Here is a 72,089-nt window from a genome sequence, read left to right as displayed (position 1 = left end):
GCAAACACAGAACGTTCCCCTAACGTTCCCATATGGTTCCCATTTGGTTATTTTGTTCGGGAACCAAATGAGAACGTTCCCAGAACGTTCCCTGTAGGTTCTCTTTTTAATAACCTAAAAAGAACGTTCTAAGAACATTCCCGGAACGTTCCCAGTAGGTTCCCAGAACGTTCCCCTAACCTAAAGAGAACGTTCTAGTTACGTAAAGAAACTTTCCTGGCTAACCAATAGGGAACGTTCTTGGGAACGTTCTGGGAACCAAAAACTAACGTTCCCAGAACGTTCTGGGAACCAAAAATTGTTAGCTGGGATGTGTTTATCTTTATTAAACTGTCTTTTTGTCAGTTATTAAACAGTCCTTTAACATTACACTATTCCTTAATTTAACTTAATGAATTGCATTTCGAGTGGATTAATATCAATTAAAGCATTGCTAGTATTAATGTAAAGTGATTTTGCATTTTGCAGCATATTAAAAAAACATGCATTCCATGGACGGAGTTGGGGTGGGTGGGGGGGGGGGGGGGGGTTGTTGATTGTGGTTCAGGGAATGGGGGGGGGCGGGGTGGAGTCATAGGTCCCCACCAATGTCCAGAGCAAATCTACGCCCTTGCGATACACTGATGTCATAAGACACGAAATGAAACTTTGATACACAGCATTGTCCAACTGTCCTGAGCGCGAGCTCAGCATCCGGCGCGTTACATGTGTACACGCTCTGGCGTAGTATATGCAAACGCAGGAAGCAATCTGACGCATGTGTACGACACTCATTGCTTACACAGTGCACAGAAATTGTGGGTATAGCGGCTATTAAAAATGGTAATTACTTGCGCCTATCCTGATTGTTCAAACCGATTTAAAGCTACATGATTACGTTAGCTTGCGCGAACTCATCTGGGATTGTTGACTTTACCGATTTTCCCTTCCTGTGTTTGCGTATACTGCGTCAGAGCGCATACACAGGTAACGTGCAGGATGCTGAGTGTGCGCTCAGGACAGTTGGACATTGCTGTGTATCAAAGGTAAAAAAAATAATAATAAATACTGTTCAGTTTCTCGCAAAGAACGATTGTTCCGTGTTTTAGGACATCAATGTATCGTCACGAGCTGCAGGGTTTAATTTGAATTTGTCTGTGGATTTGTCTTTTTTTTACTTTCAAAGGTTTGGTGCCCATTCACTGCTATTATATGACTAACATACTGCAACGGTTTGAGTTAAAAAATCTTCGTTTGTGTTCTACTAAAGAAACAAAGTCACCTACATCTTGGATGCCCTGGGGATAAGCAGATAAACAAATTTTCATTTTTGGGTGAACTATCCCTTTAATATTGTTGCGTTCAAATACAGTACGGTTATTTACGGATGTGACAACCGCATTCTATAAACGAACTCACACCCTTACATTTTCAAGACTCACAACCGCATTCTTGGAATACACGCGCTTTGTGAATGGAACAGAACTGGCACGCCATTCAGTGTGCTGAGTGCTTTTTTGTGGTTTCGGTAATTTATAATGACCGAAATGAGCTGTGTGTCATCTGAAAGTTTTATATCCAGTCTCCACCTGAGTGGCAAATGATCCGCTCTCTACCCAAATTTAAAAGCTGCTGTGCATTAATGATGATTTGATGGATGAACTCGCGCCTCGACTGGACTCTTGTCGTGTCAGAAGTGGTAATACTTTAAGTTTTATGGACGTCGCCATCTTTGACATTACTTTGGTCACTGTTGCTATGATCAAGAATACAGGCTTGACTCCCGTTGCGCGTTGCAACTAAGCTGCTGTGTGAACGGGACATTTCGAGACTCACACCTGTAAGAAAATGCGGTTGTCAATCCCGAAAAATAACTGTGTGAACGTGGAGTAATAAGTGTGCTGATACAGTCTGAATACAATTATAGATATTAGGTTTGTAAGTGATGTGGGATGCTGAAAATGGTGAAGATGTAGGACCTATTTCGAAGCAGACTGACATGATAATGAGTCTCACCCTAACTCATCTGGATCTATGTAGGATTTTGGAAGCTCTTAAGGTCAGAGAAGCCATATATTCGTTTTAGCATACTGCTATTGCCTTGGACATTTTCCAGCTAACTGCACAGTTAAAACACATAAATTACATCCGCACAAATTCTTGGTTCTGACTCTGGGTTGAGTGAAGAAATGAATTCTGGGTTACACTAAGTGGACAGTTGCCGTTTAATGTATTTTGCACAAACACTCCACAGGAATCCAGTCTGGAAAAAGCTTTGCCAGGATGATGATGTGGGGCTGTTATGGTAATTTCTGATGTGTTGCTATGCGGTTGCTAGGGTATTCTGAAGTCGTTTTATTGTTTACCAAATAAAAATTATATGACAGATGGCTTAAAAAAGTCAAAGCAACTATTAGCAATTATTTTACTGCAGAGATTCAGAAGTTCAGTATTTGCTTATAACTGCTCATCATGCACAAACACATCACCTCCTCAAGTCTGATGCCATCTACTGGTTTCATTGAGATCCTGCATTCATCTAAATCTCTGGCCAGTGTCTCTCTGCAAGACATCTAAATTTGTAGAATGCTTTTAATTAGAGTAGGAGTGAAACCAATTAAAGTTTATGTGTAGTGCATGTGTTTTGCTTCTCTTTATTAAGTGCAGACACATGAAAACACTTATGAAATGACCACTTTGGATAGTCCTATACGCACAAGGATACAACAAACACAAATTAGCAGGTCAGATGTCAAAAGATGTTTTCCATTTTTTTATTTCTTTGTTTGACACTACATCCCTGCACACAGGGAGAAATATTACTTAATCAGGCCACACAATGCATAAACAGATGTTGAGACAAAAACAAGAATCAGGTCAAGCATGAAATCATTTTAAAAAGATACCCTTGAAAAATATATCTTGGATTAATATGGTTTGACAATAACCCTAGCCTCCCTTAAATTCCTTAATTGTTTAACTTCATTGTGCTGTGCTGAACTCTAGGTGTTCCCAATCAAAAAGTGCTTGTAAATTTGTTATTCTGTATCAGCAAATGTTGAACTTAATCTTTTTGTCTTGTTTTCTTTCAATTAGCATATTTTTGTTTGATTGTTGTTTATAGGCCTCACTGATCAGAGCTGATGCACCTCCGATTTTAATTCTAAAAATCAACATTCTTAGTGATAGTTTTTGGCAAGCGTTCACTCAAAAATGAGGTGCAGATGCTCAGATCAAGGAGGCCTAAAAGCAACCAGTTCCAAAAAGAAAAACAAAACCTATGCTAATTGAAAGAAATCAAGCTGACAAAGTGATACGATAATATATTAAAAGATTTACAAGCATTTTTTTGTAGGTCGGTCATTTTAGTACTTTTTACTTTTTGTAAAAAGTACAAAAAGTATCCGTATTTTTTTTGTAAAGTTGTTACATGAACAAAGTCAGTAAGTTAACATTAACTAGGATTTTCAGGAAAAAAAGAAAATCCTCTCTGGATCAATATGTCTGGAACATATGGAAAGGCCTTTTTCACTTTTTCTTGCAATTACGTTTCACATCTTGCAATTCTGACTTTTTTTTCTCAGAACTGCTTGATACAAACTTGAAATTGTAGGTTAAAAAGTCAGAATTGCAAGATATAAACTTGAAACTGTGAGAAATAAAGTGACTTATTTTCTCCTAACTGTGAGATAGCCTATCTTTGAGTTATAAAGTCCAGTTCTGAGAGGAAAAAAGACTGATATTTTCTCAGTTTATATCTCACAATTCTCACTTAATAACCTACAGAATTGCATGATACAACTCAAAATTGCGAGTTATAAAGTCAGAAATGCAAGATATAAACTCGAAATTGCGTCAGAATTGTTAGTTTATATCTTGGATTCAATCTTTTTGTCAGCTTGTTTTCTTTCAATTAGCATATTTTTGTTTGATTGTTGTTTATAGGCCTCATTGATCTGAGCTGATGCCCCTCAGTTTTTAATTAAAAACCAAAAGATTAATCAAAGAAAATTATTAGTGATAGTTTTGGCAAGCGTTCACTCAAAAATGAGGTGCAGATGCTCAGATCAGTGAGGCCTAAAACCAATCAGTTCCAAAAAGAAAAACAAAACCTCTGCTAATTGAAAGAAAGCAAGCTGACAAAGTGATATGATAATATAATGAGATTTCTAAGCATTTATTGGTAGGCCGGTCATTTTTGATCAGAAATAGCCTACTACAATAAGGTGAAAAAGAAAGCCATTTCTATAGAAGCCCCTTTCTGCCACTAAATAAAAAAAGTTTCATCTTACAATTCTGACATTTTTTCTTCGAATTAGTGAAATAGTGAAATAAACTCGCAATAGAGGGTTTGCACTTACATTATGGTTTGGTCAGTTGCCCAAATGCATGGCCATATTGGCGATACTCTGATGTAAACAACAGCAGTTAATGTACCTCTAAATATGTTGTTCTATTTATGCTGCCTAAACCACTGATAAAATGTGTGGAAGCTGCTAAATCATATAGAGAATGACTGTGGTGCAAGATTTTAAAGTTAATAGGTGGTAAAGATATGTACGAGCAGTCTTAATTAAAATATTAGCCTAATATTTTACCTACCAGAATGGTAATGATAAGAACAAACACAAATGTTGTCAAGATTCTTGCCCTGGAACTCCTGGTTTAGTTTCTCAGACAGTTTTCTGCACTCTTCTTCTTGATTTGTTACAACTTTTGGCAGTCTATAGTAGCCTACTCCAAATGTTTTCCCAGTCCAACCGATTAGTACCAAAACATGACAATAACTGAGCATCTTCAGCAGCAATAATCAGCAAGTTTCGTTCGGTTCTGTGGCAGTGTTTACGTTTAGTTATGTACGTGAAAACACCAAGTTAGCAATTCCGACTTTTTTTTTCTTACAGTTGTGAAATATAAACTCGTAATTGCATGTAATAAAGTCAGAATTGTGAGCTATAAACTAGCAATTCTGACTTTTTTTTCTCACAGTTGTGAAATATAAACTCGTAATTGCAACAAAGTCAGAATTTTGATACATAAATGGTCAATTCTGACTTTTTTTCTTAGAAGTGCGTGATATAAAGTCGCGACTTCAAGTTCTCAGAATTGTGAGATATATATTGGCAATTCTGACATTCTTTCTTAGAATTGTGAGATATAAACTCGCAATTAAGAGTAATAAAGTCAGATTTGCGAGATATATACTGACAATTCTGACTTTCTTTCCTAGAATTGTGAGATACAAACTCGCAATTAAAAGTAAAGTAAGAATTGTGAGCTATGAACTAGCAATTCTGACTTTTTTCTCACAATTGTGAAATATAAACTCGTAATTGCAAGTAATAAAGTCAGAATTTTGAGATATAAACTGGCAATTCTGACATTCTTTCTTAGAATTGTGAGATATAAACTCGCAATTAGAATAATAAAGTCAGAATTGCGAGATATAAACTGGCAATTCTGACTTTCTTTTCTAGAATTGTGAGATATAAACTCGCAATTGTGAGTAATGAAGTCAGAATTGCGAGATATATTAGAGATAATTAGCAATTCTGTAATTCTGCAAGTTCTGAGGGGAAAAAAGACTGATATTTTCTCATAAATTCAGATTTTGCGTGACATAAACTCCCATTTGCGAGTTACTCTTTTTTTTATTCAGGGACGGAAACATATGACATATTATTAAATCTTCTAAAATATTCTAATTAAAAACAATTATGTCAAAGTATTTGCAAGCCCTATTTTAAAGACGTTAGTCACAATCTACTTTCCAAATCTTCCTCACCTACACATCTCTCGTGCCAGAGCTCGCTGTCTTGACCTGTTAGTGGGTGGAGTAGATGTGTAGAGTAGTATGAACAGGTAAAGGTGTGCGTCAGTGTGTTCTCATCTAGCCTACTATCTACTCACTATCGGACCCCCTCAACACATTTTGCAACACTGCTGTTGTGGACTTAACACGAGCTACTACTCTAGACGGCATAATGCTGAAGAAAACGCCAGGCTCGGCCGACGTGGACGCGTCGCGCATTCTTGTGAAGGGGCCCGAGTTTTTGAGGAGACAGATGGAGCGAGAAAGCGAGGCGAATAGAGGACGCGTCAGCGCGGTGGAGAGGTTGGCAGCCACTAAACCTCAATATGTAAAAAGCCAACAAGTTGTCGGTTCCACTCAGGATCCGGTTATCAGCATCGGAGCTGCCTCCGTAAGCAGCCAAGGATCTTCTAACACCGCTAATGCTGATATTGAGGATATTCAGTCCCCTGAAGAAGAATGTAGTAATGTGGTAAGACGGAGCAGCTCTAAGAAACGAGACTCGATTTTATTATACCGACAGAAGTGTGAACTCTTGAGAGGATCGCCTGGTGGGAGTAGGAGATTAATTAAAAAATCGTTATTTTTGAATAAAGACAAGACACACGCGATTCCCGAGGCGCGCGGTGATGAATACGCCACGCGTAAGGACTCCGAGGCCACTCAGGTAACCTTACCCATCTCAAACGGGCGCTCAGGTGAGACAAGAGTTGTGCCGAGAGGACCTCTACACAGAAAAGTCGCTGAAACCCAGGAGCAAGAGCGCAAGAGCCGGAGGGGGGTGGCGCGCTCCAGCTCTGACATCAGTTCGCGCTACTCGAAAAACTTTGCGGACTTTGACGCGTTCTTTAAATACTGTGGACTCGAGGGGGACGTCGTCGAGTCGCTGGGAAGAGAGAACTTCTCCGCGCGTTCGGACGACCTCAGCTCCAAAATTCGGAGCATCAGTGTCTCGACGTCGGATGATGGCGTCTCGAGGAGCAGCGACGGCCTGCAGGAGGAGGAACTGCAGCAGACTGTGCGTCAAGGGTCGTCAGTTGTCGAGCGCAACGCTCGGATTATCAAGTGGCTGTATAGTTGCAGAAATGCAGCAGAGTCAGGAAAGACTCTTCGAGATCTGGATTAACTTGGGTTGGGTTTGACAGTATCACGCATAAAATGACTCAGCTACTTGAAAGATATCTCAAAAAAAAAAATGCATATTTATCTGACATCCATTGACTCATCTTGTATTTAGCCAATCAGGGACTCTCTCTGCTTGAGTAAGTTGACTTACATGTTAATTTCCGTCATATTCAACTAAATGGTTAATTCACCAATTCCTTATGAGATTTTAGAATGCTGGCCTAAGATTTGTGAGTAGGTCTGTGGTTAATATTTTGTTCTGCAACATAAATTAGCCTACATACATAACTCGCACCTGAAAACCACTGTAACAAATTGCTTATTAAGGACTATGCAGTTTCGTCAAGCACATACATGTCCTTGTGGTAATTTTAGTCTTTATTTAGCAGCTTGTTAGCGACTTACTGTGTGTAGTTTGTTGACATGAACATTTCTTAAAGGAATGATAACTACAGACTGTATTTTACTCATAAATCCAAACGTGCCACTCTAAAGACCCATAGGAAATTCCAAAGACAACCAATGGCTCAAAATGGTTACTTCTCTGCTGGTTTTAGGACCTCAAACTGCTGTACTGGTTTAGCTGTTTTGGTTAAGCCTATTCTACATGCCAATACTTGATCCTGGTTACATATTCCACTTCATCTATCTAGATATTATGTTACTTTATTTTATGATATATTACAAGTTATATTTAAAAAATAAAAATAGAATTATTGTTGCATTGAAGCCAGTTTCTGGCACTGAATAAAAAATTGTAAAAAGGGAAAAAACTTTTTATCTCGCAATTCTGATTTTATTCTCACAATTGCGTGATACAAACTATTCTACGCAATTCTTACTTTTTTTTCTAAAAATGGTGAGATATAAACTTGCATTTCTGAGAAATTATGTCAGAATTTTGTGTTATATTTCAATTCTGAAAAAAAGTCAGAATTGCGAGATACAAACTTGCATTTGCAAGAGAAAAGTCTTTTAGAGAGATTTTATCTCTTTTCAGTTTTTATTTTAATAATTCGCAATTGCATGTTTTTGGCCTAAATCAGAATTGTGAGATATAAAACCCACAATTCTGAGAACATATCAGTCTTTTTTTTCCTCAAAATTGGACTTTTTAACTCGCAGTTGCAGGTTTATATCTAAATTCTGGGAAAAAAAGTCAAAACTGCAAGATACTTGCATTTGCACGAAAAAAGTTAGAATTGTGTGTTTTAAAGTCGCAAATGCACAATTCTGACTTTTATCTTGCAAATGCAAGTTTGTATCTCGCAATTCTGAATTTTTTTTCCAGAATTTACATATAAACTCGCAATTGCAAGTTATAAAGTCCAATTTTGAGGAGAAAAAAAGACTGATATGTTCTAGTTTATTTAACACAATGCTGAGAAAAAAAGTCAGAATTGCAAGATATAAACTCGCAATTCTGAGAACATATCAGTCTTTTTTCTCCTCAAAATTGGACTTTATAACTCGCAATTGCGAGTTTATATCTCAGTTCTGAGGAAAAAAGTCAGAATTGCGAAATACAAATTTGCATTTGCAAGAAAAAAGTCAAAATTGTGAATTTCACACAATTCTGACTTTTTTCCTCAGAACTGAGATATAAACTCGCAATTGCGAGTTATAAAGTCCAATTTTGAGGAGAAAAAAAGACTGATATGTTCTCAGAATTGCGAGTTTGTATTACGTAATTCTGAGAAAAAAGTCAGAATTGCAAGTTTGTATTACGCAATTCTGAGAAAAAAGTCAGAATTGCACGTTTATATTCCGCAATTCTGAGAAAAAAGTCAAAATTATGAGTTTGTATTACACAATTCTGAGAAAAAAAGTCAGAATTGCACGTTTATATTCCGCAATTCTGAGAAAAAAGTCAAAATTATGAGTTTGTATTACACAATTCTGAGAAAAAAAGTCAGAATTGCAAGTTTGTATTATGCAATTCTGAGAAAAAAGTCAGAATTATGAGTTTGTATTACGTAATTCTGAGAAAAAAGTCAGAATTGCAAGTTTGTATTATGCAATTCTGAGAAAAAAGTCAGAATTATGAGTTTGTATTACACAATTCTGAGATAAAAAGTCAGAATTGCACGTTTATATTCCGCAATTCTGAGAAAAAAGTCAAAATTATGAGTTTGTATTACACAATTCTGAGAAAAAAAGTCAGAATTGTGAGATAAAAAGTCACAATAACATTTTTTATTTTTTATTCAGTGGCAGAAACAGGCTTCCACATCGTTGCATTCCATTTTGGTAGTGTTATGTGAAAACTGCCTTTCACATGAACCTATAGACACAGTATAAGTTTACAGAGACAAATGACGTTCAAGCTAAACAGGCCATCAAGCCTGTCCGCTATGGAATGCTGAAGGTAGCACCTGGCCCTGAGATATGGAAAGATATGGTTTCAAACAAGCACCTCTGTCCATTGTTGCGCAACAGCGGAAGCGGCGAATAAAAAGCAAGTACATTCACACCCAGCGTGGGTGTATTTAATTTGTGCCACTGTCACACAAGTTTAAGGATTAGCTGTCTGTTTATTCCGACTGACTGCTGACTGTCTAGTCATATCTTCCCTGACTCAGTATGCCTTGCAAATATGGAATGGTATTTTAAGTAACTTGATAAAGTGTGTGCATTGTTGAGTCAAACATCCTGACACGCTATGCAAAAACGCTATGTAAATATGACCATATGTATCAGTCAATAAAGCGTTTTCTTACCTTTTTAGTAGTTACTGTGTATATGCAGTTTACTTTAGTATAATTTGTAAATCTGTTGGGTTATAGCTTTTGTATTTTAGAAGTAGATAATAGCATAAGTATTTTAAATGATCAAAAAAACGCTAAAACGGATTTTATGTACAGTATGTTAACTAAACCCAGTGCTTCTTTTCATCATTTTGGCAGGTATTTTATATACCCATTGTGAAGAGTGTTTTCACATGCACACAAAAACATACCCCTCTGGCCTCTCAAATGCAGACTGTGGCAGGTTAGATCTTGCAGAGGGAGTGTCCGTGGCCTTTACGCTACTTTAAATAATTTTTGGAAATGCAAGGGTTTTTGGCTTCCAGCTGTGGACGCATGTCAGAATTATTCTAGTTTTTGCTGTACATATACACACTGACAAGTTTTTCTAAACACAACGAAAACAGAAGAGCAGCATGTATAACTGTCTTGAGTTGCTGGCATTTGTCTCTTTTAGGAAAATGATGAATTTAGCTAGTCCATATGGTAAAAATTATTCAGGGGTCAAGAAGCCTTACTGGCACAATAATCATTTACTGGCACTATACACGCGCGCACACACACACACACACACACACACACGCACACACACACACACACACACACACACACACACACAATACTTGCAAGTAAAAGTTACTTGCTATGTACACAAATGCTTCTAAACATTTATGTGCACAGGATGTAATTTTCGGCTTGGGTTTCTCACTGGTTACTCTTTTTTTTTTAAATGGCATGACTTCTAATACCCAGCAGGATAATGTGGACTTTCATCTAGGTGGGGTTTTACCTGACACAAATATGAGTCAGATAAGGAAATTGACACAAGGCCTATATATCAGTAAGGGCTTAGTTCACTCAAAAATGGCAATTTTCTCATCGTTTACACATCCTCCACCTGTTCCAAACCTGCATTACCAGTCAAAAGTTTTTAAACAGTAAGATTTGTAATGTTTATAAAGAAGTCTCTTCTGCTCATCAAGCCTGCATTTATTTGATTAAAGTACAGCAAATGTTAAAAACATCAGTAGAATTTTTTCAGATTTCTTTGATACAGCATTTATCTAAAAAATGACTGTGAATTTAACAGTAAAAAAAAAAACTGTAAAAATGCTACGGTAAAAACCTGTAAAATGGTTAACGGTAAGTTCCCCTTCTATATACGGTGAAAAACTGTGTTGGACATTGCATACAATTTTACGGTACTATACAGTTTTTGAAAGTGAAAAAGAACGTAAAATTTACAGTGAATAACCGTAAATTGACATTCCCAGTATTCCATGTGTTTCATTTTTTTTTTATTTGACGTTTTTTTGTTGAAGTAACTTTTTCTTCTTAGTTTTTTCTTGGCAGTTTTGTACATTAGGGTTGTATGTTACATCTAATGTTGTTAAATTAATGTTTTTGCATTATTTCAGTTTTATGTGTGTTACCATGATGGTGTTTAGTGTTTGTGTGAATGACACTGTAAACCTTCTATATATGTTATTATATAAAACCTCCTTGTGATGGGCTTTGGTTCATCATGTGATGTTGTCATCACCACCTGCTTTTGGTGGTTATCAGTGTATTACAAAGGTACAAAACGGATTTCAGTACTTCAAAAGGTTGGTACATTACTATTATATCAGTTAATGAAATTACGGTATTTACCTGTAAATTTACCATCTGTAAAATCTACCATATTTTTCATGGTAAAATTCTGGAAACCACAGCTGCCAGTTTTTTACAGTAATTTTTTTTTTTAGAAATCACTTTTGATCAATCTAATGCATAAAGCAAGTATAAGTATTAATTTCTTTGTATATAAAAAAGACTCGCTTTTGAATGGTAGTGTATAATGTTACAAAAGCTTTTTATTTCAGATAAATGCTCATCTTTGGATCTTTCTATTCATTAAAGAATCCTGAAAAAAATACTCAAATGTTTTAAATATTGATAATTATAATAATAGAAAAATGTTTCTTGAAAATTACATTTTAAATGTATTCAAATAGAAAGTAGTTATTTTAAATAGCAAGAATATTTCACAATCTTACTGCTTTTGCTGTATTTTGAATCAAATAAATGCAGGCTTGGTGAGCAGAAGACACTTTTTTAAAAAACATTTAAAATCCTTCTGTTAAAAAACTTTTGACTGGTAATGCAGGTTTGGAACAGGTGGAGGGTGTGTAAACGATGAGAAAATTGCCATTTTTGAGTGAACTAAGCTCATATTGCCTTGATATATAGACTCGTATAAAATCTTAGTGTTCAAAAACTTTTGACTGGTAGTGTATGTGAGTTTCTTTCATCTGTTGAACACATAAGAAGATATTTTAAAGAATGAAATGTAACCAAACAGTTGACGGCAGCCATTGACTTCCACAGTATGAAAAAAGAAAGAAACTATGGAAGTCAATGGGGGCAAGCAACTGTTTGGTTACCATCATTCTTTAAAACAACTTCTTTTGCATTCAATAGATAAAAGTTTGCAAGAATTGAGTAAATGATGACAGAATTGACATTTTTGGCTTAGCTGGACACCTAGTTGGGAAATTGTTTTGAATACTGTCTTTCAAATAAACATAAAACCTATCCAACATTGTCATATTTGGTAATAACATTCACTCCCCCTGCCTACAATCCCTACCAGACCTGAGACTCAAACCTGCAACATTTGGGTTACAAGTCCGACTCTCTAACCATTAGGCCACGGCTGCCCCCAGTGGTAGGTAAGAGCTACTTCATCAATGCACACATAAAATAGAAAATAAACTCAAATAAATACAAAATCAAATATAAATATAATATTAAAAATACAATATAGAGTGTTTTCATGACGCGTCATCAATCAGCCATTTTGGCAACACTGAGCGTAAACAATGCTACTGAACTGAACCAAAACTTGAATATTTCGCAGATTATTGCTGCTGAAAATGATCAATTATTGTCATGTTTTGGGCTGTACTAATCGGCCAGACAAAGAAAAAACAGTTGGAGTACTATAGACCAAAAAAATATAATAAATCAAGGAGAAGAGTGCAAAAAGCTGTAATAGAAAAGGGGTTTGTGGTTGGCCAAACTGAACCAAGATTTCCAGAGGAAGAAGACATAGTGTAAAAAAAACCTAAAAAATTTGTGTATGTTCTTATCATTAATAGTCAGGTAGCCAAGGTGAAATATTAGGCTAAAATATTAATTAATACTGCTTGTACGTATTTTTTTTTTACCACATATTAACTTTAATTTCTCAAAATATTGCATCCTTTCCTGCTTACTAAATCCTTCTTCAAATGATTTAGCAGCTTCCACACATTTTGTCCGTAGTTTAGACAGCATAAATTAGCAGAACAACATATTCAGCAGTAACGTTATATTCTGTTGTTTACATCCAAGTATCGACAATATTGCTGCGCATCTGGATAACTGGCCAAATTGTGAGGTAAGTGCAACTATAAACAAGATTAAATACTAAATAGTACCTCAAACAGACGAAATGGTTAAAATTAAGAATGAACACTTTTACATTTTCTAACTGCTGTTCATTGTTAAGTTTTCAGTTTTAATAATTTGTTTTTCCTCTCACAAAGCTCTGTACTCACGGCTGGCTGAGGGGATTACAAAAAACCCAATTATTTCTTCTATCCAAAACCAAGCAGTGAAATGTTTACTTTGTAATTTAGCATGATCCAACATGCTTGGTCAGTTTATTCCATCGTTCATTTTCTCCATTTCCCTTCCCCCATCGCAAAATCAAAACATGACAACATGTGCAGCGTCTGTGTCACGTGTAGAAGCTGCAGCTACAGAGAGCTCAGGATAAATCGGCGAGTGATCGACAGCGCCGAGAACCAATCAGCTTGGGAATTCCGGGTAGCAACAAAATAAATACAAACACGGCGGCCAATCACAGGCGACGGGAGGCGTGTTGTACATTCCGCTGTTCTGACTGTTTACTTCCGTCAATATTCAAAGAAAAGCTGAAAATTATCACCATAACAAAGGACTCGCTGTAAGTAAAGTTAAATATGCCTCCGTTAGGAATACAAACACACAATTTTGCGGGTAAAACAACAATAGAGGTAGAGAGTTGAGCTGTCTTTAGTGTTTTGTCGACGTTTACAAAGATAAGGTTCTTTGCAGGCTTTGACATTTGAGCAAATGTATTGGTAATTGTTGTTCAAGAAGCCAGAGCTCATCTGCAATTTGCAGATTTACATCAAAATGCGTTATTTTTGTTTTTGCAAAGATAATGTTACATCAAGATTGTGAAATAAGCCTTTTAAAGCTTTGAATGCCTGTTACTGTGTTGTCTCTTCAGATCAGGATGGTGTTTGATCATGTGATATGTGATAAGCCTGTTATGTTATAATAGTTTGAGATAAGAGTCTCTTGTATTCAGATCTCTGGAGCAGGTGGAAGAAGAAGATGCCGTTCTTAGGTCAAGATTGGAGATCACCAGGCTGGAGCTGGATTAAAACTGAGGACGGCTGGAAACGCTTTGAATATTTCAACCACAAGCTGGGAGACAACATCAATGAACTTGCCTTGGAAGAGTAAGAAATGCTTTGAATTATTTCAGTGTGATTTTCTAGTTTTTGGGGTTTGAACATACAACCTTTCAGTCTGCGCCTACGATATTTAACCACAAGGCTACACAACCCCAGAAAAGCTTTGATGAACAGACTAAAGAGGAAGTGTGTATGTGGCATGTGGGAAGTCAGGTATCCCTGTTTAGAACTGGTGTGGTTATTGTCTGGAGTGGCGTAGAATAGACAACCATGAACTGGTGTTGAATGTTTTTAGACAATGATATACTGACGTGGCTAAAAACACCTTAGTCTGACCATGCTGTCATGGAAACTGAAACACAGACTGTGAGGAAACGTGAACATGTGAAACCGTCTGTGAAGGACGCAAGTAGGTGTTTGGATAGTTTTAGTGTACCTTTGCATCACATGTGATCTCTGTGTTAAATTTCACTAGACACTAGACCGAACTGCAAGCTAAAACGTCTTTAGATCATCTTCAGAACTCATTTAGCAATACTTGGATTAATAATTAAAGTGAACTTGCTCTGGTTTGTTTATTTGCACTAGGTTGTGTCAATTTTATATCCACTTGTTAGGGCTCCTAGCAGATAACAGTCTAAACTGCATGCTTGGCATCTGTTTATCACATGATCATATGCTTTTTGTAGGTTGCTTTGAATAGGACTGTCTTTAACTGATATATATTGTCTAAAGTGTGTTTTGGTATAGTCATTATTATCTTATTAACTCTACAGATTGGACAATGACAAGGAGAACGTCTACGTGGGAGATGTTTGTGAAGTAGCTGCCAAGAAGAGAAAAAAGGACTTCTTCAACAACAACACTAAGTCACAGTGTAAAACTTATATAATATTTTATTGCATCACACTTAATGTAGCAAAAATGATCTTAAATGTCACAGTAAATTTAATCTTTTGGGGGGAATGTGTGATTATGTTCTTTAGTGGTCATTATATAAAAATAATGACTAAAAGACTAAAGAATACTACAAATGACCAATCAGAATTGTGTAATTAATAATAATTATATATATATATAATATTATTATTTTAGTTTAGTTTTTTTTACATTGCCAAAGTACAAGACTAGTCAGATTTAATTATGTTTTATATTTACACTACCAGTCAAAAGATTTTTAATGTTTTTTTTTAAAGAAGTCCTTCATTTATTTAATCCAAAGTACAGCAAAAAGAAATATTGAAATATTTTTACTATTTAAAAGAACTGTTTTCTATTTGAATATATTTTAAATGTAATTTATTCCTGTGATTTCAAAGCTGAATCTTTAGCATCTTTACTCCAGTCACATGATCCTTCAGAAATCATTCTAATATTCTGATTTGCTGCTCAAAAAAAACATTTATTATTACTATTATGTTGAAAACAGCTGAGTAGAATTTTTTAGGTTTCTTTGATGAATAGAAAGTTCAGAAGAACAGCACTTACCTGAAATGGAAATATTTTGTAACATTAAAAATGTCTTTATCATCACTTTTGATACATTTAAAGCATCCTTGCTAAATAAAAGTATTAATTTTTATAATTTCTTTCCCCCCAAAAAATAAAAAACACTCCAAGCTTTTAAATGGTATGGTGTATAATGTTGCAAAATCTTTTTATTTCAGATAAAAGCTGATCTTTGGGTCTTTCTGTTCATGAAAGAATACTGAAAAAAATGTACTCAACTGTTTTAAATATTGATAATAATAATAGTAATAAATAAATGTTTCTTGAGCAGCAAATAAGCATATTAGAATGATTTCTGATGGAGCATGTGACACTAAAGACTGGAGTAATGATGCTGAAAGTTTAGCTTTGATCACAGAAATAAATTACACTTTAAAATATATTCAAATAGAAAACAGTTATTTTAAATAGTAATTTTTTTTTTTCAATTTAATGGTAATTTGGATTAAATAAATGCAGGCTTGGTGAGCAGAAGAGACTTCTTTAAAAAAAAAACATTAAAAATCTATTAAAAACTTTTGACTGGTAGTGTGATTATATTAATTCAGTTTAGTGGTCTGTATACAATTTTTGTGGTCACAGAATGCCACATCATAATTTTTCCAGAGGTGTGTAATAATTACTAATTATTAAGTATTTTTACATTATGCTCAATTACATCACACTTAATTATCCCAAAAAATATTTTTTGACACAGTGGGCCATTAAACTGTTTAGCGGTCATTGTACAAAAATATATTACTCAGACTGCTACAATTGACCAATTAGAATAAGTTTTCTAGAGAGCTGTGTAATGATTACTAATTTACCAATAGAAGCCTAATGAGTTGAAAATTCTGTCATCATTTACTCACCCTCAAGTTGTTCCAAACCTCTATGTATTTCTTTGTTTTGTGGAACACAAAAGAACATATTTTGAAGGAAATTTGGTAACCAAACAGATTCATTTCCCGTTGATTTTCTATTTTGTCCATAAAACGGAAGTCACTTGGAAACGAAACTGTTTGGATACCAACATTTTTTTAAAAATATCCACAGAAGAATGAATGCCATACATGTTTAAAACAACATGGGGTTGAGTAAATAGTGACAATTTAATTTTTTGGTTGGACTATATCTTTAAAGATATTATATAAATTTAAATCTATTTTATCGTTTTCCTCAGTTTTGTTCCAGGAGAGGTGGATCTACATTCAGAAGGAGAGTACGCGAGAGGTGAGATGAATTATGTCGTAGCATCAACATGTACAAGACTCAAAGAGTAACAAACCAACAACATGAGTCATGGGACATCTGATTTTCTGTAATTATATAAATATCACAGTTCTCACATTGGCAGTCTTTTCTAACCTTTGTCAAATGCGAACCGTGTGTTTGTTGTTGCAGAGGCACGGGTACTGTACGCTTGGCGAGGCCTTCAATCGTCTGGATTTTTCCAGCGCCATTCAGGATGTGAGGCGATTCAACTATGTGGTCAAAGTAAGACTTGATCTGTGCTGAACAATTACTAGAATATTTCTCTGCAATTGAATCGCTTACTCCGCTTCCTTTCTGTATCAGTCTCATTTTATCCACTCTGTTTACTTCTCTTAGCTTCTGCAGTTGATTGCCAAGTCCCAGCTGACGTCTTTGAGTGGAGCTGCTCAGAAAAACTATTTTAATGTCTTGGAGAAGATTGTAAGAAAAGGTGAGCTGATCTTTATCCAGTTACATTGAAAATGCGGGAGACACGTTGTTCTGAAATATGTGCATTTGCAAATATAAATGTATATTTGTTTGTTTTTTTTAAATATTCAGTTTTGGATGACCATCAGAACCCTCGACTGATCAAGGCGTTGTTGAATGATCTAAGCTCCACGCTCTGCATCCTCATCCGAGAAGTTGGGAAGTCCGTCCTGGTTGGCAACATTAACATTTGGGTCTGCCGTTTAGAAACCATCTTAAACTGGCAGCAGCAGCTCAACAGTTTGCAAATTCCAAAGGTAGTCTTTTCACAGTCTTCTTTCAGGTTAGGCATGGACATAAATTAGTCAGTGGGTTTTCTGAATGAGTTCTTAAAAATTATAAATATTGTATATCTTGTAGAGTTTTTATGTTATATTATTTACAGTATTCAACTATTATGAAAATAATGAAATGTTATTACATAATATATAATTGATGTAAAATAAATAATAAACTTAAATAAATTAATTTTAAATCAATAAACATTACTAAAGGGTAAATATTTAATATAAATAAATATATTACGTTAATTAAAAAATATGTAGTTTTAATATTAACTGCCATGATACTAAATATTATAAAAATGAGGAAAAGTAACACCATTACTAAAGAGTAGATTAGTAATGTTAATAAATATATTACATTTATTGAAAAATGTGTAGTTTTAATATTAAAGGGCATTTGACTAAATATTATAAAAATGCAGAAAAATGACACCATTAATAAAGAGTAAAAAAAATAATGTAAATAAATATGCATTTATTTAAAAATGTGTAACCTTAATATTATAGGCCATATTACTAAATATTATAAAAATGCAGAAAAATAACAATACCAAAAAGTAAATAATGTAAATAAATATAGTATTTATTTAAAATGTGTACTTTTAATTTTAAAGGCCATATTACAAAATTATTATAAAAATGATAAAAAATAAAAACATTACTGAAGAGTAAATTAATGTAAATAAATATATTGCATTTATTTAAAAATGTGTAGTTTTTAATATCAAAGGCCATATTATTAAATATTACAAAAATGCTGAAAAATAACATTACTAAAGAGTAAATAATTATTGTAAATAAATATTAAATTAATTTCAAAATGTGTTGTTTTAATATTAAAGGCCATATTACTAAATATTATAAAAATAAAAAATAACACAATTACTAAAGAGTACATAATTAATGTAAATATATTTATTTAAAATGGGTAGTTTTAATATTAAAGGCAATATTACTAAATATTATTAAAATGCAAAAAAAAATATTACTCGAGAAAAAATAATTAATGTCAATGAATATATTACATTTATTTAAAAATGTGTAGTTTTAGTATTAAAGGCCATGTTTACTAAATATTATAAAAATGCAGAAAATTAAACCATTATTAAAAAGTAAATAATTAAATGTAAATAAATATATTGCATTCATTGAAAACAGAATTTTAATATTAACAGCCATATTACAAAATATTATAAAAAAGCGAGAGAAAAAAATACAAGAAAAATAATTAATGTAAATGAATATATTACATTTATTTAAAAATGTGTAGTTTTAATATTTATTAAAATATTTATTTTTTAAGGCCATATTACTAAATATTATAAAAATGCAGAAAAATGTGTAGTTTTAATATTAAAGGCTATATTACTAAATATTGTAAAAATGCACAAAAATTTGTAGTTTTGATATTAAAGGCCATATTACTAAATATTGTAAAAATGCACACACACAAAAAAACATTATTCAAGAAAAAATTCATGTAAATGAATGTATTACATAATACAGTTATGTATAAGAGCAGTTAATGTAAATAAATATTACATTTATTTTAAAAAAGTGTAGTTTAAATATTAAAGGCCATATTACTAAATATTATAAAAATACAGAAAATTTTCAATTTTACTAAAGAAAAAATAATGTAAATATTACATTTATTTAAAAAGATGTAGTTTTAATAAAGGCAATATTAGTAAATATTATAAAAAATTAAGAAAAATAACATTACTAAAAATGAAGTAATTAATATAAATAAATATGACATTTATTTAAAAATGTGTAGTTTTAATATTAAAGGCCATATTACTAAATATTTTAAAAATGAAGAAAAATAACATTACTAAAAATTAAATAATTAATATAAATAAATATGACATTTATTTAAAAATATGTAGTTTTAATATCAGTCGATATTACTAAATATTATAAAAAAACAGCTTAAGTCAAGAGTAAATAATTAATGTAAATAAATATATTTATTTAAAATGTGTAGTTTTAATATTAAAGGCCACATTACTAAATATAAAAATGTTAACAAATTTACTAAAGAGTAAAAAATTAATGTAAATAAGTATATTACATTTATATAAAATGTGTGGTAACAATCAATGGTCTTCATAGGCTTCTGTATGTGACATTATGAACTAAAAGGCTATATACTGTTCTAGAGATGATGTGCTTATGTAACAAATGAATTAGATCTGCTGTGTGATTAACTTTTAGTACCAACTAGTTAACTAGCTAACAATCTATTTTATATATATATATATATATATATATATATAAAATGCTAAATATGTCTTGTTGCAGCATGTATCAAATGGCATGACACTGAGCGACCTCCCTTTGCACATGCAAAACAACATCCTGTATAAGTTTAGTGATGCCTGTGATATCATCAATCTGGGACAAGCCACACCAACACTGCACATGCTGAGTGAGGACCGGCAACTGTGGAAGAAACTGTGCCAGTTTCATTTTGCTGAGAAACAGGTATATGAGGCATAAGCCTTCATTTGCTAATTAGATGACTAATTGGATGACAAATCAATGAATACAATATCAAATGTTCTTTCTTTTCAAGATTGCAAGGTGCTCCAAATTGAAGAATCACCCAGATATAATTGTCTGTTTAAGAATTTATCTGAGATTCTTTAATATGAATCAAACTAGCTGAAAGTTGGGTCAGTGACCTAATCTGACCACAAGATGGCAGTCTCTTAGGCATGTGAGAGAGGCCTCTATTTCTCACAGAGCTCTCTCTGTTTATGTGTTCAGTTCTGCAGGCACTTGATTCTTGATTCTGAGAAGGGCCATGTGGACTGGAAGCTGATGTTTTTCACACTTCAGAAATACTACCCTCAGAAAGAACAGTACGGAGACACCCTGCAGTTCTGCCGGCACTGTAGCATCCTCTTCTGGAATGTAAGAAATCCTTTTTTATATGTCAAACATTCGAATCTGTTAATAAACCGTGAAACATCCCTCTGGATTTTGTTAAGTGCTCTTCTCAAACATTTCCCTTGTTGAAGCCCTGTACAGTATGTGCCACACTTGATTGCTCATACTGTGCATATGTCTTCTTTAATGGCAGTTTGTGGACAGAAAACCTTATAGCGACAATTATCAATAGACAAGCATTCGTTTGTTTTAGTGATCTTTATTTATAATAAAGAGGACCAGTATTAACATATACCCTACCATTAAATCATTTGGGGTCAGTAAGATTTGTTAAAGGTTTTTGAAAAGCCTCTTACACTCACCAAGCCTGAGCAATTTTTTTTTTAGTGAACCATCAGCCTTTTTACTGGGCACCAAAAAAAAGATAAAGAAAAGAAAAGACAAAGTAATTTAATGTAAAATTGTGCAGTGTTTACAATAACAATGAATATGAATGATAAAAATGAACTATTTAAAATAAGTGTTTGAATATATTTTAAACTGTAATTTATTCATGTGATGTCAAAGTTGAGTTTTCAGCAATATTACTCCAGTCTTCAGTCACATGATTCTAATTTACTGATTTGCTGCTCAAGAAACATTTCTGATTATTATCAATGTTAAACAGTTGTGCTCCTTAATTTTGTTGTGAAACATTTTTTCAGGATTCTTTGATGAATACAAAGAAAGCATTTATTTGAAATAGAAATCTTTTGTAACATTATAAATGTCTTTACTGTCACGTTTGATCAATTTAACACACTTTTGTTGAAAAGAAGTACTAAGAAATATTCTTACTTAGCCCAAAATTTTAAACAGTAGTGTATTTGAAAGAATAGCTCATCCTTCAGATCCCACAAATTCTTGGGTTTTCCAGCATTTTTGTGTATTTGAACCCTTTCCAGAAATGACTTTCATTTTAAAATCCATCTTTTCACACTGAGGAACTCAAACATCACAGAAGGTTCAAATGCTCACTGATGCTCCAGAAGTAGAAAAAACAAATGCATTAAGAGCTGGGGAGTGAAAACATTTGGAATTTAAAGATCAGGGTAAATTAAAATTATTTTGTCTTCTGGTAAACATGTAACTATCTTCTGTAGCTTCTGAATGGCAGTACCAATTGAAAAAATATGATAATTAGGCAAAATAAGAAAAATGTACACATCTCCATTCTGTTCAAAAGTTTTCACCCCCTGACTTTAAATGCATTGTTTTTCCTTCTGGAGCATCAGTGAGTGTTTGAATCTTCTGTAACAGTTGCATATGAGTCCCTCAGTTGTCCTCAGTGTGAAAAGATGGATCTCAAAATCATACAGTCATTGTTGGAAAGGGCTCAAAAACACAAAAATTAATTTGTGGGACCTGAAGGATTTTTCTGAAGAACAGCAGGCAGTTTAACTGTTCAGGATGAATAATTCACATTGAAGGCTCAGTTTAAACATACATGCCTATTTTCACTTCCAAAAAGGTTAATTTCAACCATTTCAGGTTATATCCGTTCCATTTGCCCTCTGTAATATCAGCCCTCTTCCTGTACCCTTTGACCATTTATTCTTTTCCTGTTCTCCTCCTGGTCCCTTATCTCCTAAAGGACAGACACCTGGCTTTGATCTTTAAGGTACATGCTAAATCTTATATGAGTGTGCCAGCGTTTTAAAATCCGTGTCTGTAAATAAAATCTGTTTTGTTTCATCACGTCATCTCGTCACTTCCGTCGTCTTTATTCTGTTTATGTCCAACATTCCATCTTACACTTCAGTCCATTCAAATCGACTCGATCTATCTCGTTTGTATTCATTTTAATATTATTTGAATGTCTTTTTTGTCCCATTTCCTTTTTTAATGTCATCAGTATGTTCCGCAACGTTATACACTAATGCTGATCGCATGAACATACACACTATGACTTATTTTTGCTGATACTCGCAGTGCTGGTAGTAACTTCATATGTGACCCTGGACCACAAAACCAGTCTTAAGTCGCTGGGGTATATTTGTAGCAATAGCCAAAAATACATTGCATGGCTCAAAATTTTGGATTTTTCTTTTATGCCAAAAATCATTAGGAAATTAAGTAAAGATCATGTTCCATGATGATTCTTTGTAAAATTCCTACTGTAAATATCAAAATGTATTTTTTGATTAGTAATATGCATTATTAAGAACCTAATTTGGACAAATTTAAAGGTGATTTTTCTCACATTTTGATTTTTTTGCACCCTCAGATTCCAGATTTTCAAATAGATGTATCTCGGCCAAATATTGTCCTATCCTAACAAACCATACATCAATAGAAAGCTTATTTATTGAGTATTCATATGATGTATTGAGTATTCATATGATGTATTCATATGATGTATACATCTCAGTTTTGTAAAATTTAACCTTATGACTGGTTTTGTGGTCCAGGGTCACATATGCAATCTGGATTAGGTTACACTTTATTTATTTATCTGTAAAATAATGTGATAAACCAGATAAGTCAATAGTAATCTAAAAGTAGTCAGAATACATGACTTAAAATGTCTAATCTAATAGATTACATTACTAACTACAGTTTAACTAATAGGCTACAATCTGAATGTAGAAAAAAATGGTTCTGTTAAAAAGGGAACCCTGGGTATTAAAACTTGTATGGCTTAATATAAAATAAATGATGTCTCTTACTAAAATATGTAGCAGAAAACCCATGAAAGATCCACATGGTTTTATACATATTTTGGACTATGGGGGGGGGGGGGGGGCGCCCTTATTTCAATGACGTGAAATGGTCGCACTCTGTGAGCTACTGGCGCTACCTGTTGCTATTTTTACCGCAAAATAAAATACTGATACGATGCCGCATTGTGCAGCTTTTTGTCGTAATTTTCAGTTGAATGTTCAGTTCAACAACAGAAGCGTGTACGTTTTTACTGCTTTCCTAGCGATAAAAAGAGGAGCAAAGAATGGGAAGATGCCTGTAGACAATAAAACTTCCTAAAGACCTGCGTCTTTGTTCTCTCCACTTTAGCCCTGATGCCTTTGAGGCTTTTCGTAGACCACAGCTACCAATGTTGCGGAAAGTTACTTTTAAAAGTAATGCATTACAATATTGAGTTACTCCCTAAAAAAGTAACTAATTACATTACTTAGTTACTTTTTATGGAAAGTAATGCGTTTCATTACTTTTGCATTACTTTTCAAATCTGGGCAGGGCTTGCTTGTTTGTTTTTAATATAAAAAGTTCTATTTTTGGCAAATGTAAAAGCCTTTCTACACCAAAAGCCTCAGGCTTAGAGAAAAGTAAATTCCTGTCTGTACAGTACACTGAAGAAGAAAAATGTCAACTCTTCAGAAATAAAAAAAAAAAAAGAGGAAAACAAATGTTAGATTATCTTGAGTAATTTTTGCTTATTAATATGGATGAATTGGATCATCAAAGGTAGGCAGCAAAGACATTGGTTAATAAAATGAAATTAAATATTTTAAGGATATTTGTATAATTTAATATTTAATTATTGCAGGTTTGCGTTAAATTTCAGTTATTTATTTATTTTGAAGAATACTGTATTTGTTTTTTTAGTGAGTGAGATGAATTAATGCATGTTCATATTTATTCTAGAACTAAAGTAACATCTTACTCACAATTTCTCTCAACACAGGGACAGGAGAGCTTATAATCAATAAATGGGGGGAAAAATAACTGGCGTAACTTATTTGAAATAGTAATTCAGATATTTTCTTGTCAATTAAAAAGTAATGCGTTACTTTACTAGTTACTTGGAAAAAGTAATATTATTGTGTAACTTGCGTTAGTTGTAATGCATTACCCTCAACATTGACAGCTACTGAAAGAGCTTACAAATGGCAGAGACAAGAAACGCTAGATGCCATCCTGGCAGGATGTAAACATGTGACACCTTGTGGGGAAAATCGATGGTACATTTGGTTTAAGCTTACGGTGATATCTATAGCCACATAAACTCTTTTAGTAGCTGTGGTCATTGTATCAATATTTTATTTTCAGAGTTGTGTATTTTGAATTGTGTTGCGGTAAAAATAGCAACAGGTAGCTCACCAAGCGCAACCATTTCACGTCATAATAGCACCCCCATAGTCCAAAATATGTATAAAATGATGTGGATTTTTTAAAAAACGTAAATCTTTCATGGGTTTTCTACTACATATTTCAGTAAGAGACATTTATGTTATATTAAGCCATACATGTCTTAATACATTTTTTTTTTTTTTTTTAAATGTTTAAAACTATTTTTGACCGCTCTCTCTTTCCATCCCAGGACTCGGGACATCCTTGCACAGCAAATGACCCGGACAGCTGCCTCACCCCCGTCTCTCCTCAGCACTTCATAGACCTCTTTAAGTTCTGAAATTCAGAATGTTTTTGGACCTCTCACCTTTTGATCTCCTTTGGAACACCTGCAAACAAACACCTCTAACCTGAAACTGATAAAACATTTTCGCCTTTTCAACTCTGAACCATGTCCTTTCCTTTCCTCTTTTATGTTTCGGTCGTTCTGTGATTAAAACGTTCAAACTTCCGATAATGTAACTAATGTGATATGAATTTTCTGTCGCGTCACCCAAACTTCAAGGGCTTATGGAAAGATGTCATAATAGTGTTTTTTGTATTTGTCCGCTTTTTTTGTTCCTCGTTGCGTTCGGAAGTCATCTGTTCTTTAAGCACAGAAGGATGGGAGATATGAAGGATTGTTCGTTAAAAAGAAACTCGCTTTTGGGAAAGAAACTGAAAAGTGTGGGAGATCCTAAGCCGAGGTTATTTTGTCTTTTCATGTATGTATTTTCATTTGCACGTCCGAAGTAGTCGTAGGTTAATGTTTACGTGAGTTCTTGTGTTGTTTGGTCATGCCGTGCATATATATATATATATATATATATATATATATATATATGATGCGTCAACACTAAAGTGTACATTTGCTGCACAAAACAACTTTTTACGATACACTTTTGTCAAATCTGTCAGGAGGGCAGATGGAAAATCTAATGTAAGCTTTGCTATTTATGAAAAAAATATTTTATATCCTTTCTCTGAACTTTGTAATATTCCTTTACTATTCCAGTAATATAAATGTCATTGAAATTGTAGGATGTGTTTGGTACTATCAAGTATTTGCAAGAAACATTGTTACCTAAAATAATTAAAATTTTTGGGAAAAAGTCTTGTGATTATTTGGATAGAGACTGATAGTTCACCACAAATGAAAATTAGTTAAACATTTACTCACCCACAGGCCATCCAAGTTGAAGAGGAGTTTCTTTATTTAAACAGATTTCCAGAAATTTAGCATTACGACACTTGCTCACCAACGGATCCTCTGCAGTGAATGGGTGCCGTCAGATTTAGAGTCCAAACAGCTGATAAAAACATAACAATGATCCACAACATGACTCCAGTCCATCAATTAACATCTTGTGAAGATAAATTTTGCCTGTTTGTAAGAAACAAATCCAATATTAATATGTTTTAACTATAAACTGTTACTTCCTGCTAAAATATGAGTTGTGTATCTATAATATTGCTTTCTTCAGTGAAAAAGTCATAAATCTAAATCAGGAGGGAAATATACACAGATAAAACACTGATTAACAATGAAAACAGTCCAAAAACAGCTCTAAATATGTGGATTTTGTTTTAAAAAACCATTTAAAAATCTTACCAAACCCCAAAATGTTAATAAATAAGTAAAACCTTGAGTATAAAGTAAATTTTTATTCTGGTTCACCAACTTATCTGAACCCCTGGAACAACATGTTATTTGCATTTAAATCATAATACAGAAAAAAAAAATCATTCAGTAGTATCAAGATCAAATCAAAATACGATTCTCGCAAAGGCCTCAAATATAAAGAGCAAAATCTGAAACTAACAATTTATAATCATATTTTAAGGTTAAACACATTGGTGTACTAATTATATAAAGCTACTATGAACAACTAAGAGCAGCAAACCCACTTACGTTCAGAATCCGATTACATAAATAATCTTTAAAAATCAGCAATAAGACACTCAGACACGTTCTTCTAGCAAACCAAAGATCTTATGGCAGCGGCCACCGGTTTATATAAAATACATTTTATATTAAACTTATAAACGGTGATTGTCATTTTTATCGTGGTGAGGATGTTAGAGAACTAGTTAACACCAAATGAATTTTTAGTTGAGGCACATTTTAGAAAAACACTTCATGATAAAACGGCACAGCTCTTGAGGTCTTTGGAAGGCTTTGAATAAGGTTTGTAACAGTAATCATTACCGTAAGCATTATTAATGAGACCTGGGTACTTATCCCAATCCTAGAAGACTGTTTTTCCCAAATGAATCCAATGACTATAATTAATTTGATTAAAGCTCAAAATCTCCAGCGACAAGACTAAGCACATACACGTTCGATTTAAAACTGTTCCCTGTATGTCTTATAAAGCCACTTCTTAAAAACTAAGTTCTTCTTGTTTCTGAATAGTGACACTGAAAACATTGCTATCATGATCTAAATAGCAAGTAGTTTGGGATTATAGCAAGAAAATGATTGCATAGAGTAATTACAGTACATCATCATTATAGACGTTACATTATAGAGTGGAAGGCGTTTCTACATCATTTCACATTCACTTTTGAACAAGACAGCGGAATAAATTAACCACAAGTGAATCGAAGATTCAAGCATTAGGCCTACATACAAACAAACCATCGATCTCTCGTCAGAAGTGATTGATAATAATGGCGATTGAGACGCGACCTCTGTCTGTGGCGATGGGTACAGCAGCCTCACACTAATCGGCACTGATAAAACGTGGATTTAAAGACAGAATTCATCTACAAAATTAACATTCTGTCGTCGTTTATTCACTCTTATGTTACCCCCAAACCAGTTTGATTTTATTCTGTGAAAAACAGAAGTTTTTTTTGCAGAATGTCCTCCTGACTGACTTTTCATAATGACTGGAGAGCGACGAATGGAGACTTATTTCTGTATACAACGAGTTAAAGCGGTTTCTCACGTAACTTTATCGTACAAATAAAAACACTAATAATATTTGGACTGTCATTTGTCGTTTTGACTGTACAGGGCAATAGACTTCGGTCAGACTATCGCCATATTTAGGTTTTTTGACAGGGATCAAAACGAGGTGAGGGATAGAAGTAACTTAGCCTACAGTGCATTCAATGTATTGTACCGCTATTTTATAACACGCTGATTGTTAAGACGAAATGTCTTTCTAAAAACGTTAAGTAGACAAAAACATAATAAAACAGTCATGAAAATGGCATGTGATTTAGGACCTGTATACAGTACGTACCATTGGAATGACTGTAAGTCTATCCCTCACTGCCTCATCATTATCATCGGTCTTAAATTCAATATGGCGTCTGACTTGAAGGAGTAGTTCACTTTCAGAACAAAAATGTACAGAAAATGTACTTAAACCCTTGTCATCCACGATGCTCATGTCTTTCTTTCTTCAGTTGCAAGAAAATTATGTTTTTTGAGGAAAACTCAGGATTTCTCTCCATATAATGGACTTCTATGGTGCCCCCGAGTTTGAACTTCAAAATGCAGCTTCAAATGGCTCTAAACGATCACAGCTGAGGAAAGAAGGGTCTTATCTAGCAAAACAATTGATTATATTCTATTAAAAAAAATAAATAATACAATTTATATACTTTTTAACCTCAAATGCTTGTCTTGTCTAGCTTTGTGTGTAGAGATTAAAAAGTATATCAATTGTAAATGTTTTTAGAAAATAACCGATCATTTAGAGCCCTTTGAAGCTGCATTTAAACTGCATTTTGGAAGTTCAAACTCAGGGGCACCATAGAAGTTCAATATATGGAGAAAAATCCTTAAATGTTTTCCACAAAAAACATCATTTGTTTACGACTGAAGAAAGAAAGATATGAACATCTCGGATGACAAGGGGGTGAGTACATTATCTGTAAATTCTTGTTCTGAAAGTGAACTACTCCTTTAAGTTTATTGTTTTAAAGGGTTAGTTCACACAAAAATGAAAATTCTGTCATTAATTACTCACCCTCATGTTGTTCCAAACCTGTAAGACCTTCCTTCATCTTCGGAACACAAATTGAGATATTTTTTATGAAATCCAAGAGCTCTCAGACCCTCTATAGACGTTTAGAGGAAAATGCACATACGTCATGATACTTTACAAAGTGGCGCTAAACTGACACCCAGGAGAAGAATTGTTGAATTATTTTTTTTTTCTCTCACACAAATAGTATTTTCGTAGCTTTGTAAAATTACAATTGAACCACGGATGTCACATAGACTACTTTGTCGATGTTCTTGGTACCTTTCTGGGACTTGAACGTCTATGGAGGTCAGACAGCTCTTGGATTTCATCAAAAATATCTTAATTTGTGTTCTGAAGATGAACGAAGATCTTACAGGTTTGGAACAACACGAGGGTGAGTAATTAATGACAGAAATTTCATTTTTGTGTGAACTATCACTTTAACATGACTAAGCTTTATGATTTTTGGGACATTCTGCTGATCTTCATCTTTTGTGTTCCACAGAAGATAAAGAAAATCAAACAGGTTTGGATATTTAAGACATAAGGGTGAATAAATGATAAGATTTTTATTTTTGGTTGAACTCTCTTTTTGATTGTTAAAAAGTCATTTATAGCTTTTAAAAGTAGTGTACAAAACATGGTGAAGTCACACACAAACTATGAGTACGTCCAGTGATTTTTCTGAAGGAGCTTCATTCAAAAGTTGGACAAGCGTTTCTATAAAACGAAAAAAATGACAAAGTGTTGGAAGCAGGCACTCTTGGTCTGAGGTTCCCACTCTTCATATCTCGTCCACTGAGATTAGGTATACAAGGGGGTGTGGCCATCATCACAGACATCAATAAGGAAATCATTTGAGCCCCTCCCAATTACTCTCTGATAGGCTGGCTGGACTTCGACGACGGACAGCGGCTAATTTATCTCGCGCCCGAGCCGCCCACTGGGCAGGGCCGCCCGTCTGTGATTCAGTCAGACTTGCGTAACGTGACGAGTCCTCCTCCGAACCCAAGCCAACCCAGGACGGCAAACCCAGAGAATGCGGCAGAGACAATGACAGAGGGGTGGACAGTGGGGACGAGTCACTCCTCTTCTTCTCCGGCTCATTTTTTTCCTCCTCCATCCCATCACTCAGCTGAGGTGGCTCCCAGCCCTCAATCTTTTCGATTTTTCTCGTAGGTGTGATTTGCTTCATGGTCATGGTGATGCTGTCCCACAGACAGTGTGCTTTGTCTTTTTCGGAGTGGGTTTTACTCTTGTCATCCTCCCAGTTTTTCTTAGTAGACCTGAGAGAAAACGAAGCAGCATGAGTTTTTGTAAAATGAAAGGTTTCTACTGCTTCGAACAACAAACGTATTATTTCTTTCATAAACGTAATGACTACAAAATGTCAAATGATCTAAAACATTTCCGTATATGAAAGGGTACAAGGCTAGACAGTGAGTTTATTATGCTGTATGTCCAGCATGTTGTTTGGTTATGTGTCATAATGGCACAAGGCAGTCACTTATGCCTCAGCAGGAAGGACAGAGGCCGGGCCACAGGGTGCGGTTTCCATTTTAGACACTTACTTGATGTTTGACTTGCTGAGACTATATTTATGTACAAAATCATATAGGATATATTTTCCATTTCTCATGTAAGGATGTATTTATTTCTATTTTTATTGCACAGTAGCCTATGGACATCTTCATTTCTAGGCACTTAAAGGTGCTACGCTTTTGCCTCTGTTTTAAAGGGATAGTCTACTCAAAAATGAAAATAATTACTCACCCGTAAGACTATTTAAGAAATTAAGATTGTTTAAGAAATTAAACCTGTAAGAAAGAAGATATTTTTGATGAAATCCAAGAGCTTTGTGACCATAGACAGCAATGCAACTGACACGTTCAAGGCCCAGAAAGGTAGTATAGACATTGTTAAAATAGTCCATATGACATTAGTGGTTCAACTGTAATATTATGAACCTACAAGAATACAAAGTAAACAAATAAATGGCAAAAATCTCTCAGATTTCATTAAAAATATTATAATTTGTGTTCTGAAGATAAACAAAGGTCTTACGAGTTTGGAATGACATAAGGGTGAGTAATTTAATTAATGACAGAATTTTCATTTTTGGGTGAACTAAAAATACCCTTAAAATACTTTTTTCTAATCCAACTAATCCAACCATATGCAGAGTCAACTATAAGCAAGCCATTGGCTCATTTACACTAAAGACTGACTGTAAACACTGTGGCTCTGTGCTGCTCTTAAAACATGGCTTTGTTTGTTTCAGCAGCCCAACATGTCAATTTCTGCCCAACTAATGGCCTGAGTTTGCGGCAGACCAAAGATTTGGACAGCGTGGTTTTGGATTTTCCCACCAGGCCCATCCAACGCAGAGACGTCTGTGAAAAAGCACATAAGCTAGAAACCACTGTGTTCTATTTTAAGCATCTTTTCTTTGTGTGTACAAGCATCTGATAATCATCTCAAAAACAGTGGATCTATGTCTTAAACACCATAAAAACCATCAGGGAATGTTTAAGCTACTAAAAATTACGTAAAAAAAAAAATTAAGTAATAGAAATACTCAAAAGTGTTTAATTATTTAACCAAAATAAGAGAGATCATGTATTGTTTATTTAGTACTTACCTGAATAAGATATTTCACGTAAAAAAAATGTACATATAGTCCAAAAGAGAAAATAATAGCTGAAATTATTAAAATGACCCACTTCAAAAGTTTACATACACTTGATTCTTAATACTGTGTTTTTACATGAATGACCCACAGCTGAGTCAGAAAAATCCCTCAGGTCCCACAAATTCTTTCAGCATTTCTTTTTCAGCAAAGGTTCAAACACACACCGATGCTCCAGAAGAAAAAACAATGAATTAAGAGCCAGGGGTGAAAACTTTTGAAAATAATGAAAATGTGTAATTTTGTCTTTTCGTTACCTTAAAAGCATATTATTTTCTTTTAATACTGCCCTTGAGAAGCTACAGAAGATACTTGTTTCCCAGTAGACAAAATAAGTTACATTTACCCTGGTCAAATTTAAAAAGTTTAAAAGTTAAAAAGCTCTTAATGCATTATGTTTCCTTCTGGAGCATCAATAATTGTTTGATACGAGTCACTCAGATGTCCTCAGTGTGAAAAGATGGATCTCAAATCAATTGTTGGAAAGGGTTCAAATACACATAATTTGAACTACTATTTTCTTTTGTGGACAATATATGTAAACATCTTTCATGTGAAATATTTTATTCAGGTTAGTACTAAATAAAAAAATAACATGCATTTGTACTAGCCCTACAGTAAGTAGATATAATCATTTAAATTATTGTAATCATCTAAAGAAAATGCATATTCTATTTTAAATGCTTGCAAAACATTTACTAACTTCATTTAGCTTTAGCTTACCCTCTTCTGTGGGAGACAGTTACTCCTGTCAGCAAGATGTGTTCATCATCCTGAGATGGAAACAACTTCTTGTCTCCTTTTTCTCGCTTTGACTTTACTTTCTTTAACTTTGAATCCTACAAAAGGTCAAAAACAGAGTCACAAACCATACAGAAATCACTTGTTTATTCTTAGAACAGGGCGCTGTGTGCAGTAAAACGGCTATTTGTTATGTGTCAGAAGGGCTCAGATTTGGTTTCTCAGTGAGACGGAAATACAGATGGTAAGAGATGATTGCAGGTTTAGGCTTGGCGCAAAGACAACTAATCACAAAGACACACTTCATCTCAAATCCAGGAGCAGAAAGCTGTATCTGACGGACAGAGGGTGAAAAGATAGTAAAAACAGGAAAGGCCTATTTTGATTACAGCGACTGTGTGTGTGTGTGTGTGTGTGTGTGTGTGTGTGTGTGTGTGTGTGTGTGTGTGTTTTGGGTCATTTGGCGATCTGACACATTCCTTGAGACTCCCTCCTGCCTGCGTCCAGTAAGACCCTCAGGATTTGAAATACCGGCCCAGCTTTGCAGCTTATTATATAGTAAAGAACCTTTGACACAATTTCTTGCTGCCTTTCATAAGTTGTTCATTTTTTTCTGACCTGCCTTGTACAGAGTGGTTTCCTCTCGACTGAAATGTAAATTATATTTTATCACGGCATACTATTGGGTCATATTTCACTCTAAAATCAAAGTGAAAAAATTAAGATAATATATACAGTATGTCACAAAAGTGAGTACACCCCTCACATTTCAGCAACCATTTTAGTATATCTTCTCAAGAGACAATACTATAGAAATGAAACTTGAATATATATTCGAGTAGTCAATGTGCAGCTTGTATAGCAGTATAGATTTATTGTCCCCTGAAAATGACTCAACATACAGTCATTTTTGTCAAAATAGCTGGCAACAAAAGTGAGCACATCCTAAGTGAACTTGTCCAAAGTGTCAATATATTGTGTTAGCACCATTGTTATCTAACACTGCATTGATTATCCTGGGCATGGAATTGACCAGAGCTAAATATATATAAATATAAAAATAAATATAAATATATATATATTGGATAAAAATCTTTTTGCATTCTGATTTTTTAATTAATGACAATAACGCAAATTTTCATACAGTTGGAGTTATATTAAAAAATGTCCTGGCTTTTCCAAGCTTTATAATGGCAGTACGTAGGTGTTGAGGTGTTGAGGTGTTGAGGTGTTTGAAGCCCAAAAAAACACATCCATGCATCAAAGTCACGTGGCACCGGTGGGTTAATAAAAGTCTTCTGAAGCAAATCGATGTGTTTTTATAAGAAAAATATCCATATTTAAAATTGCTAGAGATTACGGATTATAAAGTTTTAAATATGATATTTTTCTTACACAAACGCCTTTATTAACCTGCCAGAGCCGTGTAGACCACTTTTTATGATAGATGGATGCACTTTATTGGACTTCAAAATCTCAACAGCCATTCACTGTCATTATAAAGCTCAGAAGAGCAAGGACATTTTTGATTAGAAGTCTGATTGTATTTGTCTGAAAGAAGTCAGTCACATACACCCAAAATGGCTTGAGGGTGAGTAAATCATGGGGCAATTTTCATATTTGGGTGAACTATTCCTTTAACTGTTTCCAAAACATTCCCTGTAAATGTTCATGTTTATAATTAAGCATGCATGTTAACTGTATTATTATATAAAAATATCTACAGTATTGTTTGTTAATTTAACAAAATTTAAGACCCTAAAGAGCTCCAAGTTACGTTGTGTTCATTTGTTTATCATCCAGATATTCAGTAGTTGTTGCTGCATGTCTTGAGGAATTGTACCAAACGCTAAAAAAGGTAAAAGCACGTGGTTAATTTTATTCGCCGCTGCCTGTTTTGTTTCAAACCAAAGACCTTTGTGTTCTGTCACTCTGCTGTGTTAAAACATGCCATCTGACTATGCACCAACACATAAACCCTTGTTATGTCAGGACCGGCTCTTATTATGAGTTCCACGACATTTATTTAGCAGTTATGAGCATTAGGAGACTAAGGGCACATCACTCATTCCATTGGATACACAGACATTACTATCAGACTCGTCTTTGACCTCAAATAAAGCACAACATTCGTTGGCTGCCGCCTATCGCTCCATCTGTCTTGTCCTCCCTCTCTCTCCGCTTGGTTAGGTAAAACACGCAGTGGAAATAAACAACTGTCGCTTTAACTTGAGACTGAGCTTCTGCCTTTAAGAATTCTCTGAAGTCGAACTGTGAAATTTCCTTTCTGTTAGCCTCTATAAAGAGGTCATATCTAGGAAAACTGATTTCTCATGATCGTTTGAGATTAAAAGAGTTCATTGTGCTATGAAAACATACTGTAACTTTCAGAACACAAAGGTTACAAGTCCAAAAAGAGCAAGCATTTATGTACAAATATAAATAAAACAAATCAAAACAAATGTTAAAAGCATTACAAATTAATTTGTTAATCTGACTTATTTATATAGCATAGCTATACACTACCAGTCAAAAGTTTTTGAACAGTAAGATTCTAGATGTTTTTTCAAAGAAGTCTCTTCTGCTCACCAAGCCTGCATTTATTTGATCCAAAGTACAGCAAAAGTACAGTAAAATTGTGAAAAATCTTTACCATTTAAAACAACTGTTTTCTATTTGAATACATTTAAAATTTTAATTTATTCCTATGATCAAAGCTAAATTTTCAGCATCATTACTCCAGTCTTCAGTATAACATGAATGATGAAAAATCATTCTAATATGCTGACTTGCTGTTCAAGAAATATTTTCTATTATTATTAGTATTATCAATATTTAAAACAGTATTTTTCAGGAGTTTCAGGATATTTTTCAAACATTTTTCAGGATTCTTTGATGAATAGAAAGATCCAAAGATCAGAATTTAATCTAAAAATAAAAAGCTTTTGTAACATTGTATACTATACCATTCAAAAGCTTGAAGTCAATATAATTTTTTCTTAATTTGTAAAAATTATAATACTTCTATCTAGCACAGATGCTTTTAACTGATCAAAAGTGATGATAAAGATATTTATAAGGTTACAAAAGATTTCTATTTCAGATAAATGCTGTTCTTCTGAACTTTCTACTCATCAAGGAAACGTAAAAAAAAAACGTACTAAGCTGTTTTCAATACAATGATAATAAATGTTTAAAAAAAATAAATGTAAGAATCTTAGAAAGATTTCTGAAGGATCATGTGACTAAAGTAATGATGCTAAAAATTCTGCTTTGAGATCATAGGAATAAATTTCTCTTAAAATATATTCAAATAGAAAACAGTTATTTTAAACAGTAAAAATATTTCAAAATTGTACTGTTTTTGCTGTACTTTGGATCAAATAAATGCAGGCTTGCTGAGCAGAAGGAACTTCTTTAAAAAATCTTAAAAATCTTACTGTTCAAAAACTTTTAATGTTATATAATACTTTATATAACATAGATAATACTTTAGATAAAAGTACCAAATACTTCCAAAGTACAAAAGGTTTCTATAAAATCATGAAATCAGTTTCTCTTTGGGGAAACTAAAGGCAGATTCGACATATAACAATTTAATTATGACATAAATTAAATATTTATTATTTATGTTACATGGGAAAAAATGGAATCCTAATATACAGCTACTTTTGAATAGCTGTTTATTGACCTTACTCACCTTAGTCAGGTTAGATGCGGCAAAGATCCAAAATCACTGAATTTTCACAACTCACAACTTTTAAAGCAACACTAAAGAACCTTGCTCCCTCTATAGGTTGGAAGCGGAATTGTCCATTACCGCTGTCGTAAATAATTGAACCCTACCGTAGAGTCACACGCACGTTATTTGTTTGGAGGCTATCCAGGACCGGCTTTGGAAATAACGATGTCCAGTGACAAAGTAGAGTATGTTGCATGACTTTATGAAAGTATGAAAATGAAATAAAACATAATAATGACATTGTTTGCTATTTTTTTTTTCGTAAAGAAAGTCGCATTTGAACTACAAAACCGCTACCCGACGACCCAAACTTACATCGTGCTGTTCTGGGCGACAGAGGGTTGCAAAGCGAATACGAAAGTGCCGTTTCACCCTGTTATGAGTTGATGAACCACTGACACGAGTTCGGAAACATTATTTTAAGGTAAAAAAAAAAAAAAACTCTTTAGTGTTGCTTTAAAACTGCTTTGTAGAGTTCTTCTCCACTCAAAGTTATTTTTAGAAAGATGTTTTGTCAGCTGAACAATTGGTATGTTGTTAAACAACAGTACAATCCACTGAACAGGCTGTACTATCCTTCACAGCCTCATTTTCATTCCAGTCAGAAATTAAATATGACTAAGGTCTATGAAGGAGATTTTCGCATTGCATAAAAGTGTATTTACTGCATTTACCAGCTGCTCATGCTAACAATATAAAGGTCAACCCCAGATTAAACAGCCTGTTTAATTCTACTGGTTCAATAGTTCAGATATTTGTTTTACAGTTTAAAATATGATATGAGAGCAGTCCACTGAAGGAAACCACGCCACTGAATGTTTGCTAGTCTCAAGACAGTTTTGCTATTGTCCAGATTGTTCTGAAAGAATGTGTTACATCCTCTCTATACAGTGCATGTTTAACAGATTATGCACAACACACACACTCTATAGTGTACTATCAAACTATGAATCTTGCCATTCATTGCGTCCATTCACAAAGAACTAACAAAAATAAAAAGATAACAGCAATTCTGTGTTTCTTTTCGCGTCACATCCTAAAAATGCTGCAATGGTATTGTTTCGGACACTGTCAACAAATTTTCGCATTTCTGTTCAAAGCAACAAACCGTTATGCATGTGTGTGCGTGTGTTGGTGTGTGTTTACCTTTGTTGAGGGGCTCAGAACTTCCTCTGTTCCCTCGGAGTCTTTATCCTGAAAAGCAAAGGCCAAGGAGAACAAAACAATGAGAACACGCGTACACACTTAAACACATGCTAATATATACAAACACACACACAGATACAAAAATGTGATTATTTTTAGCATGCTAACGTAAACAAGGTCTTGCACATTTGAGGAGTTGAGGACTTGAAAATGATATCAAAAACAGTCATAACACAACTATGGTGAGAAGTAAAATACTCCCAGTATTTTCAAACGCTAATCTGATCTATCAGCGTTAATGTAATCATTAATGCGGTCTATTTTGAGTGATCACTCATAACTGCTCTGGCATTCAGCTTCCTGTTAAGGGTCTGACCTCTTCCCCTTCCTTCCTGCCCCACCTGCGCTACTGCAGCCTCCTGGAAAGTTCTTACTCACCTCTCGTTTTCACTACCCTACAAAGCCAGGAAACTTTTAGCACTAGTGCAAGAACCTGAAGAGCAAAGGATGCACATTAGATGTCATGCTTTATCTGCCACAGGGAATTATGGGAAATGTAGTTGTCACACAAGATTTTCATCCCCTAAAAACTGGTGTATATATTGGCAGTGTTTTATCACTATTCTTTATCAACAGTACACAAAATGCACACACACTAAATTGTACAATTTTACGTTGTAATATTTCAGAATAGTAGAGTTTTGACTGTATATTTGACCAAATAAATGCAGCTTAGTGAGCTTAAAAGACTGTAAAACTGTAGAGAATTTTACTGACCCCAAACCTTTTATCATATTGGCCATTCTACAGAATTGGTTCAACGTCAGAGGTGGAAATGTCTTGGAATAGTCTTTTTGTCTAATTGTGCAGTTCTAATATTGTATTTTCAGAAAGTATTGGAATATTTTTCCTCTACCCAAATTTGTCACTACCAAAACACAGGTCAATATAACCCTTCTTATTAAATTATATTACTATTACGATTTTGCTTACATCTTCCTTGTAAAAATATGTATTTTTCTATTTTATTAAAATGTTTTCAGAAGTAAATCAATAACAGTTTCAATTTTAACAATATTTTAGGTTTGATTTATTAGATTTGTTTGTAAAAGGCAAAAAGTTGATCGTACTGATTTCAAACTTAAGGATTGATTAGTTTAAATCATAACATCTTAGTTGATAATTCAGTATAATTTATTTTTGACCAAACATCCCACTTTTTTGCACAGTCATGAGTAAAGTTTTGGTAGTGACCACATCACATTACAGAATTTTAATTCACATACTAAAACAAACATACTAAACTACTAAAAATTTGTACAAAATGTGTGTTTATTTCCACCAAATATAGGATTATGGGTTCCCATTTGTCACTACCGAAACAATGATGACATGTTTTGGTGATGACTGTTATGGTAGTGACAATTTTATGGGATAACACAAAAAACAAAAAACAAAGATGTCATTACTGAAACTTCACCAAATGTTTTGATCATGAATGTCACTTGGTAAAGTTTCGGTAGTAATATCTTTTTTTTATTTTTGTTGGTGTTATCACATAAAATTGTTACTACCGAAACAGTCATGCCAGTGACATCTTTGTTTTAGTAGTGACAATTTTATGGGATAACACCAAATCTTCACCAAATGTTTTGGTCGTGACTGTTACTTTAGTGACAATTTTATGGGACAACGCCAAAAAAACCCAAAGATGTCACTACTGAAACTTCACTAAATGTTTTGGTCGTGATTGTTTCGGTAGTGACAATTTTATGGGATAACACCAAAAAACAAAAAAACAAAAAAAAAACAAAGATGTCACTACTGAAACTTCACTAAATGTTTTGGTCGCGATTGTTTCGGTAGTGACAATTTTATGGTATAACACCAAATATTCACCAAATGTTTTGGTCGTGACTGTTTCGGTAGTGACAATTTTATGGTATAACACCAAAAAACAAAAAAACAAAAAAAAAAACAAAGATGTCACTACTGAAACTTCACTAAATGTTTTGGTCGCGATTGTTTCGGTAGTGACAATTTTATGGTATAACACCAAATATTCACCAAATGTTTTGGTCGTGACTGTTTCGGTAGTGACAATTTTATGGTATAACACCAAATATTCACCAAATGTTTTGGTCGTGACTGTTTCGGTAGTGACAATTTTATGGTATAACACCAAATATTCACCAAATGTTTTGGTCGTGACTGTTTCGGTAGTGACAATTTTATGGGACAACGCCAAAAAAAAAACCATCAAAGATGTCACTACTGAAACTTCACTAAATGTTTTGGTCGTGACTGTTTCGGTAGTGACAATTTTATGGTATAACACCAAATCTTCACCAAATGTTTTGGTCGTGACTGTTTCGGTAGTGACAATTTTATGGGACAACGCCAAAAAAAAAACATCAAAGATGTCACTACTGAAACTTCACTAAATGTTTTGGTCGTGATTGTTTCGGTAGTGACAATTTTATGGTATAACACCAAATCTTCACCAAATGTTTTGGTCGTGACTGTTTCGGTAGTGACAATTTTATGGGACAACGCCAAAAAAAACATCAAAGATGTCACTACTGAAACTTCACTAAATGTTTTGGTCGTGATTGTTTCGGTAGTGACAATTTTTAATGGGATAACACCAAAAAAACAAAGATGTCACTACTGAAACTTCACCAAATGTTTTGGTCGTGACTGTTTCGGTAGTGAAAATTTAATGGGATAACACAAAAAAAAAACACAAAAATGTCACTACTGAAACTTCACCAAATGTTTTGGTCGTGACTGTTACTTTAGTGACAATTTTATGGGATAACACCAAATCTTCACCAAATGTTTTGGTCGTGACTGTTACTTTAGTGACAATTTTATGGGACAACGCCAAAAAAAAAAAACATCAAAGATGTCACTACTGAAACTTCACTAAATGTTTTGGTCGTGATTGTTTCGGTAGTGACAATTTTTAATGGGATAACACCAAAAAAACAATGATTGTCACTACTGAAACTTCACCAAATGTTTTGGTCGTGACTGTTTCGGTAGTGAAAATTTAATGGGATAACACCAAAAAAAAAAAAAAAAAAAAACACAAAGATGTCACTACTGAAACTTCACCAAATGTTTTGGTCGTGACTGTTTCGGTAGTGCCAATTTTATGGGATAACACCCCCCCAAAAAACCAAAGATGTCAATACTGCAACTTCACCAAATGTTTTGGTCGTGACTGTTACTTTAGTGACAATTTTATGGGATAACACCAAATCTTCACCAAATGTTTTGGTCGTGACTGTTACTTTAGTGACAATTTTATGGGACAACGCCAAAAAAAACATCAAAGATGTCACTACTGAAACTTCACCAAATGTTTTGGTCGTGACTGTTTCGGTAGTGACAATTTTATGGGATAACACCCCCCCAAAAAACCAAAGATGTCAATACTGCAACTTCACCAAATGTTTTGGTCGTGATTGTATCGGTAGTGACAATTTTATGGGATAACACCAAATCTTCACCAAATGTTTTGGTCGTGACTGTTACTTTAGTGACAATTTTATGGGACAACGCCAAAAAAAAAAAAACATCAAAGATGTCACTACTGAAACTTCACCAAATGTTTTGGTGGTGATTGTTTCAGTAGTGACAATTTTATGGGATAACACCCTAAAAAAACAAAAAACAAAGATATCACTACTGTAGCTTCACCAAATTTTTTGGTCATGACTGTTTTGGTAGTGATAATTTTATGGGACAACACCAAAAAAAAAAAAAAAATCACCAAAAAACAAAAAAACAAAGATGTCACTACTGAAACTTAAACAGTAAATGTTTCAGTCATGACTGTTACGGTAATGGCAATTTTATGCGATAACAGCAAAAAAGTTGTCACTACCAAAACTTCACCAAATATTTTAGTCGTGACTGTTACAGTAGTGGCAATTTTATGGGATAACACCAAGAAAAAGATGTCACTATTGAAACTTCACTTAATTTTGCTTGTTCTAAGCAAAAACTCACTTAATTTTGACTTGAAAATCCTTCTTGATTTAACATTTTTTAGATATTTTGGCTGGAAACAAGACAAAAAAATTTCTAGGTAAAAAAAGCATTTTTTTGCAGTGTTCATTTCTACTCCTCCTCACACCTCCACCTCCACCCTATTTTACCACAGCGTTTGGCCTGATTACAATGTGAATACTCTCTCGAGTGCTCGTTTATAAATGAATGAGTGAAGCGGAGACGCAAAGAGGAATATTTCAGATATTTTAAGTCCTTTACCCTCTGGACTCTGTCATTTCTTATGATACTGGCATATTAGGGACAGCTCAGACCTGACTTTACTGAAAAAAAGCCTGTGATTGAAGAAAACAGGGTCAGAGGAGTTTATTTATTCCGTCTTCAACTGATTTATGAAGAAACTAACCATAATATCAACAAGACTGTACCTCAAAATAATGATGTTTACCTACTGGCAACCTGACATGGTTTAAAATAAAACCAACGCTCATAAAATAGCTTGATATAAACCACTAGAACAGAGAGGAACATTCATCTCGATGAGAACTTGTTTATCGGAGTTAAATCGAAACTTTCTACAAAATTCCGACAGGACCTCAATAGAACTGAAGTTGAATGTTAGCGAAGGTTTGCTTGTCCTCATCCGTCAGGCTTCCTGCTTTACATACCAAGTTCTGGGTGAATAAACTGACTAGCAGCTGAAGGAAGCGGATCTCACTGAAATATCCCTTTGTAGAACGAACAACATCAGAACATTCCTTTCCCTCTCCAACAAGCCTAGTACCACTATTTAAATGAGCAATAAGCATAGCTAACAAAATTACCACAGTACTACTATGTTTTTGGAGATTGTATGAAAATGAGTTATTTGTGCCCGTTTTATCTAAATTACTCTGTATAATTTCAAAATTTAAAGCTAAACAGAATGGTCTGATCTTAGCTTTGTGATATTATGCTACATAAAATAAAAACAGCTAACGGACTGAATGGAACGCGGATTGACTCTGACAGCAGGTGGCGCTTATGGATACGCTTATGATATACAGAGTTTCCCACTGTAAACAAAGAAGTGCTGGGTTTTTGAATACTACACCATGCAAGTTCAATGAGAAATTCAATTTTAAGTTGAATTAAGTTAAGAATGCAGTCAAACTGACTTAGGAAAATTAAGTTGATAAAATGATAAAAATTACTTCAATTGGTAACAGCTAAAATAATTTTGTTGATCCAACTGTTCACTTATGCAGCTGAATTAAGTTAGTGTAATGTAAATATTAGGATTGAATGAACTAAAATTATGTAAGTGTGGCTGACCTAGGAAAATTAAGTTGATAAAATGTAATAAATTAAGTTGAAAAAACATAACATTTTCAGGTGTTACCAAGTAAAGTCATTTTTTTTAAAGTTGATCTAACTATTCACTTTTTACAGTGTAGCATGGTATTTACTTGATACTCCATTATACTTCTGAAAATACCATGGTAAAATCATTGTTCAAGTTCAAAACACATTACCAGTCAAAAGTTTTTGAAAGGTAAGATTTTTAAAGAAGTCTCTTCTGCTCACCATGCCTGCATTTATTTGATCCAAAATACAGCAAAAGCAGTAATATTGTGAAAAATGTTTAGTATTTAAAATAACTGCTTGTTTTTTAAATATATTTAAAAAAATGACATTTATTCCTTTGATCAAAGCTACATTTTAATCATCATTACTCCTTAAGAAATCATTCTTATATGCTGATATGCTGTTCAAGAAACATGCTTATTATTATTATTAATATCAATATTTAAAAAAAAAAGTTGAGTACATTTGTTTGAGCATTTATCTAACAATAAAAAAGCTTTTGTAGCATTATACACTATACCATTCAAAAGCTTGGAGTGATGATAAAAGGCACTTATTATGTTACAAAAGATGTCTATTTCAGATAAATAGATCAATTCTACTCAGCTGTTCTCAACATAATAATAAATGTTTTTAAGCAGCAAATCAGAATATTAGAATGATTTTTGAAGGATCATGTGACTGGAGTAACAATGCTAAAAATTCAGCTTTGAAATCACAGGAATAAATTACATTTTAAAATATATTCAAAAAGAAAAGAGTTATTTTAAATAGTACAAAATTCTTAAAATTGTACTGTTTTACTGTACTTTAGATTTTTAAAAAAAGCAGGCTCGGTGAGCAGAAGAGACTTCTTTAAAAAACATTAACATTCTAGTCCAAAAAACATTTGGCTGGTAATGTACCATGGTATTTTTGGTACATGTGAAAATCATTCACCTTATCATCTCAACTGGCACATGAATTAATTAAATAAGCAGCAGTTAGGGTAACATTTTATTGCTGCATTTAATAATCTAAATGTGGCACTGGTCTTCTCTCAAACTGTGACTTTCACAGAGCATAAGAAGTAGACCAACCCCGTCAAAAAAACATCAGACAGTTTGGTCTAGCAGCTGGGCTGTTGTCATAATGTCTTTCACTATCAGACGAAGATATCAGAGCTTTTGACTGCTCTCTTTCCCATCTCTGAGACCAAAAACATGTTTGTGGAACAGATTCTTTTGGGAAGAGCGTGACTGTGGCCTAGTCAAGGCCGTCTAATATCACACTTGCCACAGAACGCAGTCAGAAACTTTTAAGTGCAAGCTTCTGAAATACATTTAAAAAAGAGTGAGGGGGAGAGAAAGAAAGCTTATCTGCAACCGTCTCCTGCTGTTACGCTGTAGGGACCTTATCTAACTCCTGCAGTCTAACAGCTGACAGAACATTAGATCTGAAAGCGAAGACGGAGGCCAATGCCATGAATCTGTATTTAAACTCAGCCACAGCAGAGCCACATTTAATTAAGACAAATACATGATCTTATCTACAAAAATCAAACTACATGATCATTAATATCATAACACTGGCACAGAGAAACAAAGAAACTTGAATACAAAACTTAAAATATGATACTATATGTTATGTGCTGACTTCTCATGACAGATCTTAACGCCAGTGGAAAATTATAACCAATAAATACACTTGTATTCTCTATATTCATACACTATATATTCATTATATTCTGCTGTAATGGGTCATACTTTCATTGTCCTATTCTCTCATTACATACTCATATTTGTTAACAGATATGGGTTTATTAATGTTCGATGACATTAGCAGATCTGAAGGAACATTCAGTTATGATGCATATTCCAAATTAGTTGTTTCCATGACTCAAAATTCAGATTAATACAGGTAAGCTGACTCTATTCTGATTTCTAAAAACCTAAATACGGCCTAATCTGGGTATGGCAATCTGGTTAACACCAATTCCATTTAAAGAACCAAAATATGACCCATAAAAGCATGTTATTGTACCGCACTCTTAATCTCTCAATTCTTTTAATCTCATATTCCTGTTTATATTCTCATTCTTGCACACTTGCTATAGCTTCATTCTCATATTCTCTCCTTCCATATTCATACTGGTCAACAGATATAGGTTTATTAAAGGCCCCAGTCATAAGCAAAACCAAGAGAAACATTCTGATTAATATAGGCCAGTTGATTCTCTTCTGATTTCTAAAAACCTGAATATGACCTAATCTGGGTTTGGCAATCTGGTTATTGCACATTCCATTTAAATAACCAACATATGACCCATAAAACATGTAAACACCACACTTTAGTCTCTCAATTATTTTAATCTCATATTCCTATTTATATTCTGATTATATTCTAATTTATAAAAACCTAAATATGCTCTCATCTGGGTATGGTAATCTGGTAAATGCACACGCCATTTAAATAACCAAAACATGACCCAAAAATGCATGTGAACACAGTTATTGTACCGCATTCTCAGTGTCTCAGTTCTTTTAATCTAATATATTCCTATTAATATTCTCATTCTCGCCCACTTGCATAACTACAAATACTTTTTTTTTTGCTAAATTTTCATTGTCCAATTCTCTCCCACCATATTCATACTGGTCAACAGATATGGGTTTATTAAAGGCTGATGACATAAGCAGACCCAAAGAAAAATTCTGATTAATATAGGCCTCTTCTGATTTCTAAAAACCTAAATATGGCCTAATCTGGGTTTGGCAATCTGGTTATTGCACATTCCATTAAAATAACCAAAATATGACCCATAAAACATGTAAACACAGTTATTGTACCACACTTCAGTGTCTCAATGCTTTTAATCTCATATTCCTATTTATATTCTCTGATTATATTCTAATTACTAAAAACCTAAATATGGCCTAATCTGGGTATGGCAATCTAGTTGATACACGTCATTTAAATAACCAAATACTGCTCAACAGATATGGGTTAATAATGGGCAATGACATAAGCAAAACCATGAGGAAAAATTCTGATTAATACAGGCCAGCTGACTCTATTCTGATTTCTAAAAACCAAAATATGGCCTAATCTGGGTATGGCAACACATGTCATTTAAATAACCAAAATATGACCCAAAAAGCATGTGAACACAAATTTTTGGACCACACTTTCAGTCTCTTAATTCTTTTAATCTCATATTCCTATTTATATTCTGGATATATTCTGATTTCTAAAACCTAAATATGCCCAAATCTGGTTAATGCACATTCTATTTAAATAACCAAAATATGACCCATAAAAGCATGAACACAGTTATTGTACCAAATTCTCAGTCTCTTAATTCTTTTAATCTATATTTCTGTATATTCTCAGCCTCCCATGCTTGCATAACTACAAATACTTTCTTTTTGCTATATTTCCATTTTCCTATTCTTTCCTTCCATATTCATACTGGTCAGCAGATATGGGTTTATTAATGGCTGATGACATAAGCAAAACCAAGGGGAAAATTCTGATTAATACAGGCCAGCTGACTATATTCTGATTTCTAAAAACCTAAATATGGCCTAATCTGGGTATGGCAATCTGCGTAACACGCATACCATTAAAATAACCAAAATATGACTCATAAAAGCATGTAAACACGGTTACGTTCACTCTCTCAGTTCTTTTAATCTAATTTAATCTAATATTCCTATTTCTATTTCTGTTCTCATTCTCGCAGACTTGCGTAACTACCAATACTCACTTTTTGCTATATTTTCATTGTCCTATTCTCTCATTCCATACTCATATTGGTTAAAAGATCTGATTATATTCTGATTTCTAAAAACCTAAATATGGCCTAATCTGGGTATGGCAATCTGGTTAATACACATGCCATTTAAATAAACAAAATATGACCCATAAAAGCATGTGGACACTATTTATATTCCTTTTCTCGCACACTTGCAGAACTACAAATACTCTATTTTTGCTATATCATCGTCATATTGTCTCCTTCCATATTCATACTGGTGGACAGATATGGATTTATTAATGGCCGATGACATAAGCAAAAACAAAGGAGCATTCAGTTATGACTTATATTCCAAACAAGTGACCTAAAATTCTAAAACTAGCGGTTTCTATTCCTTTTTATAAAACCAAAATATGGCCTTATCTAGGTACAAAAATCTGGTTAATGCAAATGCCATTTAAATAATCAAAATATAACCAAAAAAGCATGTAGACACAGTTATGTTCACTCTCTCAGTTCTTTTCATCTCATATCCCTTTCTTCCATATTATAAATACTCTTTTTTCTATACTTGCTTGGTCCATATGCTTCATACTGAAATACACTCCAGAACTTCATACTGTCAAACAAGAGCGATTTTAAAAAGTAGGGTGGCACATTAATAACTGGATTAAATGATAAGAGATGATAATTATTATTTCGTTGCTGTTCTTAGAATCTTCGGCTACTTTACGACTCACTCGGGGCGCATCCGCTTTGTAAACAATAGTTACTGTACAGGCTGAAATGTGACCCAGCCAAACTATCATACTCAAGCACATTTGATCTCTCAAGTTTGAAGCCCACGGGCAACATATCCCATCTTACCTTACTAGCGTGCTCTTGATGCCACGACACATCGTCTTCCTCTGACGCTTCATCCACCAGAACTTTGCTCTTGCTCTTCTTGAACATTATTCGCACCGGGAGTTCAGCTGTGTCTCAGAAGCAGGGTATTTTCCAAGCCCATGGGATGCGAGTGAAGACTCTCGGTGAGGAGGCAGCGGTTAAATCAGAACAATAACCCGTCTGTGATCGCGCCCTACCCTTCGCGATACCCCACACGCACACTTTCCTCCGGCCCACTATCTTCTTCTGATGAACGTCTGAGCACACGGTTGGCTGGAGCACCTGGACCGCCGCTCCTCCCATCTGGGATCAGATTGCCGCTGATCAGTTGGTTGTCGTGGCAACGTGGGCGGGGCGATAGACCCCCCTCATACCCTCCCACCCGGACAGGAGGTCTTATCATGAACAGTCAAATATGTCTCCAGAGGTTCAATCAGGGAGTGTAGAAGTTTATGTATTCTAAGCTGACTTTAGTGAGAACGCAACATTTGGACACTTAACCCACCTTTTACAAGCTAGGCATAGCATTAAATGACAAAATATCACTTTTTATGTAAACAAAATAAATAATAAATAATAATTTTAAAAAATAAATAAAAAAATAGTTGATAAAATTTTGATATTCCTGAAAATCAGGAATCTGAGGATGCAAAAAAATCAAAATACTGAGAAAATCACCTTTAAAGTTCTCCAAATTAGGTTCTTAACAATGCATATCACTAATCAAAAATTATATTTTGATATATTTCCAGTTGGAATTTTACAAAAATCTTCATGGAACATGATCTTTACTTAATTTCCTAATGATTTTTGGCATAAAAGTAAAATCAAAAATTTTGACCCATGCAATGTATTTTTGGCTATTGCTACAAATATACCCCAGCGACTTAAGACTGGTTTTGTGGTCCAGGGTCACATATATTTAAAATTGCAATATTTAGTTTGTCTCAATTTAGTTTGATATTTTGTAAGTGCATTGAAATAATACATTTAAAGCATGGTAAATACTTTTATTCAAAGCAGACTTTAGTAAGCCTGCAAACCCAGACACTTATCCCACCTTTTAAAAACTAGGCAAAGCATTAAATGGAAAAATATCAAACCAAGTGGCAAAAGCTCACTTTTTAAATAAAATAAAATAATAAAATAAAATAACAATTGCAATTAATTTTTTTAGTAGCCTCAACTTGGTTTGATATTTTGCAAAAGTGCATTGAATTCATACATTTAAAGTGTGGCAAATACTTTTATTCTAAGCAGACTTTGCATAAAACTGGACACTTAACACAACTTTCAAAAACTGTCACGATCACACAGGGAGGTCTGGGTCCAGATGCAGGTAAGTAAGTTTTTAATGAATAAACAAACAAATAACAAACAAACAGGCCAACACGGCACAGCACGACAAGAATCTAAGATCAAAAATAAACAAAACAGGAACACGGTCAAGGAGTCAGGATAACACACACGAAGACAGTACAGGAGACAATGCAGCCAGGATGAGTAGTGGGAAATGAGTGTTCTTATAGACCAGATAATTGTGGACAGATGTGAGTGTAATCAGTGCAAATGACAAAACAGACGTGAAGAATCAGAGTGCAGTGCAAACAGCGACCTCAGGTGGCTGAGGGAAAACCCACAGCCCCGATCATGACAGTACCCCCTCTCTAGGGAACGGCTACCAGACGTTCCCAAAACAAAAGTTCTGGAGGGAGGAGGAACGGTGGAAGGTGCATCAGGGGGAGGGATGGCGGGCCAGGCCCGTGCAGCGGAGGAACGTGAGCGGACACCGCCGCTAGAGGAACGTGAGCTGGCCTCGCCGCGAGTGGAACGTGAGCTGGCCTCGCCGCCAGTGGAACGTCCGTGGGCACCGCAGCCAGTGGAGCGTGAGCTGGCCTCGCCGCCAGAGGAACGTGAGCTGGCCTCGCCGCCAGAGGAACGTGAGCTGGCCTCGCCGCCAGTGGAACGTCCGCGGGCACCGCAGTCAGAGGAACGTGAACTGGCCTCGCCGCCAGAGGAATGTCCGCGGGCACCGCCGCCAGAGGTACGCGAACTGGCCTCGCCGCCAGAGGAACGTCAGCGGTCACCGCCGCGTCCGGAAAAGAGAGAGCGGTCACCGCCGCGTCCGGAACAGAGAGAGCGGTCACCGCCGCGTCCGGAACAGAGAGCGCGGTCACCGCCGCGTCAGGAACAGAGAGCGCGGTCACCGCCGCGTCAGGAACAGAGAGCGCGGTCACCGCCGCGTCAGGAACAGAGAGAGCGGTCACCGCCGCGTCCGGAACAGAGAGCGCGGTCACCGCCGCGTCAGGAACAGAGAGCGCGGTCACCGCCGCGTCCCGAACAGAGAGAGCGGTCACCGCCGCGTCCGGAACAGAGAGAGCGGTCACCGCCGCGTCCCGAACAGAGAGAGCGGTCACCGCCGCGTCCGGAACAGAGAGAGCGGTCACCGCCGCGTCCGGAACAGAGAGAGCGGTCACCGCCGCGTCCCGAACAGAGAGAGCGGTCACCGCCGCGTCCGGAACAGAGAGAGCGGTCACCGCCGCGTCCCGAACAGAGAGAGCGGTCACCGCCGCGTCCCGAACAGAGAGAGCGGTCACCGCCGCGTCAGGAACAGTGAGAGCGGTCACCGCCGCGTCCGGAACAGAGAGAGCGGTCACCGCCGCGTCCGGAACAGAGAGAGCGGTCACCGCCGCGTCCGGAACAGAGAGAGCGGTCACCGCCGCGTCCGGAACAGAGAGAGCGGTCACCGCCGCGTCCGGAACAGAGAGAGCGGTCACCGCCGCGTCAGGAACAGTGAGAGCGGTCACCGCCGCGTCCGGAACAGAGAGAGCGGTCACCGCCGCGTCCGGAACAGAGAGAGCGGTCACCGCCGCGTCCGGAACAGAGAGAGCGGTCACCGCCGCGTCCGGAACAGAGAGAGCGGTCACCGCCGCGTCCGGAACAGAGAGAGCGGTCACCGCCGCGTCAGGAACAGAGATGGCGGTTGTCGCCACCTCCTCCGCAAAGCAGGGGCGCTTCCGCGCCGTCTCGACACTGCGGGTGTCCATCGCCGCCAGGCAGGCGTAGATGAACTCGAACCGAGCTGCCGACGCCGCCTCAAAGGACATCCCCTCCGTGTCCGGAACCGAGCGGGTGGTTGCTGCCCCCTCAAAAAAAATATTCCTCCCTGCTGGACCCATTAGTGCTGGCTGCATTCTGTCACGATCACACAGGGAGGTCTGGGTCCAGATGCAGGTAAGTAAGTTTTTAATGAATAAACAAACAAATAACAAACAAACAGGCCAACACGGCACAGCACGACAAGAATCTAAGATCAAAAATAAACAAAACAGGAACACGGTCAAGGAGTCAGGATAACACACACGAAGACAGTACAGGAGACAATGCAGCCAGGATGAGTAGTGGGAAATGAGTGTTCTTATAGACCAGATAATTGTGGACAGATGTGAGTGTAATCAGTGCAAATGACAAAACAGACGTGAAGAATCAGAGTGCAGTGCAAACAGCGACCTCAGGTGGCTGAGGGAAAACCCACAGCCCCGATCATGACAAAAACTAGGCATAGCATTAACTGACTAAATATCAAACCAAGTGGCAAAAGCTCACTTTTTAAATTAAATTAAATTAAATTAAATTAAAAATTAAAATAATTGCACACCTGTGTGAACCCAAGGGGAACTACTTCCAAAATAAAAATCAGCTTAGATTTAATTGATTGAAATTCATTTAAAAATTGAAATTATTTTTTTTAGTAGCCTTAACTTGGATCAATATTTTGCAATAGTGCACTGAATTCATACATTTAAAGTGTGGCAAAATACTTTTATTATTTCTAAGCAGACTTTAGTGAGCCTGCAAAATTGGACACTTAACCCACCTTTCAAAAACTAGGCATAGAATTAAATGACAAAATATATCAAACCAAGGTGGCAAATGCTCACTTTTAAAATAAAGTAAAGTAAAGTAAAGTAAAGTAAAGTAAAGTAAAGTAAAGTAAAGTAAAGTAAAGTAAAATAAAATAAAATAAAATAAACAAACAAACAAAAAATCAGCTTAGATTTGATTAAAATTCATGTAAAAAATTGCAATTGATTTTTTAGTGGATTAAAATTCATCTAAAAAATTGCAATTCATTTTTAGTAGCCTTAACTTGGTTTGATATTTTTCAATAGTGATCATTGAATTCATATATTTAAAGTGTGGCAAAAAAAAAATAAAATAAAAAAAAATAAAAATAAAAATAATAAATAAATAAAAATAAAAATAAAATAAAATCTCATCAAATTTCATCTTAAACTCTTTACTGACACTGTTAAAGATGTAGACTTATTTTTCATAAAGTGTTATGGGACTAAATTATTAATTGTGTTGGAAACGTGTGATATTCTTGTAATTTACGATTTCACACAAGAAATTTAAAAACAAATAGTGCACTTTTAATGTAACCTCTATTTAACAAAATAAACTATTTGAAATCAAACAAAAATGTAAAGTGTCCAAAGTTGAAGAAACACCTTAAATGTGTTGTTCACACTTTAAATGTGAAGAATACACTCTTTGTGAAAAGCTAAGCAGTGAGTCAATTTGACTTTAAGTGTTTAGGTTTCTGTTTAATAAGTAAGGAATAATTGACGACGGGCCGTAGAATTCTTAGAAAATAATGCACACCGAGGTGGTGATGCGGTCACGACGCGAAGTTTAATCAATCAAATCAAATCAAATTTAATCAATTATTGTTTAATCAATAGCCTTGCTTGATATTAGCCGGATATATAATGTATAAATGTGCTCATGTGATGTGAATGTTCCCATGCTTTAAATGTTAAGAATATACTCTTTGTTAACTGCTCAAAGAATTGAAACACATGCAGAGCACTACTAAAGGTCTCCTCAGGGCCTTCATTAAGAAGATTATGAAGTTGAGGGTTATGAAGCTGTTTATGAAGTTGACCGTTTCCCACTGTGGGTTCTGGCAGCCGTGAAGAATAGCTTGGAAACAGCAGCTTACACTATAATATTACAATTTACACACAACAAACAAGACAGAAAAGCTGACCTTATCTGAGAAAAAAACAAAAAAACTACAGATCAGAAGGGTCATCAGACATCATCTTTATACAGGCGTGTTTACAGTAAATACATAAACAGAACCTGTGTTGAGCACAATCCTGCCTGATTCACGATGTGTACAAAAATGACCTGCAGGTTGTGAAGACTATTTAAACCAAAGATACATGTGTATGGGTCAAAGACGAAAATGGATTTAAGCACTTATTATAAAAAAGTGTACTGCTTTAAATTGTTGTTTTTTTCCCCCAAAAAATTAAAAAGTTCTGTGTAATTTAATTGCATTTTTGTTCTTGTTTTTCTGAGCAAAAAATAAATTTGCTGAGTAAACTTAAAATAATTTGTTACCCTGCTGCCTTAAATTTTTAAGTTGAATCAATTCAAATATCTAAATTGTCACTTAATCCCAAACTACACTTTTTACGTTGACTAAACTTTTTTGAGTTGACTGAACTTAGAAGGATTAGGCAGCCAGGTAACTAATTATTTTAAGTTGATTTAACAAATTATTTTTTACAGTGAGACACCCACTAAAATGTCATTCAGTGTAACAATCTTGTCAGGCGTATTTACAGCAAACATCAATTTATGACATATTAAAGATTAATTGCTTTCATCCTAAATACTAATTAGTTATAATTCTGCATTTTTAAAATTTGCCACTATCCTTTAGGTTTTGCCCATTTGTCAGTAAGATTTTTTTACTCATTTAAAACACAATAAAGCGTAATATGCTTCCGTATTCTTTTATATATTTTAATAGGCTATGTACAATGTTGTTTGAATTTTTACATATATAGTGTTACAATGACTGACAATGTAACATTATTTCAAACTAATTTTGACATTTTATTCTCCAAAAACTTATTTGAAACCTAAAAAGTAGACAGTTAATGTGCTTTCAATGGAAATAAAATCACTTTTGTAAATTTCTTTTGATGTGGACATCTTAACGTCTTAACATCTTAAAATCTGTATACACTACCAAAAGTTTTGGGTCAGTAAGATTTTATTATCATTATTACTACTTTGAAGAAATCAATAATTTTACAGTAAGGATACATTAAATGTATCAGTATGATAAATACATAGGCTAGTATACAGGTGCATCTCAATAAATTAGAATGTCATGGAAAAGTTGTCAATTTGTCAAATTGTGAAACTTGTGTTCAATGCACATAGGTGCTTTACAAGGTTCTTCAAGCGATGCAATAAAAGAACCATTTTTGGTTCCACAAAGAACCATTCAGTCAATGGTTCTTTGAAGAACCATCTCTTTCTTACCTTTTTATAATTTGAAGAACCTTCTTTTGCCACAAAGAACCTTTTGTGAAACATAAAGGTTCTTCAGATGTTAAAGGTTCTTTATGGAACCATTTAGACAAAAAAGGTTCTTCTATGGCATCGTGAAGCACCTTTATTTTTAAGTGTGTAGTTTTAAGTCTTTGTGTTGTTTTTTTAAATTGTGATGATTTGGCTCACATTTAACAAAAAACCCCACTAATTCACTATCTCAACCAATTAGAATATGGTGACATACCAATCAGCTAATACACTCAAAACACCTGCAAAGGTTTCCTTAGTCTTCAAAATGGTCTCTCAGTTTGGTTCACTAGGCTACAGAATCATAGGGAAGACTGCTGATCTGACAGTTGTCCAGAAGACAATCAGTGACACCCTTCACAAGGAGGGTAAGCCACAAACATTCATTGCCAAAGAATCTGGCTGTTCACAGAGTGCTGTATCCAAGCATGTTAACAGAAAGTTGCATGGAAGGAAAAAGTGTGGAAGAAAAAGATGCACAACCAACCAAGAGAACCGTAGCCTTGAGAGGCTTGTCAATCAAAATCGATTCAAGAATTTGGGACTGAGGCTAGGGTCAAAGCATCAAGAACCACCACACAGACGTCTCAAGGAATTAGGCTACAGTTGTCGTATTCCTCTTGTTAAGCCACTCCTGAACCACAGACAATGTCAGAGATGTCTTACCTGGGCTAAGGAGAAGAAGAAATGGACTGTTGCCAGTGGTCCGAAGTCCTCTTTTCAGATGAGGGCAAGTTTTGTATCTCATTTGGAAACCAAGGTTCTAGAGTCTGGACTCTCTGGAGGAAGGGTGGAGAAGCTCAAAGCCCAAGTTCCTTGAAGTCCAGTGTTAAGTTTTCACAGTCTGTGATGATTTGGGGTGCAATGTCATCTGCTGGTGTTGCTCCACTGTGTTTTTTGAAAACCAAAGTCACTGCATTTACCAAGAAATATTAGAGCACTTCATGCTTCCTTCTGCTGACCAGCTTTTTAAAGATGCTGATTTAATTTTACAGCAGTATTTGGCACCTGCCCACACTGCCAAAAGCACTAAAAGTTGGTTAAATGACCATGGTGTTGGTGTGCTTGACTGGCCAGCAAACTCACCAGACCTGTATTGTCAAGAGGAAAATGAGAAACAAGACACCAGAAAATGCAGATGAGCTGAAGGCCATCAAAGAAACCTGGGCTTCCATACCACCTCAGCAGTGCCACAGACTGATCACCTCCATGCCACGCCAAATTGAGGCAGTAATTAGAGCAAAAGTAGCCCCTATCAAGTACTGAGGACATATACAGTAAATAAACATACTTTCCAGCAGGCCAACAATTCACTGAAAATCATCACAATTAAAAGAACCAAAGACTTAAACTACACCAGTCTGTGTGCATTGAATTTCCCTGCTGAAAAAAAACAGCATATGCTGGTTAGTTAGGTTTTGGTGCTGGGATGCTGGTTTTAGCTGGTTTATGCTGGTCCTTTGCTGGTTAATGCTGGTCCTTAGCTGGTTTATGCTGGTCATGTTGCTGGTCAAGGACCAGCATAAACCAGCAAAGGACAAGCATTAACCAGCAAAGGACCAGCAAAAACCAGCATAAACCAGCAAAGTACAAGCATAAACAAGCAAAGGACCAACATTAACCAGCTAAAACCAGCATCCCAGGACCAAAACCTACCTAACCAGCATATGCTGTTTTTTTCAGGAGGGTTATTTAATACACAAGTTTCACAATCTGAAATAAATGAACTTTGACATTCCATGACATTCTAATTTATTGACCTGTATATTCAGCATTTGAAGTGGATCAAAAAAGTTCATCAAAGTTGTCCCAAGACAAGAACGGGTATTGTTTTGGTTTCAGGACAACTTTGATGAAAGGTTTTGATCCACTTTAAATATTGACCACTGCAGCCTATAATGCTACAAATATATGGTCAAATATATAATAAGTAGCCGATTTCCGAAGGATTATGTAATACTTAAGAATGGAATAATGGCTGCTGAAAATTATGTGTATTAAAACTAAAAGCAGCTGTATGTTTATGTATTTTTGCGACTTTAAGTTAAGACATAAGTTAAGACTTTAAGTTTACATACAGTTGCTTTAAGATTCATCTTCTAAATGCAATGAAACTGCAGTATCTTTCAGTGAGCCGTGAGAGAAAGCACTCATTCATTTATAAATCTTCCTCCCAGCCCACATTCATATCAAGGACATAAGGCAGTTTGATCATCACACGCTGACTCATCCTGAGGATATAACCCCTATTCTCTCTTTCTGCATACGCAACCGCTTATTTACACACACACATGAAGTGCAAAGGCAAAAGACCAATTATCTTTAATACCCGCTAAGCAAGCATGAAAGTTGCACTATTCATTTAACCTAACAAAACAAATCAGTGTGTGCACACATGTATGTAATTTGCTGATTGAATGTATGTGGTTGCATGCCATGTATAAAGGAGAAGTAGCCTAATTCGAACAGGTTGATTCTGGTTTGGATTTGCAGAGATTAGTTGCCAAAGTGGGTCAGACAGTGCATTTGCAACATACCTACTAAAGACCACAGGTGATCAGACATTCATAAACAAAGCTTATTTAGCATTTCTCAGTCTTACATAAACATAAACATAAACATAAACAGTTTAGTAGGTTGTAATCAGATTTTAAGGATGGATGTTTCCTGCATACTTTTAAATTCAAATTATTGTGTATTTTAGAGGTTTTGGTGCAACGCTGCCCTCTACTGCATGTCTTGAAAACAAAATCAATTTGGAGTTTTGATATTTGGACTATCAGTTTGTTCTATCCACCTTTTCTTTTTCCAGTAAGTGTGGGCGCGGCCATTTAAAATTTTATGGGTGTGGCTTCCGGTCTCATCGCGTCCAGCTATTTCAGCTGTACAAAACAGCTGGTTTATTTGCTTAACCTTTACATTTTTTTTAGATTTACCCTGTTATTTTAATGTATTGTCTTAATTAGGAACACACTGGTTTGTAGTGCAAACTGTTTACTGCACTTTGTTATTCTTCTCGCTATTTCCCTATCTCACACATAGGCTTACTTCCGCACTGAAGAAAGTGGATATTTTTCACATTCAAAATACCAAATGCAAACATGCACATACATGCTTAAATATTTTATTTTGTTAATGAATACAGATATATCACAAGATATACTCTCTTCATTCAAAAAGAGCTTTGAAAATACATTCATCCCTGCCGTCAAAGTGCAAAATGGTCACAATCGTGACAATCATTACAGACAATGCCAACAATTAAAAAAGCATCACTGCAAATCAGTCAGAGCATCCACAAGGAATCAAAACAACACAATGTCCCCAATTTAAGTGGCTGTCTGTTTGTTTTCTAAAGAAAGGTCTTTGACCTTATATTAGCAGCCAACTGTTATTGGATGAGCAGATCAGACTCTTTTAAGAACATAAGCTCTTCTTCTTGAGTATCTGTCTGAGACGTCATGACTCAGCAGCGCTCAAGTTCACGTCAATCCTGTCCCATTCACAAAACCAATGACATTTCGCTGTCGGTGAGCCATAACATACGTCAATGCCAAAAAACACCTTTTTTTTCTATAAATAAACACTTTTACGAGATCGTATTGATCAGTTGACTAGTTAGGAGAGAGTTTCTGATAGGTCAGTGTCCTTCGTGGGCTTTTTGGGGGGTTATAGGTTTACGTCTGCTGTCTGGGTGACACTGAGGTTGGCAAACCAGAGTGCCAGGCCCAAATTGGATGAGAAAAGCCAGGGGAGGATTTCTGTACACGCTTGTGAATGGAAATCTGGAGGCCCATGAAAAAACACTGTCCGACTCTCAAAGCTAAAGAATTGATAAAAACATACACTGCGATTTATATAGCATAAATACATTTCAAATATAAATAAACTTATTTACATATACATCATATGTACAATTGAACTCAAAAACTCTTTATACAAACAAAAACCCAAGATGACAATATATAATAAATTATATAGGCTATATAACACTTAAAATGTATATAATGTATGCATTTTTTATTATATAAATTATATATAAAGTGTTTAAAAGCACAAAAAAACAATTACTTTCTTCCTGACAGCCTGAGAGAAATTGCTTGCTTTAGACAAATGGGATATTAAATGCTCAATGTATTTTAAGAATGAAGCCCTGTCCTGTAAATAGTGACTCATAGCCATGAAGGTGACCTGCTGAAATTGTTCTCTTCATCATTAGAGCAATATGCCTCTTAAAATTACTTTAAGAAAATCAATAAAAACTGAAGTCATGCCTCTGCATAATGTTTGTGCTGTGACAGTTAGTCTTGTTGGCTGATGGATTTTGGCTTGCATTAACTGTGGAGCCTGTGGTGGTCTTCTTTAGAAACTTTAGGTGCACAAACAGTAGTTATTTTTGGAATTGCATTGAGATTTAAACATTACCTGAAAGCTGAATAAATAAGCTTTCCATTAATGCATGTTAGGACAGGACAATATTTGGCCGAGATACAACTTTTTGAAAATCTGGAAACTAAGGGTGGCAAAAAATCCAAATACTGAGAAAATCGCCTTTAAAGTTGTCCAAATGAAGTTCTTAGCAATGCATATTACTAATCAAAAATTGAGTTTTGATGTATTTACAGTAGGAAATTTACAAAATATATTTATGGAACATGATCTTTTGGCATAAAAATAAAAATTGATCATTATGATCTGTCCAATGTATTGTTGGCTATTGCTAAAAATATATCCATGCTACTTATAACACATGTAATATCCCTTTTGTCATTTTATGCTTTAGTAGGATGCTCACAAATACACTTTGTGCCCATTTTTTAACTAAATTAAAACAGTCAAACCATTTAATTCACTCCATTGTTGCCAGAGAACAAGTTTGGGAAAGCTTGGTTGAGGATTGGCCATCCTCGCACCCAAAGCAAGACTATGAGCTTCAGCATGATGTTTTTAAACTATAATGATGCTATCTGGATTGTTCAGAAATTGATGCACAGTCCCTGTGTCAGTTTAAGAAAGAACGCACCTCTAAACTAAAGCAATGTTTTTTCTGCTTTGTGTTTCACCGCAGGAGATGTCGCGATGGCTTGTGGTATAAAGTCAGCTGGCGAGAGCTGTATCCTGACATCCCAATACCCACAAGGCCTAGCAGCATAGCAAAACGGGGTACAACGGGCCCCTCTTTCTGCAGACCGGTTCGTGCCGCCTGCGTCTGAAAGCAAAAGGTCAAAGGTCAGTGTTCATGGCTTTTCTATGAGCATTAGAAATGAGAGAACGATCCAGGAAGTGGTTCTTGGTATATCAGACAAGTTTAAGAAGTATTTCCTAGATCAAGAGATTAAGAGTGACAAGAAGCTTATCATGATAAACAAACTCACACACACATACACACATACACACATATAAGCAGTTTCTGTGAATACATTTAAAGTGTTTGCAAACAATTGAGTGTATATTACAGTCAATTACTATATCTAGTGTTTGCACTATTAATCTTTCCTTAAAAAGCAAAGAATCATTTTACAACATGTAAAAACATCACTGATGGAAACAAACACCAAAACACCAAAGGTGATCAATTGCAACTGAAATAGTTTCCTAAAATAGCTGCAAAGAGAGTTTTAAAGATTTGGAGCAAGCGTCTCATGTCATTGGGCTTGGTATCCAATTTCCTTTGGATCCCAGACAGTGATTCTGATCCAAAAAAGACTTTAAAATCCCACAGGTAAACAACTGGCAGAATTTTATTTTTTTCATTATTTCATGGTTTGAGATTGTGAAAGAGTTTGAGTTTGAGAAACTATATTACAAATGTTGCTAAGTTGCTTTAAGTCGAACCTTAGAGTCAGAATCCCAATATGATTTTTGCATGCTAAAACATGTTTTATTGGGTTTTTCTACAAAATTTCTATATATCCATATGTGTGTGTATGTATATGTACAGTCAAACCAAAATCTATTCACCTTCAACATTTATCACATTATCACAGTTTATTCGTTATAGTTTAGAAAATGGTAATAAAATATGACAAGAACTCAAAGGTAAACTTAGTTAGAACAAATTCATCTTGATAATGTCAGACTTTGATAGAAAGCTACGTAATGGATTACAAGCAACCAAAAAACTGTTAATATGACAATATTTACACAACTATTAACACTTTGTTGGCCAATCATCAAGCAATGATAATTTTGTTCAGTCTGTGGTGTAAAAAGGTTGCATTCACAATTAAAGAAAAAACACTTGGCAAAACATGGTCAGGTCAAAATGTCTGAATAATTTTTGGTCCCAAATTTGAATCAATTTTACTGGTAGTCCTCTGTATGAAGAATGTTTTGGTGTAATATGACACAGTTTACTTTATTTTGCTATCCTCACTTACATAAATTAACTATAGTGTCCTGCACCCACTAGTACAAAAATATCAAAAATTACATCTGGTGTCTGAATAATTTTTGGTTTGACTGTATATATATATATTTTATAGTCATTTATGCCTATATATAGCATTATTATATTTACAGTCATCTCCAGGACCTCCAACATAAGTCAATAAGTCATTTTCCAAAGTTTGGAGAAGGCTCATTTAAGTTTCCTCAGGTAATAGAAACTGGACACTCACCTGCAGGTATCGAATGTATCCAGGTGTCAAGAGAGGAATGCGGAAGAACATCTCAGCAGCGTCTCTTGGAGCAGATCAGTCCCTCTGGCCAGAGAACCACAAAAGTCTCGTCCACACACTCTCTCTCACACACACACCAGACAGATCTGCCACCGCTCTTCAGACACTTGCAGACTTATAAAGCTTTGGGAGCTTATATAACTGGTCACATGTCTACATGAAATCCTGTCTATCTTTTTGTGAAGGGACAGTGTGTGTGCCCGATGCTCAGAAGAAAACAGAGCGTTTCTTGAATACAGGCCAGATATTTAAGTTAAGTCTATTGGTTTGGCCTACATAAATTGCAATTAATGAACTGTATAAAACGGCTTTGTTGTACTTGAGCCCAGCTAACAAAAATATGCACTAAGAATGTTTTGTTATGGATGTCAGTTATGGAAACGGAATGTTTAAAATGTCAGTTTTTAGACATTTTTAACCTTTTTTTCTTGGTTACGTAAACATTAGGGGAAATTCAATTTGATCATTTTTCGAACATTATAAGAATGTTACTTTTGAATATTTTCTGAACATTCTGAAACATGCAGTAACTCTTGTCCATCAAAGTATTTTTTTTTCCTGAGGATAGCATATTTTTTCAATTGTTTTTGAGCATAGCATTTTGTAAAACGCCAGGAACGTTACAACTTACAAGGCGCTGAGTGTTTGAACTTTTTGTTCACAGCGCAGAGAGTTGAAGAATATTAAATTCTGGCTAAAACTCACTGATCACTGTCACTTTTTAGTCAGCCATCCAACGTGTTGCCTCGCTGCCTTATCCAGCAATGACTTTGCAGTCAGCATTTGCGCACAAAGGCACCTCACAAAACCGATTTTGGACATGCTTCTGAGGCAGTGTAATATTACCAGTATAATATTACCAGTACCCCTTTTTTCACACACAACTCTCATCTTAGAAGGCTTTCATGACTTAGCACTTTCATTTACTATATTTTACTTTCTATATACACTATACCAGTCAAAGATTTGTAAGATTTTTAATGTTTAAAGAAGTCTTTTCTGATCACCAAACCTGCATTTATTTGATCTAAAGTACAGCAAAAACTGTAAAATGTTAAAGCGTCCTTACTCCGGTCTTCATGATCCTTCAGAAATCATTCTAATATGTTGATAAAGAAATATTTGTATTATTATTATTATCAATATTTAAAACAGTTGAGTACACTTTTTCAGGATTGTTTGATGAATAGAAAGATCCAAACATCAGCATTTATCTGAAATAAAAAGCTTTTGTAACATTATACACTACACTATTCAAAAGCTTGGAGTCAGTATGATTTTTTGGGGGGAAAGAAATTATAGAAATTAATACTTTTATTTATCAAGGATGCTTTAAATTGATCAAAAGTGATGATAATGACATTTATAATGTTACAAGATTATTTCAGATAAATGCTGTTCTTCTGAACTTTCTATTTATCAAACAAACCTGAAAAGAAATTCTACTCGGCTGTTTTCAACATAATATTAATAAAAGTTTTTTGAGCAGCAAATCAGAATATTAAAATGGTTTCTGAAGGATCACGTGACTGATGCTAAAAATCAGCTTTGAAATCACAGGAATAAATTAGATTTTAAAATATATTCAAATAGAAAAGTTATTTTAAATAGTAAAAATATTTCACATTTCTTCTTTTGCAGTACTTTGGATTTGGATCAAATAAATGCAGGCTTGGTGAGCAGAAGAGACTTCTTTAAAAAGAACAATAGGAATCTTACTGACTGGTAGTGTATGTTCAAGGCTACTTATATGCAAACATGAGAATAAATTATCTTTCCTAATTGACATTTAAGATGCAGAACATTGGATTGGATCAAAATCTCATTGTTTCCTTGTTTGTTGTAAGGGATGACCTGAAGCAGTAATCAAAGTGGGTTTTAAAGCTTCTTAACGCTGACTTATGAACATAGTGTTTGCACAGCCTCTTTGAAGCTTCTGCTGCATTGAGCTACTGTACTGATGCAGCCAGGGACACTGCTAGTGGGGAGAAAGGTGGTGATAATTTTCGGGGGCCCTGGCTGTTGGGGATCCCACAGCGATTTCAACAGAGCGTAACCCAAATCACAACCCTGGAATGTGATTTCATCCTGGACCAATGGCTACAACCCACACTGGGGCTCTACATACTCCAGCTGACCCAGGATGCAACTAATAAGTTCGGGGCAGATCCTCACTTAATGGTATAATGTCCCACCCTAATAAGGGTTAAGCAGAGCTTAAACAATCTAAAGCCTACATGATACAGCAAACAAATCACAGCGGGGCAGCTCGGTATTGACAACCATTGTCATGTTTGTACCTTGTGGACAGGAAAATATCACTCAGGATGTCATAAAATGAATAATTTTGATTGCAACTGTAGTTCACTTTCAGAACAAAAATGTACAGATAATGTTCTCACCCCCTTGTCGTGCAAGATGTTCATGTCTTTCTTTCTTCAGTCATAAAGAAATTATGTTTTTTGAGGAAAACATTTCAGGACTTCTCTCCAAATAGTGGACTTCTATGGTGCCCCCGAGTTTGAACATCCAAAATGCAGCTTCAAAGGGCTCCAAACGATCACAGCCAAAGGAAGAAGGGTCTTTTCTAGCGAAACGATAGGTTATTTATTTATTTATTTTTCTAAACAGAGTACACACAGAGCTAGACGAGACCAGCATTTGAGGTTAAAAAGTATATAAATTGTAATAAATAACCGATCATTTTGCTAGATAAAACACTTCTTACCTCGGCTGTGATCGTTTAGAGCCTTTTGAAACTGCATTTTGGAAGTTCAAACTCGGGGGCACCATAGGAGTCCATTATATGCAGAGAAATCCTGAAATGTTTTCCTCAAAAAACCTAATTTCCTTACAACTGAAGAAAAAAAGACATGACCATCTTGGATGACAAGGGGGTGAGTACTTAATCTGTACATTTTCGTTCTGAAAGTGAACTACTCCTTTAAGTAGCACATTTGTAGCAATAGCCAAAAATACATTGTATGGGTTGAAATTACCGGTATCAAATTTTCCTATATGCCAAAAATCATTAAGATATTAAGTAAAGAACATGTTCCATGAAGATATTTTGTACATTTTCTACCGTAAATATATCAAAACTTAATTTTAAGTTAGTTATATGGGCTATGCTAAGAACTTCATTTTGCCAACATAAAGGCGTTTTTCTCAGTTTTTTGATTTTTTTTTTGCACCCTCAGATTCCTGATTTTCAAATAGTTGTATCTCAGCCAAATATTATCATATCCTCCTAACAAACCATACATCAATGGAATGCTTATATAAATTGACCTTTATGACTGGTTTTGCAGTCCAGGGTCAATGTAAATGATTTTCGCTTTTGCGACGTGAACTAATAAACCAAGCTGTATCCTGAATGATGCTATTGGAATGTTACCAAGCAACGACTGCGTACTGTTATTAATATTTATAAAGTAAGCGTTTGCCGTAAGTTTGTGTCGACACACAACCTAATTTATCATGTAGCTTTCAGGCATTTGCTGTTCAACCCCTTTGGTGACGCAATTATCATGCGCCAGCAGCACGGTAAGACCCACTGAAAGTGGAACGCGGGTCAGATTTGACATTTGAAATAGAACAAAAAGCAGAAATTGTCAAGAAATTGCACGGATTGGATACAAATATGAGTTTACATTGTGGAGGTGATTCAGGATTATAGCTGCGTATTTCCTTTTGGGTATGTTTACGAGTGTCGCAGCATCATTTCTTGTGAAATCGAAACCTAAGAAGCTGAGTGTTGATTTCACTTTGTTTATGTCACACAATTATGTTTCAAAGACCATATTATTTGCAAAATCCCCCAATAAATTAAAATATTTATATAAATGCGTTAGCAAGGATGATACATTTAGATGAATCAGTTTCATTATGGCACATTTTAAACCGAAATAGACATCGAAAACCGAAATAGAATAAAAATGAATAATTCACTTTAGCTTAATTTTAATGTAATGGAAGAAATAAATGATACATGTCCTGCTTGGCGCCTGTTTTGCCTTTTATTACTCTTAATTTTACCTTTAGTTTTCACTTGAATGTATGCATGTTGAGAGTCTTTGGAAGGAAATGTATAGATTATAATGAATTGAAATATTAATATCACATTTGAAGGTTGGTTTTATCATTTTAAATGTAGAGAATGACTCGATGAAAAAAATTAAAGAATTCCAGCTTCACATTTATTTACTTAACGTTATATGGGTAGCTGCCATATGTGACAGACTGTACTCGATGTAAAACATTTAGGTCGCATTTAGTTGATTCTTTTATAATTATTAAGCTTACAGCTTCTTATGAGCTTATTAACTGAGATGCAGTGTGGAATATTTGATTTTTAATGCAAGACACTACAAGCAATACCATTGTAAAAAAAAGAAAGTTATTCTATTTTAAATTAAAAATGTACTATTTTTGCCTGTTGACAGTATTTTCTGATTTATAAAGTGATTAAAAGAAGAATGTTGAACCTGGCTTTATTTAATATTTAGATTTCACATCTAGAAATGTATGTGAATCATTGAAAATATAATCTGGTAGTATCTTATATGCATTTTTAGATAAAACATTTCTGAAAAAAATGCAAAGCAGTCAGTTGGGAAAGTACACTAAGTCTCTTCTGCTCACTAAGCCTGCATTTATTTGATCCAAAGTACAGCAAAAACAATTTAGAAATATTTTTACTATTTAAAAAACTATTTTCTATTTGAATATATTTTAAAATGTAATTTATTCCTGTGATTTCACAGCTGAATTTTTAGCATCATTACTCCAGTCATATGATCCTTCCGAAATCATTCTAATTTGCTGAATGAGGAAAACACTTTTTTTTTAGTTTTTTCCCCCTGATGAATAGAAAGTTCAGAAGAACAGCATATAGAAATATTTTGTAACATTACAAATGTTTATATCATCACTTTTGATTAAATTAAAATCATCATTGGTAAATAAAATGATTAATTTCTATCATTTCTGTGTGTATAATGTTACAAAAGCTTTTTATTTCAGATAAATGCTGATCTTTGGATCTTTCTATTCATCAAAAATCCTGAATAAATATACCCAACTGTTTTAAATATTGATAATAATAATAATAATACTAAAAAATGCAAATCAGCATAGTAGAATTGTTTCTGAAGGATCATGTGACACTGAAGACTGGAGTAATATTGAAAGTTTTGATCACAAAAATATATTACATTTTAAAATATTCAAATAGAAAATGGTTATTTTAAATAGTAAAAATATGTCACAATATTACTTCTTTTGCTGTGTTTTGAAACAAATAAAAGCAGGCTTGGCAAGCAGAAGACAATTCTTTATGAAACATTAAAAAAATTTGACTGGCAGTGCATAATGATGTAATTTTTTTAAACCCTATTTGCCTCTGGTGTCTTGTTCTAAAAAATAAACTGGCTAAAGCAAATGAAATTTTAAATGGTAAAACATCTGTTACCACTTAAAATAAACAAAATATACACTCTTTTATTTGTTATAAATGTTAACCTCAAATGTTGATGATTGTTGAATTTATCCGTCCATGTTATGCATCTTTGTTTTGGGTTCTAATCATTTTTTTGAACGAATACAGGTTCTTGGATTTCCTGAATTTAAGATGAAGAGAGGGGCACCAGCGTCGGACGAGCCTCTGAAGAAGAGGAAGGTTGTCCGTGAGGACTCATCTGATGAAGATGAGGAGTCTTCTCAAAGAACCACCAGTCAGGGTTAGAGAAGAGTTTCCGTGTGACACTAATTTGCATGGCCATATTTGTTTGATAATGTAAGTTTATGCAACCATTTTTATTGTTTTGTCTCCCAGACTCAAGTCAGAGTGAGTCACTCAGCGATGTTGAGGATCACAAGCCCAGTTTCTCCAGACCTTCTAATTCCCAGAATGCTGAGGGCAACGATGCCTCTGACGACACCTCTTCTAAATTCGCTATGTATAACAATGTCTCTCAGAAACTCATGGTAAAATAAGCACCTCCTGTCATTCTTTTACTTTATATTCAAACTCATATTAACACACACACATATTAAAATGGTCTCCTCCTCTCTTTCCTTCAGGCCAAAATGGGTTTCAGAGTAGGCGAGGGTTTGGGAAAGTACGGTCAAGGACGGCGAGAGATTGTAGAAGCGTCAACCCAGCGTGGTAGGCGAGGTTTGGGTCTGACCCTGAAGGGCTTCCAGGGCGACCTCAATGTAGACTGGGAAGATGAGCCGGAGGTACAACAACATTTCCAGAATGTTTCTTCAATATTAAAACATAAATCGTAGGAGTCCAGGAACATTATTTCTTCCTCATTTTTCATTTTTACTCTCAGCCAAGTGCTATAGAAGCAGTGACGTGGTTTCCAGAAAGTTCTCCTGAGATTCCAGATTCAGATGAGCTGAGGGATTGGATGGCTGTGGGCCAGGTATTGCTGCACATGTTTAACATCAAATGCTCATTCTTGTATGATAAATGATCTTTTTATGATCTTTCTATGATAAAAAATGATTAATCAGCATCTAACTGAAGCTATTTGTCTCAGTTATTTGTTGTCTCTTGTTTAAATGTATATATTTATTTAAACTTTATTTATTCCTGTTATATCAAAGCTGATTTTTAACGTCATTATTCCAGTTATAATATTCTGATTTGCTGCTCAAAATGCATTTATCATTATTATTATGTTGAAATCAGGTGAGTAGAATTTTTTCAGGTTTCCTTGATAAATCGAAAGTTCAGAAGAACAGCATTTATCTGAAAAAGAAATCTTTTGTAACATTATAAATGTCTACTCTTTATCAAGTTTGATCAATTTAAAGCATTCTTGCAAAATAAAAGTATTAATTTCTAAAAAAAATAAAAATAAAATAAAATACTGACTCCAAGCTTTCGAATGCTGATCTTTGGATCTTTCTGTTCATTAAATAATCCTGAAAAAAATGTACTCAGCTGTTTTAAATATTGATAATAATAATTTTTCTTGAATCAGCATATTATGATGATTTCTGACGGATCATGTAAAACTGAGTATTGGAGTAATAATGCTGAAAATTTTGCTTTGATCACAGGAATAAATTACATTTTAAAATATATTCAAATATAAAACAGTTATTTTAAATAGTATAAACATTTTGAAATTGTACTGTTTAATAAGAATAATAAAATACAGTAAAAACAGTTATATTGTTAATTACAATTTAAAATAACAGTGTTTTATTTGAAAATGACCAACGATCCTTCAGAAATCATTCTAATATGCTGATTTGTTGCTCGACAAACATTTCTTATCAATGAGGATAACTGTTGTGCTGCTCAATAATTGATACATTTATCATTTAATAAATAGAAAGTTGAAAAGAACAGCATTTATTTGAAAATGTCTTTACTGTCACATTCATATGCAAAAATCAGCTTTCCAAGCTTATATGTATACCTACGCTTGTATTTTCAGAAAAAATTAAAGATTGAAGATGAAACTGAATTTTGCTCAGGGAATCTACTGCATCTCCTTCTACGCTGCAAGGTGAGTATCAAACATGTCCTGCATAAGACCAAAGCATATTGTGCACTGTGTCTGGTAAAAATGTACACGTCTTTTTTATTGCATTTCTTTTTAGACTGTGTTTGATGACTTGGAGGGCGAGGAGATGAGGAGAGCACGTACTCGATCAAACCCTTATGAAACAATCCGAGGAGCTTTCTTTCTCAACAGGTGGGTGGTGTCTCCACATGCATACAAGGTAATAACAGAAGCATCTTTTTAAAAGAAGAAGAAAAAAAAAAACTCTCTATTTTGTCCTCAGAGCTGCTATGAAGATGGCGAACATGGATCATGTTTTTGACTACATGTTCACTAACCCAAAGGACTCTCAAGGGGTGAGTCCACAAGTACACAGCATTCCAGAATTAAATATATGCTGTAACTACATTTCTGAATTTGATGTCTATGTATGTAGAAGCCCCAGACTCGTGATAAGGATGGTGAGTTGCTGTATTTTGGAGACGTATGCGCAGGACCAGGAGGATTTTCAGAGTATGTGTTGTGGCGGCGGCGCTGGCATGCAAAAGGTTTTGGGATGACGCTCAAAGGAGCCAATGATTTTAAACTGGAAGATTTCTATGCTGCTCCCAGCGAGCTCTTTGAGGCCTATTATGGTATGAGTTTCAGTTTCAACATTTTTTAATCTTACTTACCCTGAACATTTTCAATGATAGGGTAATAATATTAAGTAGAGCAACTGATTTCAGCATTCATAATAATACGAAATGTTTCTTGAGCACCAAATCATAATATTAGAATGATTTCTGAAGGATCATGTGACACTGAAGACTGAAGTAATGACTGCTTTGCATCACAGGAATAAATGACATTTTAAGGTATATTAATATGTGATTTCATTTAATTGTAAATGTCGCATTACCGTTGTTTCAGGTGAGGGTGGGATTGAGGGCGATGGTGACATCACGCGGCCAGAAAACATCACTGCATTTCGTAACTTTGTGTTAGACAGCACTGAGGGGCGGGGCCTGCACTTCTTAATGGCAGATGGGGTAAGACATGTTTTTCTGTGATTGGTTGAAATGTGAATATTGCTGTTGATTGGTCGATATATATTCTGATGGTGTGTTGCTCATCAGGGTTTTTCTGTGGAGGGCCAAGAGAACATTCAGGAGATTCTGAGTAAACAGCTTCTTCTGTGTCAGTTCCTCACTGCCATGTCTGTCGTCAGACCAGGTATTGTGTCTTCCATCTACACTTCACCATCTAACACTAGCACTTCCTATTCTATTTCTGCTTTTAGGGGTTCATTGTGCTGAAATCCTAAAGTGCTGAAATGTAAAAAACCTACTTTTGCGAACTAGTCCAAGTTTTTTCACTTAATCTGGACTCTTTAGGTCAATCATTTTTAAAAAACAAGTTGAAATTTACCCTCTGGGAAGCTATATTTACCCAAAATCCTATAAAGTCTAAAAGAAAACTCAAAACTTCACAAAACCTGCTGAGCACATGCAACCAGTGATTGTAAACAAACTTTGCAAAGTTTTAAGGAGGTTGGACCACAGCTGGCACTATAACAGCAATAAACATTAAAAACATTATATTTCTATGTTAAATTACCTGAATTTGCCAAAAATGCTTTTATAAATCATTGACTTGCTACATAATGTTTAACTGCCTTAAATGCTTGAACTCTGGTAATTGCTGCTTGCAGCTATATTATCTACTTTTTATTTATTAAAAAGCAAAAAAAAAACAAAAAAAAAAAAAAACGACCCTATAATACTAGCACTCTGTATTCTATTACCAATAAATAAAATGTTCTGCTCTTTAGATAGATGTGAAACCCTGACCCTGATCCAAAAAAAAAAAATCCTGATAATTTACTCACCTCCATGTCATCCAAGATGTTCATGTGCTTCTTTCTTTAGTCGCAAAGAAATTAATTAAAAAAAAAAAAAAATTTTATTATTTTTTTTTATACATATCTTGGACTTCAATGGTGGCCAATGGGGTAAAGGTCCAAATTGCAGTTTCAGTGCAGTTTCAAAGGGCTCTACGCGACCCCAGTTTTTAGAAATTGACAGATGGTTTTGCTACATAAGACTCTTATTATTCGGCTGGGATCATGTAGAGCCCTTCGAAGCTGAATTGAAACTGCAGTTTGGACTTTCAACTTGTTGGCTCCCATTGAATTCCACTATATGGGAAAAATCCTGGAATGTTTTACTCAAAAACCTCTGTTCGAACGAAGAAAGAAAGAATGTCTAGGATGACATAGGGGTGAGTAAATTATATGGAAATGGTTGAAAGATGGTTCAAATTGGATTGTATTCATTTGAGATTAGCAGTTTTATTCCATAGATGTTTGAATGGAGGTCTGGATATTTATTGGCCACCATTTTTTGTGGCTTTTTATGTATGATTTGGCCATTTTCTTATTGGAAGATAAATTATCTTCCTGGTTAAATCCCTCAAAATTCCTCAAGGATGTTTTTCGTTTCACTTAATCTATTTTAAGGTTTCATTCCCCTGATGTTAAAGAAGCATCATTAAAGCTTGGTCATGCTCCACTCTAGGGACGATCGACATCAATAGTGCGCCTTCCATCTTTGTCGCGGCACACTGTATCTTCTTTTGGGTTACTATAGGTCTCATGGCTTTTCTTCAGTCCCAGACATTCCATTTTGGAGGACAGCCAGTTCTTTTACAGAGGTTCCAAATGATCTCGTCTCTTTAATGATGTCTTTCTCAAGGCTTTGAAGATTATTTAATGCCTTTTCTTCCCTTGATATTATTGTACAGCCTTGTCTCAGATCAGTTTGGATTTTATCTTGGGATGCGCCCAGACGTGAGTCTGTTTATTCTGAAATCCTGTAATTAGGAAGGTAATTATATGACTGAGAGAAGACTTGGCTACTTGAGAGCTAATTTTAGGTGTATCAAATCAACGATCAACGGTAATACTTTTTACGGTTCTAGCATCGAAGAGCCCTGTTTTTAAACCTTTCTAGAGTATATATATATATATATATATATATATATATATATATATATATATATATATTTTTTTTTTTTTTTTTTAATATTTTTTTTCTGAAGTCCACTTTTTTTTAGTCAAAAGTGTGTTTAGTTTTACATGAACATTTTTTCATAGTTTCTCTTACTTTTTATTTAAACATGCTTTTTTTTTTTAAATGTCCCTTTAAAATTATAGAAATGACCTACAGTCAAACCAAAAATTATTCAGACACCAGATATAATTTTTTATATTTTTTTTATTTTTATTTTTTATAATGGATGCAGGACATTACAGTTTATGTAAGTAAGGATAGCAAAATAAAGTAAACTGTGATATATTATGCCCAAAAATTCTTCATACAGTGGACTACCAGTAAAAATTTGGGACCAAAACTTAAATTTGTCACCTTGACCTGACCATGTTTTTTACATACCTTTCTATCAAAGATATCCGACATTATCAAGATGAGTTTGTTCTGACACAGGTTAACTCTTTGTTGCCCTGAAACACACCAGAGTTGTTGTCATATTTTATTACCATTTTCTAAACTATAGTGAACAATCTGTGACAATGTAAGAAATTTTATAGGAGTCTGAATAAATTTTGGTTTGACTATATGTTAAGATTAAATGTTTTGCATTATATGGTTGATTTGAATAGGTGAATGTTATTATTTAAACACTTCTGCTTCTATTTCTATTTCTATACTCAACACAAATCTTTGTGTTTTACAGGAGGCCATTTTGTGTGCAAGACATTTGACCTGTTTACACCATTCAGCGTGGGCTTGATTTATTTGCTGTACCTCTGCTTCGAGAGGATCTCGCTCTTCAAACCCGTCACCAGCCGGCCTGCCAATTCGGAGAGGTGTGTGTTTATTGTCCATGACTTACTTTAAAAGAGTGAGAGACCTTTGGGGATGTGAGAAAGCTGCTGGCAGTGGGCATTGGACCTTATATACCTGGGTTTCTCTGTTCAGCATAACAATATATGCATTTTCCCCACTTGAATATGCCAAAATTGGCTGAAACTTTAATGCTACATTTGATTTATTTTTGATTTACACTGCCAATCATAAGTTTGGACTAATTTGGATTTCATACTATTTTAATATAGTTTAAAATGTAATTTATTCTTGTGATGCAAAGCTGTCAGATTTTTTCAGGATTGTTTAATGAATAGGGGAAATCTTTTGTAGCATTTCCTAAGTAAAAATGTAATTAATTTTTTTTTTGTAGTGTATCACAATTTCCAAAAAATATTAAGCAGCACAGCGGTAACACTGATTGTAACCACCTAAAAACAGGTAATCCAGGTAGAAATATTATGTTTTCTAATGGTTATGACTATAGTGCCAGCTGTGGTCCGATCTCCTTCAAAACTTTGCATGATGGTTTAGAATTACCTGTCGCATATGCTCACCAGGTTTCGTGAAGTTTTGAGTTTTCCATTAGGCTTTATCGGATTTTGGGTAAATTTGGACAGGCCCCTTTTTCTAAATGACCCTGTTAT

The 72,089-nt window shown here is 34.8% G+C and overlaps 4 protein-coding genes and 1 long non-coding RNA gene across 6 annotated transcripts in view; 3 read left to right on the top strand and 2 right to left on the bottom strand.

The window, feature by feature from the left end:
• The first annotated feature begins 5,855 nt into the window (after nucleotides 1-5,855).
• On the top strand, nucleotides 5,856-9,635 carry fam110c (family with sequence similarity 110 member C). The gene has a single exon (XM_073823545.1). It carries the CDS (start codon nucleotides 5,964-5,966, stop codon nucleotides 6,915-6,917), a length of 954 nt encoding a protein of 317 aa, XP_073679646.1. The 5' UTR covers nucleotides 5,856-5,963; the 3' UTR covers nucleotides 6,918-9,635.
• Nucleotides 9,636-13,567: 3,932 nt separating this feature from the next.
• Nucleotides 13,568-25,795, top strand: fbxo25 (F-box protein 25). 2 transcript variants are annotated; one of them, XM_073823022.1, is made up of 11 exons: nucleotides 13,568-13,657; nucleotides 14,048-14,201; nucleotides 14,933-15,033; nucleotides 16,831-16,880; nucleotides 17,052-17,144; nucleotides 17,259-17,352; nucleotides 17,463-17,647; nucleotides 19,982-20,164; nucleotides 20,450-20,596; nucleotides 22,206-22,232; nucleotides 24,891-25,795. In XM_073823022.1, exons 2-11 carry the CDS (start codon nucleotides 14,074-14,076, stop codon nucleotides 24,978-24,980), a joined length of 1,098 nt encoding a protein of 365 aa, XP_073679123.1. In that variant the 5' UTR covers nucleotides 13,568-13,657; nucleotides 14,048-14,073; the 3' UTR covers nucleotides 24,981-25,795. The 2 variants fall into 2 exon arrangements, with proteins under 2 accessions (XP_073679123.1, XP_073679124.1); XM_073823023.1 differs by lacking the exon at nucleotides 22,206-22,232 and having other exon boundaries at nucleotides 24,891-25,792.
• A 529-nt stretch (nucleotides 25,796-26,324) lies between these two features.
• Nucleotides 26,325-47,204, bottom strand: LOC141290882 (testis development-related protein). Its single transcript, XM_073823024.1, has 5 exons — nucleotides 46,957-47,204; nucleotides 36,984-37,031; nucleotides 32,078-32,193; nucleotides 27,109-29,951; nucleotides 26,325-27,077 (listed from the first exon to the last, which is right to left on the bottom strand). The coding sequence occupies exons 1-4, from the start codon at nucleotides 47,041-47,043 to the stop codon at nucleotides 29,519-29,521; spliced, it is 684 nt and encodes a 227-aa protein (XP_073679125.1). The 5' UTR covers nucleotides 47,044-47,204; the 3' UTR covers nucleotides 26,325-27,077; nucleotides 27,109-29,518.
• A 9,271-nt stretch (nucleotides 47,205-56,475) lies between these two features.
• LOC141291287 (uncharacterized) lies at nucleotides 56,476-60,132 on the bottom strand. The gene is made up of 2 exons (XR_012340311.1): nucleotides 59,988-60,132; nucleotides 56,476-58,576 (listed from the first exon to the last, which is right to left on the bottom strand). It is a non-coding gene; the product is annotated as an uncharacterized lncRNA (long non-coding RNA).
• Nucleotides 60,133-63,594: 3,462 nt separating this feature from the next.
• cmtr1 (cap methyltransferase 1) overlaps nucleotides 63,595-72,089 on the top strand; it is a 20,246-nt gene continuing 11,751 nt past the window's right edge. Inside the window, exons 1-12 of the mRNA XM_073823059.1 lie at nucleotides 63,595-63,744; nucleotides 65,656-65,788; nucleotides 65,884-66,035; nucleotides 66,132-66,290; nucleotides 66,389-66,481; nucleotides 67,508-67,579; nucleotides 67,674-67,768; nucleotides 67,860-67,932; nucleotides 68,013-68,211; nucleotides 68,489-68,607; nucleotides 68,695-68,791; nucleotides 71,312-71,444. Of these exons, the coding sequence (XP_073679160.1) occupies nucleotides 65,680-65,788; nucleotides 65,884-66,035; nucleotides 66,132-66,290; nucleotides 66,389-66,481; nucleotides 67,508-67,579; nucleotides 67,674-67,768; nucleotides 67,860-67,932; nucleotides 68,013-68,211; nucleotides 68,489-68,607; nucleotides 68,695-68,791; nucleotides 71,312-71,444 (1,301 nt within the window). The 5' untranslated portion in view covers nucleotides 63,595-63,744; nucleotides 65,656-65,679. The remainder of the gene's footprint in view (nucleotides 63,745-65,655; nucleotides 65,789-65,883; nucleotides 66,036-66,131; nucleotides 66,291-66,388; nucleotides 66,482-67,507; nucleotides 67,580-67,673; nucleotides 67,769-67,859; nucleotides 67,933-68,012; nucleotides 68,212-68,488; nucleotides 68,608-68,694; nucleotides 68,792-71,311; nucleotides 71,445-72,089) is intronic.

Source organism: Garra rufa, chromosome 18, assembly GCF_049309525.1.
Source record: "Garra rufa chromosome 18, GarRuf1.0, whole genome shotgun sequence".
NCBI lineage: Eukaryota > Metazoa > Chordata > Actinopteri > Cypriniformes > Cyprinidae > Garra > Garra rufa.
This window is presented reverse-complemented; position numbering and strand designations above follow the sequence as displayed.

What these genes read in the sequence shown, in the direction of transcription:
- fam110c (XM_073823545.1), top strand. Translation starts at nt 5,964, where the DNA reads ATGCTGAAGAAAACGCCAGGCTCGGCCGACGTGGACGCGTCGCGCATT.
- fbxo25 (XM_073823022.1), top strand. Translation starts at nt 14,074, where the DNA reads ATGCCGTTCTTAGGTCAAGATTGGAGATCACCAGGCTGGAGCTGGATT. An exon ending in GATTCAACTATGTGGTCAAA is followed by an intron (nt 17,145 to 17,258) that starts GTAAGACTTGAT and finishes TACTTCTCTTAG; the next exon opens with CTTCTGCAGTTGATTGCCAA. An exon ending in ACCTGGCTTTGATCTTTAAG is followed by an intron (nt 22,233 to 24,890) that starts GTACATGCTAAA and finishes TTTCCATCCCAG; the next exon opens with GACTCGGGACATCCTTGCAC.
- LOC141290882 (XM_073823024.1), bottom strand. Translation starts at nt 47,043, where the DNA reads ATGTTCAAGAAGAGCAAGAGCAAAGTTCTGGTGGATGAAGCGTCAGAG. An exon ending in ATCAAGAGCACGCTAGTAAG is followed by an intron (nt 37,032 to 46,956) that starts GTAAGATGGGAT and finishes TTTGCTTTTCAG; the next exon opens with GATAAAGACTCCGAGGGAAC. An exon ending in TTCTGAGCCCCTCAACAAAG is followed by an intron (nt 32,194 to 36,983) that starts GTAAACACACAC and finishes GACCTTTTGTAG; the next exon opens with GATTCAAAGTTAAAGAAAGT.